The 72,089-nt window shown below is 41.9% G+C and overlaps 1 protein-coding gene and 3 pseudogenes across 4 annotated transcripts; 3 read left to right on the top strand and 1 right to left on the bottom strand.

The window, feature by feature from the left end:
- Positions 1–18,371: 18,371 nt before the first annotated feature.
- Positions 18,372–25,035, top strand: LOC309970945 (uncharacterized protein C2orf78-like; the record flags this gene model as incomplete). The annotated part of the gene is given in 7 exon segments (XM_082853712.1): positions 18,372–18,471; positions 21,078–21,610; positions 21,614–21,684; positions 21,686–21,819; positions 23,090–23,799; positions 23,803–24,609; positions 24,613–25,035. Coding segments are annotated over 7 exon segments (2,745 nt in total). The 3' UTR covers positions 25,003–25,035.
- A 4,524-nt stretch (positions 25,036–29,559) lies between these two features.
- LOC309970944 (RNA/RNP complex-1-interacting phosphatase-like) lies at positions 29,560–44,997 on the bottom strand (annotated as a pseudogene). The gene is made up of 6 exons (XR_014327206.1): positions 44,756–44,997; positions 43,273–43,347; positions 42,165–42,288; positions 38,756–38,879; positions 35,154–35,214; positions 29,560–30,146 (listed from the first exon to the last, which is right to left on the bottom strand). The product of XR_014327206.1 is annotated as an RNA/RNP complex-1-interacting phosphatase-like (transcript).
- LOC309970202 (RING finger protein 11-like) lies at positions 32,416–33,459 on the top strand (annotated as a pseudogene). The gene is made up of 2 exons: positions 32,416–33,059; positions 33,284–33,459. The product of its transcript is annotated as an RING finger protein 11-like (transcript).
- A 4,379-nt stretch (positions 44,998–49,376) lies between the features above and the next one.
- On the top strand, positions 49,377–54,679 carry LOC309970943 (uncharacterized protein C2orf78-like; annotated as a pseudogene). The gene is made up of 2 exons: positions 49,377–49,476; positions 52,347–54,679. The product of its transcript is annotated as an uncharacterized protein C2orf78-like (transcript).
- Positions 54,680–72,089: the final 17,410 nt, after the last annotated feature.

The following is a 72,089-nucleotide window of genomic DNA, read 5'->3' as shown; positions in this document are numbered from 1 at the left end:
CCTGTCAAATAAAGCAGAACAGCGACTAAGACCACATGGAAACGGCTGCATGCCTCCCTTTCTGCACGGCTATATAGGGCCTAACCTGGAGCCAAGTTCTCACGTTGAGTTTCCCTTTATCTCTAGAGCGTGGCAGGCTGAACCTCACGACGGCCATGGAAGTACCCGATTTAGACAGAGGAAGCTCATTTTTTTTCCAGAAGCATGCCTATAGGGTCTACAGGCCTGTCAACAGTAGTGAATATCAGGTAGCTTCAAGGCAGCATGACTGCAGTTTTCAAAACTGGAAGCAAGGCTACTTCCAGCAGGCCCCAGTTTCCATGTGCACATACAGCATATATCCCTGTGGTTTCTAAGAAGTCAAAAGAGACACAGGTTTCCCAGTGTTTTCTTCCGTGAATCAATTTCTCGAAGTAGGGTGTTCTGCATCAACGGAACTGCCTCAACAAAGGAACACCGTAGCTATGCCTCTTCGCCTGCGGCTATTCAAAAGCCAGCAGTGAAACAGGAAGAGCAGGACTTAAATTGCAGTAAGAACGCAAGCCGACTTTCTCTTGGAGGCAGGGTGACTTCAGGCAGGAGGTCCTAGATGGAATGCGAAGCCGAGGGTTTCTCTCAGTGAAACTCAGACTAGGGCAATGCTGAAGACTTCGAGGGCATGTGGGCCGTGCCAGAACGGTGCTCGTGAACGTGTGGGAGTGCAGGGGAAATTAAGCTGCTCCAAAAGACAGTGCAGTGCGTTTCCCTACACTCGGCATACACTGAGTGGCTCCAAAGGGCTACGGGCCTGGATGTTGCTTAGCAGACCCAGAGGGGCCTGTTGGTACTCAGTATTCCTGCCGGGAACAGGGTGCCCACACGAGCCTCTTAGGTCTCCATAAAACTGTGTTGCCATTAAGGATATGCAGAGCAGAGACCACGGCCTCATGGAAACTGCTGCACGTCTCTGCTTCTGCACTACAAATCAGGGCCTAACCTCCAAGCATGTGTTCATGCTGGGTGTCCCGTTAGTGACACAGCATGGTAAGATGCTGACTTCCTCCTCGAGCAGAGTGACTTCAGGTACGAGGTCCTTGAAGTTTTCAAAGCAGAGTGTTTTCTCATGGCAGCTCACACGTGGGCCATGACAAAGACTTCCAGGGCATATTGGACTCACCAGAATCCTGGGCCTGAGGCTGTTCAAGGGCTCTAGAAATGTACCTCTCCTTAAGGAACATGCAGTGTGTTGCCCAGCCCTCGGTACACACAGGGCCTCCGAAGGACCCACCAATGGGTCTCGATGTTTCTCAGCTGGCCCACAGGACTCTGGAGGTACTCAGTGACATTGGAGGGAAAATGATGCACACCCGAGGGGCTAGGCATCCTCTAAAAGGTACTTCCTATAAAATAAAGCAGAACAGCGACTAAGACTGCATGGAAACAGCTGCATGCCTCCCTTTCTGTACAAAACTTCCTGGGCACTTCGGACTCACCAGAAATGTGGTCTTGAGGCTGTTCGTGGGCTCTGGAAATGTAGCTCTCAAGGAACGTGAAGTGTGTTGCCCATCACTTGGCATGCACAGAGTGGCTCCGAGGGACAGACCAATGGGCCACGATGTTGCTCAGCCGGCCCACAGGTGTCTATAGGTATTCAGTGTCCTTGGAGGGAAAACGATGCACACACGAGGCACCTAGGAGTCCTTAAATGGGTACTTCCTTTAAAATATAGCAGAACAGCGACTTAGAACTCATGGAAACAGCTGAATGCCTCCCTTTCTGCACAGCTACTTATGGCCTAACCTGGAGGCAAGTTCTCACGTTGAGCTTTAGAGGTTGGCAGGCTGAGCCACACTGCGGTCATGGAAACACCTGGTTTAGCCAGAGGAAACTCATTTTTCTCCCAGATGCATGTGTACAGGGGCTACAGGCCTGTCAACAGCAGTGAATGTCAGGTAGCTTCAAGGCAGTATGACTGCAGCCTTCAAAACGGGAAGCAAGGCTAGTTCCAGCATGTCCCAGTTTCCATGGCCACATGCAGCATATATCCCTGTGGTTTCTAAGAAGTCAAAAGAGACAACAGTTTTCTCAGTGTTTCCTTCCCTGAATCAACTTCTCGAAGTAGGGCGTTCTGCATCAAGGGAACTTCTTCTACCAAGGAACACTGTAGCTACGCCTCTGGGCCTATGGCTATTCAAAAGTTTGCAGTGGAACAGGAAGAACAGGACTTAAATTGCAGTAAGAATGCAAGGTGACGTTCTCTTGGAGGCAGCGGGACTTCAGGCATGAGGTCCTAGATGGAATGTGAAGCCGGGCACCAACACCATGAACACTGTCTCTATGGGCATTGTCACCATGAGAACTTTCACCGGGGGCACTACCACAATGGGCACTGTCACCATGGTATATGACCATGGGCATGGTCACCATGGGCACTGTCACCATGGGCACTGCCACCCTGAGCATTGTCACAATTAGCACTCTCAGCATGGGCACTATGACCGTGAGCATGCTTAGTGTGGTAAATGTCACCATGGGCACTGTCACCATAAGCACTGTCACCATTTGCACTGCTACCATAAGCACCATCAGCATAAGCACTGTCACCATGGGCACTGTCAACATGGGCACTGCCACCATGTGCACTTTCACCATGGGCATTGTCACCATGGGCACTATTCCCACGGGTACTGTTACCGTGAGCACTGTCAATATGGGCACTGTCACCATGAGCACTTTCACCATGGGCACTACCCCAATGGGCACTGTCACCATGGTAAGTGACACACTGGGCAGAGTCACAATGGGCACTGTCATGGTGGGCACTGTTACCGTGGGCACTGCCACCATAAGCACTGTCACCATGGGCACTGTCACCATGTGCACTGCCACCATGGGCCCTGTCACTGTGAGCAATGTCACAATGGGCACAGCCACCATGTGCAATGTCGCCATGGGCACTGAAACCATGGTCACTCTCACCATGAGCACTGTTACCATGGGCACTGTCATAATGAGCGCTCTCATCATTTGCACTGCTACCATAAGCACTATCAGCATAAGCACTGTCACCATGAGCACTGTCAACATGGGCTCTGCCACTGTGAGCACTTTCACCTTGAGCACTGCAACAAGGAGAACTGTCACCATGGGCACTGCCACCATGAGCACACTCACCATGGGTACTATCATCATGAACAATTTCACCATGGGGAGTGTCACCATTTTGCACTGCGACTATGTGTAATACCACTATGGGCACTGTCACCATTGGTACTATCATTGTGAGCACTGTCACCATGCATGTTGTCCCCATGGGTACTGTCACCATGCGCACACCACCATGTGCACTGTCACCAGGTGCACTATCACCGTGAGCTCTGTCACCACGGGCACCTTCATCATGGGCACTATCACCTTGAGCACCATCACCATGAGCACTTTCACCATTGGCACTCAGACCATGTGCACTGTAACCGTGTGCACTGCCAGTGTGGGCACTGCCATCAGGAGCACAATCACCATGAGCACTGCCACCATGAGGGCTTTCACCATAAGCACTGCCACCATGGGCACTGTAACCATGGGCACTATCACTGTGAGCACTCTCACCATGGGCACTGCCACCATGGGCACTATCACCGTGAGCACTGTCACCATGAATGATGTCATCGTGTGCACTGTCAGCATGGGTACTATCAATGATAGGACTAACACCGTAAGCACTGTCATCATGAGCAATGTCACCATGAGCAGCATCACGATGGGCACTGCCACCATGGGCACTATCACGGTGTGCACTGTCACCATGAGCACTGTCATCGTGAGCACTTTCAATATGTGAATTACCACTGTGAGCACTGTCACCGTGATCCCTATCACCATGAGCACTGTTACCATGGGCACTGCCACGATGGCACTATCACCGTGAGCACTGTCACCATGAGCCCTATCACCGTGAGAACTGTCACCATGGGAAGTATCACAGTGAACACTGTCACTATGGGCACTATCACTGTGAGCACTATCCCCTTGAGAAATATCACCGTGAGCACTGTCACAATGAGTACTGTCACCATGTGCACTGTAACCATTGGCACTATTACCGGAAGCACTATCACCATAAGCGCTGTCACCATGTGCCATGTCACCATGGGCACTCTCACCACTTTGCACTGTCACCATGTGCACTACCACCATGGGCACTGTCACCATGGGCACTATCACCGAATTCACTATCACCATGGGTCCTGTCACCATGGGCACTGTCACGATGGGCACAGCCACCATGTGCAATGTCACCATGGGGATTATCATCGTGAGCACTGTAAAAATGGGCACAGCTATCATGGGCACTGTCACCATGGGCACTGTCAACATGTTCTTTGCCACAATGTGCACTTTTACAGTGGTAACTGCCATCATGTGCAGAGTCACCATGTTCACTATCACCAAGAGCAATGTCACCTTGAGCAATGCCACCATGAACACTTTCACTATGAGAATTGTAACTATGAGTCCTGCCACAATGGGCCCTTTCAGCATGAGTACTGTCACCATGGGTTTTGTCCCCATGGGCACTGTCACCATGAGCACTGGCACCATGGGCACTGGCACCATTGGGACTGTCATCACTAGCACTGTAACCACGGACAGTTTCACCATGAGCAGTATCACCATGGTAACTGTCACCATGGGCACTGTCACCATGGGCACTATATCCATGGGCACTGTCATAGTGGACACTGTCACCATGGACACTGCCATAATGAGCACTATCACCATGAGCACTGCTACCGTGAGTACTATCAGCATAAGCACTCTCAACATGCACACCGTCACAATGGGCAGTGCCACCATGGGCACTGTCACCATGAGCAGTGTCACCATGGTCTTTGCCACAGTGTGCACTGTTACAATGGGAATTGCCACCATGTGCACTGTTACCATGAACACTGTCACCGTGAGCACTGTCATCGTGGTCACTGTCACTATGGGAATTTTCACTGTGAGCACTGTGATCAAGGGCACTGTCATCATGAACAGTTTCACCACGAGCACTGCCACCATGAGCACTGTCACCTTGGGCACTGCCACCATGTGCACTGTCACCATGAGCACTGTCACCACGTGCAATGCTACCATGGGCACTTTCACCAAGAGAAATGTCATCATGGGTATTGTCACCATAGGCACCATCAAAGTGAGCACTATCTCCGTGAGCAATGTCACCATTGTCACTTTCACCATGGGCAATGTCTCCATGGGCAGTGACACCATGGGCACTGCCACCATGGGAACTATCATGGTGTGCACTGTCACCATGAGCACTATCACCGTGAGCACTGTTACCGTGAGCCCTATCACAGTGAGAACTGTCACCATGGGAACTATCACCGTGAGCACTGTTACCAAAGCACTCTCATCATGGGCACTATCACCGTGAGCACCATCACCATGAGCACTGTCATCGTGTGCACTGTCAGCATGCGCACCATCACCGTAAGGACTATCATTGTAAGCATTGTCACCATGAACACTGTCACCATGGGCAGCCTCACGATGGGCACTACCACAATGGGCACTATCACGGTGTGCACTGTCACAGTGAGCACTGTCACCATGCGCACTTTCAACATGTGCATTATCACTGTGAGCACTATCACCATGAGAAATATCACTGTGAGCACTGTCACCATGAGTACTGTCACCGTGTGCACTGTAACCATTGACACTATTACCAGAAGCACTATCACCATAAGCGCTGTCACCATTAGCTATGTCACCATGGGCACTGTCAACACTTTGCACTCTCATCATGTGTACTACCACCATGGGCACTGTCACCATGGGCACTATCACCGAATTCACTATCACAATGGGTACTGTCACCATGGGCACTATCACCATGGGCACGGCCACCATGAGCACTGTCAACATGGTCTTTGCCGCAATGTGGACTGTTACAATGGTAACTGCCACCATGTGAAGTGTCACCATGTGCACTGTAACTACGAGCAATGCCACCTTGGGCAATGTTATCATGAACACTGTCACAATGAGAACTGTTACCATGAGTCCTGCCACCATGGGCACTTTCACCATGAGCACTATCACCATGGGCACTATCACCGTGAGTACTGTTACCTTGAGCCCTATCAGAGTGAGAACTGTCACCATGGGAACTATCACCATAAGCACTGTCACCAAAGCACTGTCATCATGGGCACTATCACCGTAAGCACTATCACCATAAGCAGTGTCACAATGAGCATTGTCACCATGGGCACTGTCACCATTTTGCACTGTCAACATATGAACTACCACCATGGGCACTGTCACCATGGGCACTATCACCGTGAGCACTGTCACCATAGGTACTGTCACCATGGGCACCGTCAACATGGGTACGGACACTATGTGCACTCTCACAATGGGCACTATCACCATGAGCACTGTCACCATGGGCACTGCCATCATGGGCACAGCTACCATGGTAACTGTCACCATGGGCACTATCAACACGGGTACTGATACCATGGGCACTATCACTGTAGTCACTGTCACCATGGGCTCTGTCATAGTGGACACCATCAACATGGGCACGGACACTATGTGCATTCTCACAATGGGCACTATCACCATGAACACTGTCACCATGGGCACTGCCATCATGGGCACAGCCACCATGGTAAATATCACCATGGGCACTATCAACACTGGCACTGTTACCGTGGGCACTGTTATAGTGGGCACTGTCACCATGGGCACGACCACTGTGAGTAATGTCACCATGGGCACTCTCACCATGGGCACTGTCCCCATGGGCACCAATACCATGAGCACTGTCACTATGGGCACTGTTACCATGAGAAGTTTCACCAGGGGCACTACCACAATGGGCACTGTCACCATGGTATATGCCACCATGGGCATGGTCACCATGGGCACTGTCACCATGTTGCACTGCCAACATGTGAACTACCACCATGGGCACTGTCACCATGAGCACTGTCACCATAGGCACTGTCACCATGGGCACTCTCAACATGGCCACTATCACCTTGAGCACTGGCACTATGGGCATTTTAACCATTGGCACTTTCATCGTGAGCTCTGTTCCCATGGGCACTATGACCGTGAGCACTGTCACCATGAGTACTGTCACCATGGGCACTATCACCATGAGTATTCTCACCATGGACAGTGTCACCATTTACAAATGACACCATGGGCCCTACCACCATGGGCACTGTCATCATGGACACTATCACCGTGAGCACTGTCACCATGTGTACTGTCAGCTTGGGAACTGTCTCCATGGGCACGGCCACCAAGTGTATTATTACCATGTGCACTATCACCATGAGAACTGTCACCATGTGCACTGTCACTGTGAGCACTGTCATTATAGGCACTGTCACCATGAGCACTTTATCCAAGGGCACTTTCACAATGGGCACTGTCACTGTGAGCACTGTCACAATGGGCACTGTAATCTTGGGCACTGTCACTATGGACACTCTCATCTTGGGCAATGTCAACATGGGAAGTATCACCGTGGGCATTGTCCACATTGGCACTGTCACTGTGGGCACTGCAACCGTGAGCACTATCACCAAGCGCACTGGCACCATGGGCACTGCCACCATGAGCAGTGTCACCATGAGCAGTCACCGTGAGCAGTCACCATGAGCACAGTCACCATGGGCACTATCACTATGAGCAGTCTCACCATGGGCTGTGTCACCATTTTGCAATGACACCATGTGCCCTACCACCATTGGCACTCTCACCATGGGCACTATCACAGTGAGCGCTGTCACCATGTGCACTATCACCATGAGCACTGCCACAGTGAGCACTAGCACCATAAGCACTGTCACCATGGGCACTGCTACCATGAGCACTGTCACCATGAGCACTGTCACCATGGGTACTGTCATCATGGGCACTGTCACTGTGAGCACTATCACTGTGAGCACTGTGAACCTGGGTGATCTCACCATGGGCATTTTCCCTGTGAGCACTCTCACCATGGAACTATAACCATGGGCACTGTCATGGTGGGAAGAGTCACCATGGGCCCTATCACCGTGAGCACTCTCAACATGGGCACTATCACCGTGAGCACTGTCTCCGTGGGCACTATCACCATGAGCACTGTCACCATGGGCACTATCACCATGGGCACTCTCACCATGGGCAATGTCACTGTTAGAAATCTCACCATGGGCAGTATCACCATGGGAACTTTCATCATGGGCATTGCCACTGTGAACACTGTCACCATGGGTACTGTCACCGTGCGCACCAACACCATAGTGTACATCACTGTAGGCACTACAACCATGGGCACTATCACCATGAGCACTGCCACTGTGAGCAGTATCACCATAAGCACTGTCACCATGGGCTCTATCACCATGGGCACTGTCACCATGGGCACTCTCACTATGGACACTGTCATCGTGGACACTATCACCATGAACACTGCTACTGTGAGCACTATCACCATAAGCACTGTGACCATGGGCAATGTCACTATGGGTACTGCCACCATGGGCACTATCACCGTGTGCACTGTCACCGTGGTCACTGTCATCATGGGCACTGTCACCGTGAGCACTCTCACCATGGGCACTCTCATTGTTGGCACTCTCACCATGGGCACTGTCACCATGGGCACTCTCACTATGGACACTGTCATCGTGGACACTCTCACCATGAACACTGCTACTGTGAGCACTATCACCATAAGCACTGTGACCATGGGCAATGTCACTATGGGCACTGCCACCATGGGCACTATCACCGTGTGCACTGTCACCATGGGCAATCTCACCATTGTGCACTCACCATGTGAACTACCACCATGGGTACTGTCACATTGGGCACTATCTCCATGAGCACTGTGACCAAGAGCACTGTCACCATGACAATTCTCATGGTGACAGTGCTCATGGTGACTGTACACTCGATGATAGTGCCCATGGTGGCAGTGCCCATAGTGACAGTGCTCAAGGTGATAGTGCCCATGGTGACTGTGCTTATGGTGATAGTGTTCACGTTGGCAGTGCTCATGGTGATATTGCTCAGGTGGCAGTTCCCATGGTGACAGTGCCCACGGTGATAGTTCCCATGGTGACAGTGCCCGCAGTGATAGTGCCCATGGTGATCGTGCCCACGGTCACAGTGCCCATGGTGTCACTGCCCATGGTGACAGTGCTCACAGAGGTAATGCCCATGGTGGCAGTGCACATAGTGGCAGTGCCTATGTTGACACTACCCATGGTGACAGTGCTCTCAGTGATAGTGCCCATGGTGACGGTGTCTACGGTGAGAGTGCCCATGGTTTTAGTGCATATGGTGTCAGTGCAAAAGGCTGACAGTGCCCATGGTGACAGTACTCCCGGTGATAGTGTCAATGGTTTCAGTGCCCATGGTGACAGTGCTCATGGTTACAGTTCTCAAGGTGATAGTGCTCACGGTGATATTGCTCACGGTAACAGTGCCCATGGTGACGTTACTCTTGCTGACAGTACTCATGCTGACAGTGCTCATGGTTGCACTGGACAAGGTGATAGTGCCCATGGTGGCAGTGCTCATGGTGACATTGCTCAAGGTGGCAGTGCCAATGGTGACAGTGCCCATGGTGGCAGTGCTCATGGTGATCGTGTTCACAGTGTCAATGCCCATGGTGACAGTGCTTATGGTGAAAGTGCTTACGGTGTTAGTGCTTATGGTGACAGTGCTCACGGTGATAGCGCCCTGGGTGACAGTGCTCATGGTGACAGTGCCCATGGTGACAGTGCTCATGGGGTCAGTGCTCAGGGTTGCAGTACCCATGGTGACAGGGTTCACAGTGACTCTGCCGATGGTGGTAGTGCCCATGGTGACAGTGAGCACAGTGTCAGTGCTCATGGTGATAGTGCCCATGGTAACAGTGCCCATGGTGACAGTGCTATCGGTGACAGTGCCCATGGTGACTGTGCACACAGTGATAGCACCCATGGTGGCAGTGCCCATGGTGACAGTGCTCACGGTGATAGTACCCATGGTGGCAGTGCCCATGGTGACAGTGCCAATTGTAACAGTGCTCATGGTGATAGTGCACATGGTGGTAGTGCCTATAGTGAAAGTGCCCATGGAGACAGTGCCTATGGTGAAAGTGCCCAGGGTCACACTGCCCATGGTGACAGTGCTCATGGTGACAATGCCCATGGTGATGGTGCTCATGGTTAAACTGCCCATTGTGACAGTGCCCATGGTGATAGTGCCAGTGGTGACAGTGCTCACGGTGAAAGTGCCCATGGTGACATTGCCCACAGTGATAACGCTCAAGGTGACAGAGCTCATGGTGATAGTGGCCATGTTGACAGTGCCCTTGCTGAGAGTGCTCATGGTGATATTGCTCACGGTGACAGTGCCCATGGTGAGAGTGCTCATGTTGAGATTGCTCATGATGACAACACTCATGGTGGCAGTTCCCATGGTTACAATGCTCATTGTGGCAGTGCTCATGGTGATAGTGCTTATGTTGACAGTGCTCCCAGTGACACTGTCAATGGTTTCAGTGTCCATGGTGACAGTGCTTATGGTGATATTGCTCACGGTGGCAGTGCTCCTGGTGATACTGCTCAGGGTGACAGTATGCACAGTTCCCATGGTGAGTGTGCCCACTGTGACTTTTCCCATGGTGACAGTGTCCACGGTCACAGTCTCCATGGTGAGAGTGTGCATGGAGACAGTGCACATTGTGACATTTCCCACAGTGAAAATGCCCATGGTGACAGTGCTAACAATGACAGTGCCAATGGTGACAGTGCCCATGGTAATAGTGCCTATGATGACAGTGCTCATGGTGACAGTGCCCATGGTGAGAGTTCTCATGGTGACAGTGCCCATGGTGACAGTACAGTGACAGTGCTCATGGTGTCAGTTGCTATGATGACAGAGCCCATGGTGACAGTGCTTATGGTGATAGTGCTCACAGTGGCAGTGTTCATGTTGTTAGTGCTCATGGTGGCAGTGCCAACAGTGACAGTACCCATGGTAACAGTGACCACGGTGACAGTGCTCACGGTGACAGTGCTCATGGAGACAGTTCTCATGGTGACAGTGCTCATGGTGACTGTACACACGGTGATAGTGCCCATGGTGGCATTGCCCATGGTGACAGTGCTCAAGGTGATAGTGCCCATGGTTACAGTGCCCAGGGTGACATTGCTCATGGTGACAGTGCTCATGGTGTCAGTTGCTATGGTGACAGAGCCCATGGTGCCAGTGCTTGTGGTGATAGTGCTCATGATGATAGTGCCCATGGTGGCAGTGCCCACTGACAGTACCCACGGTGATAGTGCCCATGGTGACAGTGCCATCGGAGATAGTGCCCATGGTGGGAGTGCTCACAATGACAGTGCCCATGGTGACAGTGACCACAGTGACAATGCCCATGTTGACAGTGCTCACAATTAAAATGCTCATGGTGACAGTGCCCATGGTGATACTGCCCATGGGGTCAGTGCTCACAGTGAAAGTGCCCATGGTCACATTGCCCACTGTGATAGTGCACAAGGTGAGAGTGCTCACAGTCTTAGTGCCCATGGTGACAGTGCCCATGGTGGCAGTGCCCACGGTGGCAGTACCCATGGTGATAGTGCTCATGGTGATAGAGCCCACGGTGACAGTGCCCATGGTGGCAGTGCCCATGGTGACCATGTTCACAGTATCAATGCCCATGGTGACATTGCTCTTGGTGACAGTGCTTACGGTGAAAGTGCTTACAGTGCTAGTTCTTACGGTGATAGTGCTCATGGTGATAGCACCCTGGTGACAGTGCTTATGGTGACAGTGCTCATGGTGAAAGTACCCATGGTGACATTGCTCATGGTGACAGTGATCATGGTGATAGTGCCCATGGTGACAGTGCTCATGGGGTCAGTGCTCAGGGTTGCAGTACCCATGGTGACAGGGTTCACAGTGACTGTGCCAATGGCAGCAGTGTCCATGGTGACAGTGCTCATGGTGACAGTGTCCATGGTGATAGTGACCACAGTGTCAGTGCTCACAGTGATAGTGCCCATGGTAACAGTGCCCATGGTGACAGTGCTCACGGTGATAGTGTGCATGGTGACAGTGCACATGGTGACATTGCCCATGGTGACAGTGCTCACAGTGAAAATGCCCATGGTGACATTGCTCATGGTGACAGTGCTTACATTGAAAGTGCTTACGGTGATAGTGCTCATGGTGATAGTGCTCACGGTGGCAGTTCCCAGGGTGACAGTGCCCATGGTGGCAGTGCCCATGGTGACAGTGCCCATAGTGACAGTGCTCATAGTGACAGTGCTCATTGTGGCAGCGCCCATGGTGAGAGTGCTCATGGTGATAGTGCCCATGGTGACAGTACTCATGGTGATAGCACCCATGGTGACAGTGCTCATGGTGACAGTACTCATAGTGACAGTGCTCATGGTGGCAGTGCTCTTGGTGACAGTGCTCAGGGTGATAGTGCCCATGGTGCCAGTGCTCTTGGAACAGTGCTCATGGTGATAGTACTCATGCTGACAGTGCCCATTGTGGCAGTGCCCATGGTCACAGTGCTCATGGTGATAGTCACAGTGGCAGTGCCCACAGTGACAGTGCCCATTGTGATATTGCCCATGGTGATAGTGGCCATTGTGACAGTGCCCAGGGTCAGAGTGCCCATGGTGACAGGGTTCACGGTTACAGTGCCCATGGTGACAATGCTCACGATGACAATGCCCATGGTGACAGTGCTCATGGTGGCAGTGCCCATGGTGACAGTGCTCATTGTGGCAGTGCTTATGGTTGAAGTGCCCATGGAGACAGTTCTCACAGTGGAAGTGCCCATGGTGGCAATGCCCATGGTGACAGCGCACATGGTAAACATTGCCCATGGTGACCCTGCTCAAGGTGATAATGCCCATGGTGACGGTGCCCATGATGGCAGTTCCCATGGTGACAATGCCCACTGTGGCAGTGCCGATGGTGACAGTGCACATGGTGACATTGTCCATGGTGACAGTAGTCACAGTCATATTGCCCATGGTGACAGTGCCCATAGTCGCTATACCCATGGTGACAGTGCTCACGGTGATAGTGTCCATGGTGACTGTGCTCATGGTGGTGATGCCCATGGTGACAGTACCGATGGTAACAGTGCTCTCGGTGATAGTGCCTATGGTGCCAGTTTCTACAGTGACAGTGTCCATGGTGGTAGTGCACATGGTGGCAGTGCAAAATGCTGACAGTGCCCATAGTGACAGTGCACACAGTGATAATGTCCATGGTGACTGTGCTCATGGTGTCAGTGCTCATGGTTGCAGTAACCATGTTGACATTGCTCACAGTGACAGTGCTCATGGTGGCAGTGCCGATGGTGACAGTGCACATGGTGACATTGTCCATGGTGACAGTAGTCACAGTCATATTGCCCATGGTGACAGTGCCCATGGTCGCTATACCCATGGTGACAGTGCTCACGGTGATAGTGTCCATGGTGACTGTGCTCATGGTGGTGATGCCCATGGTGACAGTGCTCTCGGTGATAGTGCCCATGGTGCCAGTTTCTACAGTGACAGTGTCCATGATGGTAGTGCACATGGTGGCAGTGCAAAATGCTGACAGTGCCCATGGTGACAGTGCACACAGTGATAGTGTCCATGGTGACTGTGCTCATGGTGTCAGTGCTCATGGTTGCAGTAACCATGTTGACAGTGCTCACAGTGACAGTACTCATGGTGACAGTACCGATAGTGACTGAGCTCACGGTTATAGTGCTCACGGGAATATAGTTCACGGTATTAGTGCCCATGGTGACTGTACCCATGGTGACAGTGCTCATGGTGAAAGTGCTCGTGGGGTTCAGCTTTGGATTTGGCCCCTCCTCTGCATGTAGGTCGCATGAGGGTGTCTGTTCTTCACTCAGGACAGGGTTAAGGAGCCACTGATTCGGGGGCTCTGGCTCACTCAGGCCGTGTGGACTGAAGGGTATGGATATGGGGTGAGCCTGCGGCGGCAGAGGCCGAGATGATGTTGCACCTGCCAGAGGCACGCTGTGTGTTCTCCCGGGGAAGTTGTCCCTGGACCACGGGACCCTGGCAGTGACGGGCTGCAGAAGTTCCTGGGAGGGGAGGTGGGGATAGTGACCTGTGCTCGCACACAGGCTTCTTGGTGGCTGCAGCAGCAGCCTTAGCGGCTCATGCCCGTCTCTGGGGTCCTCACTGATAGCCACGTCTCACGCCCTTCTCTGGAGCTCCTTTAAGCAGTGCTCATAATCCCCTCTCGTCGCAAACCAGGAAACAAAGAGGCAAGAAAGAGTCTCTTGTCTCTTTGGCAGCTGCAGACATTTCCGGACTCCCTCCTGGCTAGCCGTGGCACACTAACCCCTTCAGGCTATGTTCATGCCGCCAACCCCAGTCCTCTCCCTGCGATCTAAGCTCAGAAGCCCAAGCCTCAGCTCCCAGTCCCCGCCCTTCCCGGTGGGTGAGCAGACAATCCTCTGGGACTGGTGAGTGCTGGTAGGCACGGATCCTCTGTGCGGAAACTCCGCTTTGCCATCCACACCCTGGTGGCTACGCTCTCCTCCATGGCCCTGAAGCTTCCCCCCTCCGCCACCCGTAGTCTCTGCCCACAAAGGGGCTTCTAGTGTGTGGAAACCTTTCCTCCTTCACAGCTCCCTCTCACTGGTGCAGGTCCCATCCCTATTCTCTGTTTTTTCGTTTTTCTTTTGCCCTACCCAGGTACGTGGGGGAGGTTCTTGCCTCTTGGGAGGTCTGAGGTCTTATGCCAGCGTTCAGGGATGTTCTATAGGAGCAGTTCCACGTGTAGATGTATTTCTGATGTATCTGTGGGGAGGAAGGTGATCTCTGCGTCCTACTCTTCCACCATCTTCTCCTGTCTCAATTTCTAATTTCTGAAAGTACCTTACATACACTGTTAGTAATCTTCACAACCATTTGAGCTGGGTAAACTGAGTCAGGAAGGTCAGAATTATTGAACGAATGAATGAATGAGTAAAAAGTTCAGTAGCTTTAACGTATCTGGGACAGTCATAGTCTAACCAATTTTCAATCCACAAGCATTTTTTACAATTCTGAAAACTTCCACATAATTATAAATGGGACAATAGTAGTAAATTACTACTTGGATAAAGAAAAGATACAAGGTAGCACAACATAGTTTACCAACTTACAAACAGACACATTCAATTTGGTGCTAAGTCATGAAATATTCTTTTGCAATTTATGAAAAATATCCAATAGGCATGTAATGGCCAAAAAGTACAAATGATACAAATATCTATAGACATGACAATGTACAAATTGTGACATAAATCTATCAGAAACTAGAAAATCTATGTTGGTCTTATAGTTCCAGCTTGCTAAAAGATACAGGTTTTGGGTGGGAACACAAATAAATCCAGACCTGGCAGGGTTTCCAGAAAGTATGGGAACTAGCAAAGAGTATGCCTCTGGATGGCAGTGGGTCCAACATGAAATAAAACAGTGCCTTAATCGGTATGTTGTATGCTGGGATGGAAAATATAGGAACAAGGGATATTTGGAGAATCAGACAGCTAAGTATTTGACACTAACAAAATCTACCAGTATCCCATAGGGCCTCAGGTACCATGCAAGGGTTTGAGGGATTCCAGTATTTAATTAAATCAAAATGTGACAATGGGAAGAATTAAGGACAGCCTCAGGGGTAGACGAACTGGGGATGTTTACACCAAGACATGTCTCAGTTAACCTGATGGGTTCAAAATGCAGGAAGTGGGTATACGGGACAAGACAATACCCTAACTGTAAGAATAAAGGTTTTGGTCAGGGTAGGGCCTCATGTTCCTAAGTGTTGAAATAGAGCTCTTTAGTTTCTTCCTCCTACATGTAAGATTCTTTTAGAGGTTAAGATGATGCTGAGCCTGCAAGCTAAAGTTAAATGGCTAGAATTAGGGAGAGAAAATAAGTTACATAGGCTCGGAACCAGGAAAAGCCTAACTAACGGTTTGCCTAAATAGAATTGAATGTTGGAACTGAATATTTTAATATGTAAACATTTTACTGATACCAAAATGTGGCTTACCACACTCCCCCCAATCTCACACCGGCCACCCTAACCTGCAGTAGCTATGGGTCCCTTGATTTCCATGGAAATATAGAGAAAAGAGACACTGATCTGGCTTGCAGGTATTTAGTAAGTTGTTAGCCTCACATCACATACTAGTATCATGTAAGTAGGCCATCTGAAGTAGGAAGCTAAGGGGAAAAACCTTGAAAAACACTTAAAATCTTAAGCCACATCTCCATACTACACCACCTTTCACAATTTCTTCTCAGATAAGCATCATCCCCATCAGTGAAAAAACTCGTATCTCATAATAATAAAAACAGACCTAAATATTAAATGTGAGGTCCCATCTATGGGATATCTTCCTGGTACTAGAAAAGTCGCCAGAAAGATCAATCTTTGCACCCCTCCCTGAAAGCTTACCACCAAGGAAAATGACTAGATCCATAGATTTCCTCCCTCAAACCAGCTTACCTCAAACATAAATCATTAGCAACTCAGCCTTTACTCACATTATCACAGTCACAAGAGTGGTTAGGGAGCAAAGCACTAACCACGGGAACTAAAACAGGTCACCCAGGCCAAGTTGGGCTGATGGCAGATATCTGCTCCTTACGCTTGGGTGCATAATGCGACTCACCACAATGTCTTTTTCACAGACCCTTTTTAAAGTTTCTCCACAAAATCCAACAGGTCATGTTTGTTCATGATGCTTTGAGATAAACAATTGTCAAGAGAAAAACATGCAATATGTCTTACAATGTTGCAGTCCTTAAAAATATGACAAGGAGATAACCATGTAGACAAAACCAGAGCATTTAAAATAATCTGTATTCTACAAACATACCAGTGAATGCTATTAATAAGGTAATATGACATAAAACAAAATGAGAAATATATGTAAGACTGTTCCCTTTAGTGTACAGAATTCATGGCAGTTGCTGCACTATTGAGCTACTTACATCTATGACTGTCTGTTCTGGTAATACAAAATGAGGCCAAAGTGTGTCAACTTGTTTCCCACAGAAACCAAAAAATCTACATGAATCACTTTTCTCCTGTGCCCTTTCACCTTATCTACTCCCAGTTCTCCACGAATGTCCTCTTCCTTCTCTAATTATTCTCCTCTTCATTTTGCTTGGCCTTGCACCCAAGCATGCAAGACAGAGAATCCTAGAGGTCCAAGATTCTAGAATGGCTGTTTGCAAGGGGGAGGAGGAGATTACAGTAACTGCCACACTGTATATACTTCTGTGCAAAGAAAAAGGGACAGTATTCAGAATGTCTCTCACATATAAAAGAACTAGATGGCAGGATACCTGTGTGGCCCAAAGAATCAGAACTACCAAATTATGGGAAAAATAACTGCAACCAAAGGCTGGAAGAGGAAAGGTCTGCAACCAGCTCTGTCTGCTAGCTCTCTGGTATTTGCTTCCAACAGGCAGAGTATATTTTGTGAAGCATCAAGCACTGAAAAGACGACTCCTGCTGCTGGAAGATGACAGCAAGTAACATTCATGAGGGTAAGAATGCAAGATCAAGGTTTGTCCTAGACACAATGCCCATAATGGAAAAAAAAAAAAAAAAAAGAAAGCAGAAGAGAAATGTAAGTCCAACCTGGCCCATCCTCGCCCTGCCCAAGGAAGGTAGGAGTCAAGGAGACGAAACTAAAAGAGAAGAGCCTTGGACCACAACATTCTCCACAAGGTACACTCAACAAACTTCACCCTACTCTTTAACCAAGTTACAAAAAGAGCTTCTTAATCCCTACACTTGCTCCTTAAAAGCTGCTATAAGTTCACTAATTAGACAGATACGATTTCAGAACAACTGTAATAGTTCAAACTAGATGGCTCTTTCCTTCCAAAGGATATTTATTAAGATATATATAGCTCTAAGTATATGATACATAAAATATTAATACTCTGTAGGATATAAGTAACTGTTAGTAAATTATATTAATGAATGTCTGTAAGAAATGTTGCAATGATTTTCCTAATGTAGGAGCCTGGGGGAGGTAAATTGGTCTTCTAGGATTTCCTCCCCAGAGCTCAGAAATTTAGGTGTTGTTTTAGCTATCCTACACTCTCTCCATCCACCCCCGCCTTCCTGTTGGGGATCGGACCTCCCTATTGGCTATCTCATACCTTGAAACTGCCTGCTTTGTGACATCATTCTCCTACCAAACCCACTACCACTTGGTAGAGTCTTGGGGTTTCCGTGGAGTTGTCTGTAAATAAATTTGGATCACCACAAGTGACCAGTGACCAGAAACCAGTGACCTTTGTACTGGATACATGCGCCATTCAGCTGCAGCCACTCAGAAATGCTCTGGTGTTGTCTCCTCATCCCTTGTATCTGCAGTTGATGCTTCTTCTTCTTCTCTGACCATGTCAGGTAAGAAAAGAAACTTTTCAAAGTTTTTCATTAGATTTATTTTGCCCCTAAATTTACTAGTAGATTCAAAACAGCACGGAATAATGAGGGAAAGTATTGAACTAGAGCTCTGGAGACCTAATTTCAGTTTTGATTTTGGCATTTACTAACTGTGTGACTTTGGACAAATCATTGACTCTCTCAGAAAGCCTGATTTTTTCCTTATCTGTTACATTAGGATAATACACTGGTTGAACACTCTGATCCCTTTCTTTTCTAATATTGAGCCTTAAAGGGTACCCATGTAGAAAATGAAATCAGAGACTTCTCAAGAGTGTTTCAACAGAAAGACAGAAAAGCCAGGTGACAAAGAAAACTAGCAATATATACCAAGATGTTTCATCTCTAATGGTCTCCCTCCACTAATATTTCGACTACTTGAAAAGAGAAAACAGGGAGAGAGGATGGAGAGTACTGGGCTATAGGGAGGTCCAGAGTCAAATGTAAGGAAGTTTAGGATAGTTTTCATCAACTTTTCACCAGAAAAGTCATACTCTGTTTTTTTTCTTTTACTGCCTCTCTGAATACAGTTGGTACTTGACAGTTTTGAATATAAATACTTAGAAATATGTTCTAGAAATGATGCTTCCTATATACAAGAAACCAAAGTGGTTATCTAGGGGTCTGCTTTTCAATGTTTTATTCTTTCTAATTTTTAAACTATGTAGATGTTTCTCCAATTAAAAATTTTAAATGATATCTTCTAAATTGAATCAGAAGGACTATTTCCTTTGTGTGATATGTAGGTTCTAAGGCAAGGTTACTTTTCATCTTTACAGTTCTTTCCTTCCTAACACACAGAGCACATTGATCAACAGCCATCATTCATTTTTAGATCTTAGCTACCTAAGAAGAAAAAGTCAAGCCCCACATCTCTAATTCCACATTGAGGGAATTCGCTAGCGGTCTAGTGGTTAGGACTCGGTGCTTTCACTGGCAGGGCCACGCGGCACGGCAAAAAAAAAAAAAAAATTCCACATTTATCTAGAACAATATTGTGGAGTCCTTTCAATGTTCTTACGTTTGAAAATCTCTTTTAATTGGATTCTAGTGATGATGGTGTTTTTAGGTTTTGGGATGTCATCTTCTTGGATGTTGAAGATGATTATAATCTAAGCTCTAGGATAAATACAAAAACCTTCTTGATACTTTTTAAGCTTCCTTTCTGCTTATTATATATTTCTATTCTTTGAAACATATATTTCTACCAGGCTTAATACCTGTTACTTGCTGGGTAAAAATATGAATGAGCACAATAATGAAATTCTTTTACACTTATTATCTTGCTGTTTGCTTTGTACCAGTTTTCACTGAAATACTTGCCTGCATATATTGTGGCTACCTATACATTCACATTGATTGAATTTTGTTGCTTGTTATGCATTTTTACTGATATATCTTCTCTGTCTGTATGTATTGGCTAGGAATTCATTCAAAATCACCTTCTATCGTGTTTTTTGGTTAACAGTATTCACTAAAATACAGTGGACAAAATTCACTTTCATAACATTGCACGTATGGTACAGAAGGTCATTTGTTAGTAAACTCATTATGCTTTGATACTTGCCACATACCCCAGTTTTCATAACTATGTATTTTGTTTTCATTATGTAATATGTTTTTCATGATTTTTCTTTGTCTTTCTAGAACTTATTGCATCTTCCTGCATATAAATCATACACAATATATCAGTTTATTCATGTATTAATTATTACTGCTATTATCATTGGTGGTGGTGTCATAACCACTTTACAAATGAGTAATCTGAAGTAATCAGATAACTTTTTTCTTTCCAAAAGCACTTAAGAAATTCACTTTCGGGTAATCATTTTGAGGTAGGATGAGAAACCAGGCTTGAAGAGGGTAAAAATGACTCTTTAAATTTACCAGGTGGACTGAGCTGTATGTGAACTCTAGGTAATAGCGTGGGAACTGCACAAGCAAAGTGAGACACTGAAGATTACAATGGTAATAGCTGTACTGTTTTCTAATGGACAAAAAAACTGCCTATAGTATAAGTTCTATTTCTCCTGCTTTCTGGCAGTATCATGCTCAGAGTAGCGTCCTGCCAAGGAAGTCAGGATACTTCGGTTCTGAAACCTGGTAAGGATACTAACATAATGAGAGAATTTGAACAAGTCAACCCGACCTCTCTGAGCCTCAGTTTCCTTCCTCATGACACTGTGAAAATAGAAGTTCTCTAAGGACCTCCTAGTTCTAAAATGCTTCCAGTCTAGGAAACAGCATAGAAGTCAATACTAGTGCAGGCTGAAGGGAAAGATAGGGTAGGGAGAAGGTTGCTTCCAGCCTAGAGAACAATGTCTGAACCATACCACTTGGGTCTTCTGCCCATCTGTGCCCAACATGGGAGCACAGGCAGTTAATACAGAAGAGTGTAAAACTGCTCAGTCCTTACAACCATCATAACGGTCTGATTTTTGGTTTCTCAGTAAGTATTGACATTAGAGGTGTCCTGATAGCAAGAATCTTAAGATAATGCTGTTCCTCAAACATAGTGAGAATTTATCAATCTCCCTGATTTTTTCATTACCCTCTTGTTCTTATAGAAAATTTCCAAAATCGACCTGTACTTGGAACTCTAAATTCTCTGCAGCACTCTCTTCCTATGGTGAGCAATGCAACTTCCCTAACAGGAAGTGTCTGCAACTTCTCCAGAGTCTCTGCTCCTGCCATTAGTTCAGCATCAGCTACGGCTACCTCTTTCCAGACACTCATGGGTAGTGCCTACCTTCACCAACAGTCTAGCACAACTATGTTATCTGCAGTTACTGACCAGAGCCAGATCTCCACTTCAGCTGCTTCCTATCCAGGTGTTCTTGACTGGGACATCACAGGAAGCACTGAAAAGAATTCTTCTTCACTCGGAGACTTTACTCTGGCAGTCACTGACCAGCACACAGCTGCTTCCTCCATGTTTATGGCAGCCCAGTATGATAAAACTGCAGACCGCAATAACATGGTCCCTCTATATCCATCACTTTCTGCCAGGCTTGCTCAGGGAACACCATCTCAAATTCCCAATCAGGGACACAGCCTGTCACTTCCCTACCAGGAAGGAAGCCAGGTATATTACTATAACTAAGGCACATTGGGGTCTTTACTGTATGGAGAACTTGGCTCCTGCATGCAATCCTATGGCTCTGTGTCATACACATGAAGTAGGGCCTCTGTGCGAAATGGTAATGGTACTAAAGGAGATTCAACCCACAAATATCCAACCACCAGCTTCTACCTCTGGAATCTACTACCCTGTGCCTGCTCAACCCATCACAGAAACAAGTTTTCAAGGTGAGTACAAATAGCAAGAAAGTTGAACAATGAGGTCAGCATTAAAAAATGGGGTCAAGTCTACAGCTGGAAAGTAGTGTACAGACAGGTAGAATTTAGATCCTGAGCCTTTAATAACCACTACCTTCGCTCAGGGCTCTGTTTTTAGACTCTATATTAGAACACCTAGGGCTTCCCTGGTGGTGCGGTGGTTAAGAATCCGCCTGACAATGCAGGGGACACGGGTTCGAGCCTTGGTCTGGGAAGATCCCACATGCCGTGGAGCAACTAAGCCCATGTGCCACAACTACTGAGCCTGCATTCTAGAGCCCGTGAGCCACAACTACTGAAGCCCACGTGCCTAGAGCCCATGCTCCGCAGCAAGAGAAGCTACCGCAATGAGAAGCCCGCACACTGCAACCAAGAGTAGCCCCCGCTAGCCACAACTAGAGAAAGCCCGTGTACAGCAATGAAGACCCAGTGCAGCCAAAAAAATTCATGCATAACATAAATAAGTGCAAAAAAAAAAAAAAATTAAAAAAAAAAGCACACCTAATTGAGGTGGGAAGGTGGGAGGGACTCTCTAAAGGTCATCTATGCTACATGTACAAGAACCCCGAGAGCATACCAATAGGTACCACATTTTTCACTGTTGTAGCCGATCATTCCCCCTGTACTACCACAGTGTATCACTCCCTTCCCTGATCTACTGCTAGAGTCTCTTTGGAAGGTGTTTCAGATCTCTTATTATGATAGTGCCAGTTTACCTGTCCTCACGTCCTTAAATTATACCAGGATTTAAGACCTTGTGGTCCGGGATCCTGTCCAGAGCAAGTAGGCTAAGACTCTGTCTTCGTTTATATGTTTCATCAGGAAGGGCTCTACTCCCTCTCCTAGTTCATGGTGTGAAGTGTTCTTAGCCTTTCAGGAAAGTGGGGAGAATTGAAAGGACTCTATATGAGAATGCTAGGCTTTGTAAAACATTTCATTTTTAAAAAAAAAAGACTCATTTTTTATTTGACTTCTAACAATCCTATGAAATACAAAGAAAGCCAAGAAATCAGTGACATGAAATGATCACCAGTAAGAATTACAACAGTCTCCGCTTATCTCGTAGCATAGGGCACTGTCTGTGATTCTTAAGAAGAGTTAGTAGAAATGCCTTGCCCATCTTGCCCCTAAGCACCAACACAGCAATCACGTACCTTGAAAGGTATGTGATTGCTGTGTTGGTGTTTAGGGGGAGCATCTCACTTACCAGGGAATGACTTCTACCTTGATTCCTTTGTAGGGATGGAGACTTCCCTGGTGATGAAAAATTCCCTGGGATTGCAGCCTCCAAGCCAGACATTTTGTGTGACACAAACTCAAGAACTCCCCAAGTCCTGCAGGGGCAGAAATATTCAGATAATTGAGAGTAACCCACCACCTGAACTTGGGGACATTTCAGGGACAGCTCCAGTCCAGAGTGCCAGTAGTCTCCTGGCCCTGCCTCCAGCTCCAAGCCAGGGAAAAATAGACAGGAAGCACTTGGAGGATATTACAACCAAGTTTTCAAAGCCTCTGGATGCCTACCAGATCCCAAGAGAAAACCAAGAGCCTCCACTACTCCCTTTAGATATCCCTGATATTCACCAGCTCCTGGCCTGCACGGATCCCCTCAGCCAAGAGGAGAAGCCTGGTTCTGAAAATGCTGATCTGGGAAAGAACAGCCTGAGTCTTGAGGACCGAGGGACAGTTGAAAATGGGATGGAATCTAGCAGTGGTTTTGCAGATATTACTACACTGGCAGAGGATATTCACCTTCCCCAGCTCTTTAATTCTTTGAAAGATCTTGATCAATCCAAAGGTCCCAACGTGATCAAAGCCAAAGACACCAGAGCCATTAAGGCGAATCAGGTGCAGGAAAAGACAAGTGTCATAAAGGTTCCCTCTGATCAACCCAGGAAGAACAAACATAAAGCCTCTGAGCCTATCAGTGGTGCTCCCAAGGCCAAAATCTAGCCAAAGAATCCAGAGTGCCTGTTAGGGGGAGAAGTGGTTCTATGCAATGCTGCAGTCAGTGACAGGGCTCCTGTGAACATGGTCAAGGATTCTAAAGGCAAACCTCAGAAAGCTGCATCCAGAAAGATCAGCAAAATGAAGAGCCATGGACAGGAAAGGACCACAAGGACCAGAGGAAGAAAGAAGGCTGAAGAGAATAAGCAGTCAGGGAACAAAGTCAAGGCAGAAGAGAAGCCAACAATTCCCCAGACGAAGCGAAAGCAACACCAAACTGAGCTTATCCAAGAGAGTTTTAAAAAGCCTCGAACCTCCATAGGCATGCGCATGCTGGAGTCTGTGAAGGTTTTTCATGCACTGGGGAAGAAGAATGATAAGAGAACTGGGCTCTCCTCCTGTCGGGTCTTGGGAAATTCAAGCAAACCTAAAGACCCCCAGCCACCCCCAGCTATCCAGCCATGGCGGAATACCCCACGTGAGGGTAAGGGTCCTGAGAAAACTCAAGTCGAAGCCCAGAAACCAGACAGCAGTGCTGAAAGAGAGTGTCCGTCTCCACCCCAGTATGAGCTGCTGCCTCCTGGGAGGGTCAAGTTGATACCTCTGCCTTTCTCTGCCTGGGACAAGCCCCAAGGTCGGCCTGCTCCTCGGAGGCCACAGTCTCTGGCCTCACATCAGCCTGCTGTTGCTGACCGTGCACACCCTGCTTCTACTAACTCAGCTCAATCTGCTGCAGTCAGTTCTTCCCAGCCAGCTCCTGCCTCTTTGCCAGGTCCTGCCAAACCATCTCAGCCAACTGTGACCAACCCAACGTAACCAGGTTGGACCGACCGTACCCAGCCTAGTGTCCCTCAGTCTGCTGCTCCTAGGCCTGCACCCTACAAAACTTTATCTTTCACTTCTCTCCAGCGGGAGCCTGTTCCCCCTGCTGTGACTAAGCGCCAGTCCCTAGCCAAGCTCCAAACCCCATTTCTACTCCAAGACTTCAGCAAGCAACCAGTTCCATGGAGGGAACGCAATGTTCCTGAGGCAGTAATGTCAAAGCCCATCGAAAAAGAGCAGAGGCCAGAGCGGGAGGCCATGAAGAGGCGGGCCCAACAACAAGGTGAGAATGCTGCCAAATACACCTCTTTGGGGAAACTGCAATTTTTCATTGAGAGGGAAAAAGAAATGGAAATTGCTGACTACTACGGATATTTAAAGTAAGAGCTGCTAGGATTGTTGGTGCCACCTTGGGGACCAGCTGTTCTTCCATGTATAGATAAGATAGGTATAAATTTCTCTATTTATTTTGATGTATTTTCAAACAATAAAACTGAATAAATAAATGTAATAGAATTAATAGGTGAGTAATAAAACTTTTGAATTTTGAGATGCTGCTAACTGTGGTGTGTGTGTGTGTTTTTTTTTTTTTTTTTTGATGGGGTTGGAATCAAAGTCTGCATGAGAAAGGAAGGACTGAAAGTTGGATGGGACAATGAAGGAAAGGGGTAAAAACTGAGGAAAGAAAAAGGAACTTGGCCCAGGGCTAGGAAGGCCAAAAGACATTTATGGATTTATGAAAGGAAGCAGGAGTGAGGATGAAATGGCAGAAGTAAAAAGCAGGGTCAGAGGTCAGGGTTGAAAGAACCAAATCTGAGTAGAGTTGAAGATGACAGAAGGTGACTCTAGGTTTACTAGGAGAAATAGAAAAGGTCTCTTGGGGAGGCTGGCTTTAAGTCTCACAACCACCAGATAGGTATTTAAGAAAATAGGAGGTTCAGGACACATCTCTGAAAGGTTTGAGTTGCCTTATTCAGGTGTGATTATAGTGGGGGGATAGGGAAATCTACAAGAGAGGTGGCTAGGGCTCAGAGTTATCCTAGGGGCAGCTGACGACAGGGGCAGAACCAAGGGAACTGCTGCATCAGGAGGCCCACGAATAGGGCCTGGTATGTACATCACCCTGTACTCAACACCTAAGCACCAGGGCAGCTAATGCACTATTCAGTTAATCCTGGCAACGACAGGCAAGGCCAGTATTCCTGTGCCACTTCACTTAGAGAGGTGCAGCAAAGGGCTGAGGTCACGTCGCATGTGGAGGTACAAGGCCTCAACTGGAGGCCCAAATGCCTCCGAAGTCCTCAGTATTTACAAGTGCCCGCAGGCGGCCAACCTGGCTTTCAGAGCACAGCATCCTGAGGTTACTGGTGGACGAGATCAAACTTCTGGACGGGCCTAAATATTATCTTGAGGGGCTTCCTCCATTGACCAGGGTGCGTGCCGCCTTCTGTAAACATCACCATCAACTGAAACGCACAAGAAAAATCCGACGGAAGCGTCCACTCTCACGGGTGAAAGCGGTGGAGGCACGCACACTGGGCAGTCGCTCCAACAGCCACAGGACCCAGGTGCCCAGCGGTTCATGGGTTCCCTGGGAGGCCTTGTGGGGCAGGTCGAGGGAGTGAGGATGGGAGAGAGTGGCAGGGGTGGGCGTCAAAAGGAATATAGTGGGGAGAAGGGAGAGATGGAGACAGTGGATAGTGGATAGTGACCATGGGAAAACTGGCAATTTTCATTTTCAAAATTAATTTTTTGAGATGTTATTCACATGCCATAACACTCACCTTCTGAAACTGCAAATTCAGTGTCATTTCGTACATTCACAAGCCTATGCAACCATCACCGTCATCTAACCCATCACGTTTTCATCACCCCACAAAGAACCCCGCGTAACCATCAGCAGGCCCTCTTCATCCCCTCCTCCTTCAGTCCCTGCAACCATTAATTTCCTTTCTGTCACTATAGTTTTGCCTTTTCTGGACATTTCATGAAATAATACAAATGTGACCACCGTGTGTGGCTTCTTTCACTTAGCATAATGTTTTCAAGTTCGTCCATGTCGTAGCATGTGTCAGTACTTCATTCCTTTTTATGACTGTATAATATTTCACATATACACCACATTTAAAAAATCCATTCATCCATTGATGGGCATTTGGTTTTTTTACACTAATAATCTCCATTTATTGACAGTTTATTCTGTGCCAGGCAGCACCAGGCTAAGTTACTGACCTTATTTCACAGATAAAGAGGCCTGGAGAGTGTGAAGAGTTTGCCCAAGATTAAGAGCTAGTAATTTGGGGAACTGGGGTTTGAACTCAGGCGAACTTCAGACGTAATAAATTCACATGACAGAACATTAGAAAAGGTACACAAGGGTATTCAATGAAAAGTCACCCTTTTCCCCACATTCCCCAGCCACACATTTCCCTCCTCAGAGACATCTGCTTTTGCCATGCTGTGGATCCTTCCAGAGAACAATTTATACCTCAACATGTATGTATCACAATTTATTGACTAACCTGTCCCACTGATTTGAAATGTCACTTTTATGGTATAATAGATTCTTTTTTTTTTTTTTTTTTGCGGTATGCGGGCCTCTCACTGTTGTGACCTCTCCCGTTGTGGAGCACAGGCTCCGGACGCGCAGGCTCAGCAGCCATGGCTCACGGGCCCAGCCGCTCCACGGCATGTGGGATCTTCCCATACCGGGGCATGAACCCGTGTCCCCTGCATCGGCAGGCAGACTCTCAACCACTGCGCCGCCAGGAAAGCCCTATAATAGATTCTTATACATATTTATATTACTCTTTTCAGAGCTGTCCTGACTCTTTTTTGCCTATCTTTTATGTTTTCCATTTCTCTAAAATTCTTTTTATCTTCAAAAATAATTTTTCCTTTTCCTGTTTGTTTCTCTTAAGGTATTACGTTCATTCACTCATATGATTTTATTTAAATTATTTACTTTTGGCGGTGTCGGGTATTAGTCACAGCATGTGGGCTCTTCGTTACAGTGCGTGGGCTCTTCCTTGCAGCTCGTGGGCTCTCTAGTTGTGGTGCGTGGGCTCCACAGCACGTGGGCTCAGTAGTTGCAGTGTGCGGGCTTAGTTTGTCTGCGGCATGGGGGATCTCAGTTCCTCAACCAGGGATCGAACCTGCATCCCCTGCATTGGAAGGCAGATTCTTAACCACTGGACAACCAGGGAAGTCCCCACTCTTGTATTATTTTAAATTTAGTCCTCATTTCTGAATTTTTTTCCCTTATTTTGAATTCTGTCCTGAGTTCTAACATCTTACCTAATTCTGGTTTATGCTGTTCGTTCACCATTTTTTCATTATGGTAAAATATATATAAAACAAAATTTAGTATTTCAACCATTTTCAAGTATACAATTCAGTGACATTAAATATATTCACAATGCTGTGTGACCATCACCATTATCCAAATTCAAAATAATTATGTCTAAAGATTGAGCCGGACCTCAGAAAGATGGAGGCAGCAGCATAGTTTCTGAATCTCTCCAAACCCTTTCATGGAAGAAGATCAACTAAAACCAAACACCCATAGGTGGCATTTATCAGCATTTACCGTTTCCAGAACTTTTTCACCATCCCAAACAGACTCTAGAGCCATTAAACAATAACTTCCCATTCCCTCTTCGATCCATGTTCTTTCATCTTTTCCACTGTTTTTCCTAACATCTTTTAGCCCACTTTGAAATAATAGGTTACAGTTTTGATCTGTTTTGTGGACCTGTCTTTTCCAAATTTATTTTATTGTCTGAAGAGATGCTATTCTTATTCTCTTTTCCCTTACACTACCTCTGTACGGGATTTGATCCCAATCCTTTTCTTTTATTGATTTTTGGATGAAAGTAGTTTTAAAGCACTTTGAAAAGGAGGTGCGAGGCCATGTGGAAACATGTTCCTCATGGCTGTTTCATCAATGCTTCACTTATTCTGGTGGTTTTTTTTGGTACACGAGCCTCTCACTGCTGTGGCCTCTCCCGTTGTGGAGCACAGGCTCCGGACGTGCAGGCTCAGTGGCCATGGCTCACTGGCCCAGCCGCTCCACGGCATGTGGGATCTTCCCGGACCGGGGCATGAACCTGTGTCCCCTGCATCGGCAGGCAGACTCTCAACCACTGCGCCACCAGGGAAGCCCTACTTATACTGTTTTGAAATAACTGTTTTCCAGGAGGCATAAACCAGTGGGCTTTATCATTGGACAGAGTGCAGAGAAAGGACCCCACGAAAGCTGATCACCTTAGCAAAAATGATTTAGTTATGATTTCACCCGAGATTGGTCACAAACCAGCCTGGGAAACTCAATGAACCAGAGACAAGGTATAATGCCATCTTTCCTTCTCTCTGCCTCAGCTCTCAAGGATTGGTCACCTACATGTTATTAGTAATTATTAGTTGGTTTCTGTTCATAATTACTATCAGAAGACACAGCACTTATGGGCCTAATTACACTGCCTGGCTGCGCACCATTCTTCTTCATTTTGGCTTCCTGTCCACCAGCAGGAACCTGATTTATTTTTGTTCTCCCTTCACCACAGCCCAGTAATTTCTGTGAATGACTCTCAGTCTCACCAGAATCTGTATCTCTCACTCTGCCCCAACATCCCACCCCATCATTCGCTCCCTGAAGTGTACTCTAGAAATTTAGGTAAACTGGATATTTTACCACTGTTCACCATCTCTTATGAAACCAGAAGAAGAGCAGCTTTCTTATGGAATGATGGAGAACTTGTAAAGATAAAACACCAGTCTGCAGGAGAAAGGGAAGAAGAGAATGATGGAAATAGTTTCCGGAAAACTATTTTTACATTTTGTTTTGTTTGTTCCTGGTAAATAAATTGAAATCTTCTAAACATTAAAAGAAAATCTAAACCACTAAATTCAATAATACAGGAATATAACTTTTTAAAAAAATTTCTTTGGCTATGCAGCATGTGGGATCTTAGCTCCCCAACTAGGGATTGTACCCATGCCTGCTGCACTGGAAATGCAGAGTCTTAACCACTGGACCACCAGGGAAGTCCCAGGAATATAACTTTTAGAGGAGAAGTTATAAACCCCTTGGTTATATGAACTGGAGATTTTTAGTAAGAAGTCAGATATTTTAAATGACTTGGAGCTTTAAAGAAAGGAAGAAAGGAAGGAAGGAAGGAAGGAAGGAAGAAAAAGGGACTTCCTTGGTGGTGCAGTGGATATAATATCAAAAATAAAGTAATTAATTAAATAAATTTAAAAAAGAAAAAAAAATGCTGAAATCCACTGACTAATTATTCAGGCTGTTATATCCCACTATTTCCAGATACATCCCTTTAAAAACTTTTGGTAAAAGGTTATCTTATGTCAGAACAAATGAATTACAAACTTTTCTTTTTGTCCAAAATTTGAGAAATTCCCCTACACTTCTACCTTCAAACTTTATAAAAAGGGAAAAGTAGTGACAACCGTTATACTTACATCCAATTGCATCATCTGGCCACATACCTTCTACATCAATCAAATATCTACAAAACAACAAAATTCGAGTTATTTGTAAATAAAAAGAAAAGAAAATCAAGGTTTTGCAAAAAAAGGTCCAATTTCACTTTACAAATATAGATATAAAAATCCTAAGAAACTATCAGCACATCTAATCAATAATTATTAAAGAATGATATACACCAGGACTACAAAAAGGCATTATTCCAAGGATGCAAGGCTAACGCAACTTTAGAAACTCTATTAATATAATTATTTACATTAATACAACAACTTAACTAATAAATGAAAGAGAATAAAATACAGGACCAAACTGGCAGATGTTAAAAAGTTACCTGATAACATGCAACAGTTTCGGTGAAAATGCTCTGTACGCTAAAAAGAGGAGACTTAATATGACAGAGTATTCATCAAGAACCAACAAATAACAAAAGACAAATTAGGATAAATATTAACATCATATCTAAAAAACCCTATCTAACCAACCATAGGAGCCAGAAACTTAGGAATCACCATCACTGACAGCTATTTCTCCCTCACCCTCATCCTCAACCCACCACCAGTGCTAACAATGATACTGCCTACATACCTCTAGAATCTGTCCACATCTTTCCACCAAAATGACCACCATACCCTGGTTCAAGCCACCATTATGCCCAATTTCTACAAAAGTCTCCTAACTTGTTTCCTCGCTTCCATTCTTTTTCCCTGCAGTGTATTCTCTACTCGGTAGCAAAATGATAGGTTGAAAATGCAATTGGGTATGTTCCACACACTCACCTTCAACAAAAAAAGTTCAATGGTTTCTTATTACTCTTAAAGTCTGAAACCTTAAACATAAGCCTGCACGATTGAGCTCCTACCCTCACTTGTAGCTCCATTATAATCACATGCTCCCCCAACAGCCCCACCTTCCTGGCCAGTTCCTCCAATACAACATATGCTTTCCTCTTATAGGGTCTTTTGTTATTCCTTATGCTCAGAAATCTCTCCGAAACGTCCCTATCTGCTTAATACCTACTCATCCTTCAGATATCAGCTAAAACATCCCTAAATAAACCTTCTCTAATCTCCATGATGAGATCAAATCCTCCCTAAAATATGCTCTCATGGTACCATGTTCCTCTCCTTGGCACTTGTCAGAGTTGTAATTCTACATGCAGAGTATGATTCTTGAATATCTATTCCCTCTCTGGACTGTTAGAATTCACAAAGGGCAGGTCAAGTCTCTTCACTCACAAAATTTCACAAGTCTTTTTGCTAGCAACCAGCACAGTGTTTAAACATAACACATGCTCAATAAGTATTTCCTGCATGAACAACCATAAATTGGTACAGTGTAGCAACATCCACAAAAAGCATAAGGGCATCAATTCTTTGATGCAGAAGTCCCATTCTGAGTGAAGTTAACTGAGACAAAGCATATATATTCAAAGGTGTTCACACAGCAATGTTCATTACTATGACGTTTTATAATATCAAAAACTTCGGACTTTTATATGTTCATCAGTGAGCAAAGCAACAATGCAGCCTTAAAAAAAAATAAACAAATGGGACCTAATGAAACTTAAAAGCTTTTGCACAGCAAAGGAAAGTATAAACAAGACAAAAAGACAACCCTCAGAATGGGAGAAAATATTTGCAAACGAATCAACAAAGGATTAATCTCCAAAATATATAAATAGGTCATGCAGCTCATTATTAAAAAAACAAACAACCCAATCAAAAAATGGGCAGAAGACCTAAATAGACATTTCTCCAAAGAAGACATACAGATGGCCAAGAGGCACATGAAAAGCTGCTCAACATCAGTAATTATTAACGAAATGCAAATCAAAACTACAATAAGGTATCTCCTCACACCAGTTAGAATGGGCATCATCAGAAAATCTACAAACAACAAATGCTGGAGAAGGTGTGAGGAAAGGTAACCCTCTTGCACTGCTGGTGGTAATGTAAACTGATACAGCCACTATGGAGAACAGTATGCAGGTTCCTTAAAAAATAAAAATAGAATTACCATATGACCCAGCTATCCCACTACTGGGCATATACCCAGAGAAAACTATAATTCCAAAAGACACATGCACCCCAATGTTCAATGCAGCACTACTCACAATAGCTAGGTCACGGAAGCAACCTAAATGCCCATCGACAGATGAAGGCCAAAGAAGATGTGGTACGTATATGCAATGGAATATTACTCAGAGATAAAAAAGAATGAAATTGGGTTATTTGTAGAGACGTGGACGGACCTAGAGACTGTCATACAGAGTGAAGTAATTCAGAAAGAGAAAAACAAATATTGTATATTAATGCATAAATGTGGAATCTAGAAAAATGGTACAGATGAACCGGTTTGCAAGGCAGAAATAGAGACACAGATGTAGAGAACAAACGTATGGACACCAAGGGGGGAAAGCGGGGCAGGTCGGGGGTCAGTGGTGGTGAGATAAATTGGAAGATTAGGATTGACATATATACACTAATATGTATAAAATAGATAACTAATAAGAACCTGCTGTATAAAAAATAAATTTTTAAAAGTCAAAAATAAATAAATAAAAAATTAATTAATTAATTAATAATTAAAAAAAAAAGAATGAGGTTGGAAGACTGTCAAAACAGCACACAGATCACATACTCAAGCCCCGGAAGATGGGGAAGTGCCGTAAGTCCCCCACTTTGGATGACATCTCCCTGCCTCACAAGTCTCAGTCCGACTGGGCTAGCTTTGGCAAGGGGACGGAGCTGGATCAGGAGCCGCTGCTGCCATATCTGGATCAAGTTCCAGTTTTAGTCTATCATCCAACACCTAGCCAGACTTGCCTAGCAACTCAGCTGAGAGGAACAAAATAGGATAGCTCAAAAGAACAGGCCTCATACAGCATCAGCCTAAAGCAGTTTATGACCCTGGAAGAAATGGATCAGAAAAAATGATCCGGGGGACTTCCCTGGTGGTGTACTGGATAAAGACTCTGCACTCCCAATGCAGGGGGCCCGGGTTCATTCCCTGGTCATGGAACTAGATCCCACACACATGCCGCAACTAAGAGTTTGCATGCCACAACAAAGGAGCCCACTGGCTGCAACTAAGACCCAGCACAACCAAAAAAAAAAAAAAAAATCAATCAATAGAATAAAACAAATATTATAAAAAAAGATCCGGGAGTGTGTGATCTGTATGATGGACTTTGTTTATGAGAACCCAATTTGATTTCTGCTGTGTATGCAGATCACCTGGGCTATACAGATGACTGGCTGATGAGATCCTTCACGTGCCCCTCCTGCATGGAGACAGTTGATGCAGCACTGCTTTTGTCCTACGAGACTAACTGAGCCAGTGTCTCTCACCTGACTTCAAGAGAACCATCATTTTTGGTGGTTTTGATCTTTTGTCATTGAGCCCAAAGAGCGGGGGATTAGGAATAAGATTATGCATGAAGGTTTCCTAAAAATTCCTGAACGGCTGCAGATGTTGGGGAAAAGTACGTAATAGTTTAGAAATTTAGGGGGAAAAGTAGGATGCTATTTTTATGTAAAGCCTTCGCTCAGTGTTTAAAAATATAATTGTATTTAGATCTTGTTATTGCTCCAGTACATAGGATTTGTGTAAAGTGTTACAGCAGCTATATATGTTTCAGTTGTGTGTTGAAGATTAGGATAAAGATAGTGGTTGTTTTTCCTAAGTGAGATATCTTTCTTCTTTCCCCTACCCAAATTCTTTTATGAAGTTGCTGGCATTTAGGTCAAGGTTTTATTTAAAGCTACATTTTATAACACTGGCACAAAGAAAGTAGTTTTAAGCTTTTTTGCATAGTTCTTTTTTTTTTTAGAATAAACATAGAGCATTTATTTTTTACTTTATAGGAACTCCACAAGTTAAGGTCCCATTGTTCTTTTGCTGTGATTGTTGTTACTATTGATGCTGCTGTTTTCTGTCTTTGCTGGTTCTTTCTAATCTACCATTTGTCATTATTGGCATACGATCATCTCAGGGTCACAAGATGGCTGCTGTAAAACCAAGTATCATATTCTAACAAAACAAGGAGGAAGCAGAAAAAGAGTCCCAATGGTCATTTTCCTAATGCATATTTATCTTTCTTCAGAGAAAAATATCATTCTCATAAGCACAATAACAGTCTTCCCCTAATTACTCATTTGCCAAAACAGATTGATATGACCATTCATAAGACAATTCATGGCAAGGAGGGATATGATAATGATTGCCTCAGCCTAACAAGGATTTATCCACGAAAGCTGAATTCTTCTCTCCTCAAAGAAATCAACACTTTTCTACATACAAAACACAAGTCTCTTGAAGGGTTCTTCATAAGTGCATTATAGAAGAATTTAGTATGTCATAAGCACTTAAGGATTTGACATTCAACTGTAGTAGTATCCATGTTGGTTAATTTTCTTACAAGCCCCATGATGAGTTTGAGAAAACCTGAAAGAATTAGAGTATCAGGTTCTATTAAATCCTTACCTGTATCTTGCTTAAGTTTTGGTTCATTAATTTATATCCAACTACATAAAGCAAATTTGGAGGGAAATAAATAAATAAATAAATAAATAAGATTGAGGTCTCCAAATATTTTCATAGGAAGATGTCCACCATATATTAAATTATAAACCAGAATGTCTAAATACTATACCATTAAATCAAATGTACAGTCAGTGCTGTATATCCAATGGTTCCATATCCTGCAGATATGGAAGGCCGACAATACTACATCATTTTACATATGGGACTTGAACATCAGAGGATTTTGGTATCCATGGGAAGTCCTAAAACCAAACCCCTGCAGATACCAAGGGACCATTGTATATGCTTCTATCTGCATTTTTTACGTCTGAAAAAATATGTGCTAAATTATTACTGGTGGTAACCTCTGAGTAGGGGGCACAATTGCCTTCCACTTCATACATTTCTATGACTGCATTTTTTGCATTCAGCTTACATTAGCTTACATTACTGCTGTAAACAGAACAATTTAAACATGGTCTGCCTCTTGGGGTTGGCAACTCACCTGCAGATATGGTAGCCAGTCCTGTTTAAATCATGGGTACAGTGGACACCAATAAGTCTGTCTATAAAACAGGGAATATGGAATTAAGTAAGCAAAGTAAATACACTAAAACCAAGTTATACAATTTTCTGAACTTTATTAGTTACCACAACACTACCACTATCCTGAAAAGGAAAAACTCTGAAGAAAAGAGTGTTTTTGCAGGAATGTACTATCAAGAATTAACTACTATATGTCAAAATTCATTGTCTCTGGGAAATTTTGCATAGCCTCCAATCAGATGCAGTAGCATGGACTGGAGAATGCCCATCAGGAACTTATGTGACTATAGAAAAAGGGAGTGGATAAAAAAAAAAAAACAGGCTACCAGAAGAATAGCATTTGTTTTTGAGTGAAACAGATGGAATGCCTTCACTTTCAATGCTCAATATTAAAAAGAACAAACGGTTTCTGAAGGGCTCTTGGGGTCCCAAAGCACTTCCATTCCTTCTCTCATTCAGTGCTCCTCACATACCACGGGTCTATGTGCTTGTGGAGTTCCCGGGTTAACTAGTACCGTTTTTGTTTCACAATGAAAAAGTAAGGCTTGAGACGTAAGCCCAAGCTGCACAGCAGGCAAACAGAAAAAAGACTAGAATTGAGTCTCAGGTTTTCCCAACTATGCCACAGTATTTCATGGTCCAGCACTTAAAAAAATTATATGAGAAAGTAAATAAAACACAACAACACGTAGCTGATCTCTGCAAAAGATATGTCTGTGACTATGTGGTGACTGGCATTCGTCATCTCCTGCCTGGATTACTACCGCTCTACAATTCTAAAAATCTCTTCTATTTCAACTAATCCACAACATGGAAGATGTTATCTTTCTAAAATATAAACTTGGCTGGATTGCTCTGTTGCTTAAACATCTTCACTTAGCACAGAATAAAGCCCAAGTTTTTACCATAGCATTGAGAACTCTTTACAAACAAGTATCAGTCTCTCTCTCCAACTGCATTGTAAGTTCAAACTATGACTTACAGGCTTCACTGGTGATGCAGTGGTTGAGAGTCCGCCTGCCGATGCAGGGGACACAGGTTCGTGCCCCGGTACAGGAGGATCCCACATGCCACGGAACGGCTGGGCCCGTGAGCCACGGCCGCAGAGCCTGCACGTCCGGAGGCTGTGCTCCACAACGGGACAGGCCACAACAGTGAGAGGCCCGCGTACTGCAAAAAAAAACCCACAAAAAAAACACGACTTACAAGCACCTACATCATCCACTTCCCTCCTTTGCCCTGCCAGCCTCCCTGATCTCATTCTCTACTGCCCTGCCCTCACTCACTTTCCCCTGTCCAGCCACACTGGCTTCCTTACTATTCCTCAAATATGCCAAGCACAGTTGTGCCTCAGGGACTTTGCACCTACTATTCCTTCTGCTTCAGAACACACCCTCCCACCCCATCTCCACTCTCCCACATAACCAATGGCTTGTTTCTCACTTCAAGGCTCTGCTCAACCGACATCTTATTAGCGGGGACTTCCCTGATCACCTAACACATTCCCTTACCTCTTCATCTTGTTTTGTTATTCTCCAAAGCATTTACCACCACTTGACAATCCATATATTGACTTATTTATTCATCTCTCTCCCCCACTAGAAAGTAAAGTACGTAAGGGCAAGAACTTTGTTCTCTTCCTACTTCCTAGAACAGTGCCTTCAACTTAGAAGGTGTTATACAAATATTTGCTGAAAATGAATGTATGGATTCTTTGCCCTTTCACATTACCCTCTAGTCACACCAGAGGCTGCCCTTCCAGAGCACAAGTTCAAGCCCTGTGCCTTTTGTACCTGTTCCCAATACCTGGGCTGTCCTTTCCTCATTCCGCAAAATCCTCTTACCCCAAGCCCAGCTCAAACGCTGTCTCCTCAGTCAGGCCTTCCTCAATTTCTCCTCTATATTCCTGATGCACTTGATTCTTTTATCATAATTAACCCACTTATAGTCACTACATGTTTATCTTCCTAGATAACTGTAAGTTGCTACTGAACAAAGACTTCTACTCACCTCTGTATCCCCGTGCCGTAACAACAAACCTATAAGGCTCTCGGTGTTTACTGAAACAATTTATTTTCTGAGTCTCTACCAATTCTAGGGAGTGGATAGTATAGTCTCCTCCTCATTATCAGTGAGCCTGGCATCTGTGGGAGGGGCTTATAGCAGAGGAAGTCACCAAAGGATCATAACTAAGGTCCTGAGACTGCAATGGCAGAGAGTATGGTGAAGTTAGCTCACTGCAGGCAGAAGACCCACAGAGGAGTCAGCATATGCAATGGACTACACTTGGTATAACATGTGAACAATCAAGGTTTACAAACGTGTTCTCATGCACTTGTAAGGATCTTCTAGCCCATGGGGAACAGACAGAACACACACATAAAGGAGCCTGGAGGAAGCAAGTAGGCCAGCAGCTGCACCCTAACATCTTAAGAGGTAACATTTCTGTGACTACAGCTTACACAAATCAGATAATTTGCCTCCTTTCTAGACACCCTGGTTATCACACGCAAGGCCAAGCCTGTAAAGTTTTAAAGCTAAAGTACAGGGACGATCTGTGAATAGGGCTTAAGATATTTAAGAGCTAGTACCTGCATTAAGCCACCAGGTTATAGAATGAAAATTTATCTTGAAATTCCAGTCTCTTCCTCTCTCTCTCACCTCCTTTCCCCTATCTTCCCACCTCCATCTCTATTCCTTCTCCCCTACTCCCTGTTTTATGTATATATGTGCATCATTTTATATATACGCGGAATATTTACTGTCTGTTAGATTTATTTAATAAAGTGCACACTCCTCAGGCTCAATTTAGAAAGAGGACAGAATGAACACTTTCTCATGGGGGTGAGTGGTGTTCCAAAGACAAAAGATTCCTCAGTCTTAAAACATGGCAAACACCATGTTCCTTCTGATAGATAGATGCTAGAAAAAGGCATGTGGATCCTTAAAATTCACACGCTTTTAAGACCTACTATCAACAGAGTAGATCTTAAAGCAGAAACAATAAAACACCAGCCTTTTAAGTTCTTCCTGCCTGAAGATGAGAATAAGAGGTGGTAGTGTACTTCCTCACTTGCACCCAAAGTGTAAAGGCAGCAAAAATATCTTAAACAAGTATGATGAGGAAGCCACTCTTCTGGTCCACTTGCTTTGCTTTGCCTCTAGGGATCTGTCTCACTGCAAACCTTTGCTTTATGTTTTCTCTTTTATATACGCTAAGAACCTGAGAGTCTTAACCTTTTCTTCCACCGCTCAACCAATAAATAGGACAAAAGAACATTTTTATTTTTTTATGTATTTTCCATTCAAATTTTTAAAAAAGAGATAAGTAAGCTAGTTCAGTTCATATTTCTCACAAAATCACTTTCCAAACTAAATTGTTTGTGACCATGAACAGGAAAAACACCGTCCTCTATTAGCACCATCTGACATTTCCACCTTAATGTTACCAAGCACAACAGGCCTAATGTCAGAAGTATTAAAAATGTTAAAAATCCCCAACCCCACTCAAAATGCATACCAAAGTTCTGGTAAAGGAAAACAAAAACAAAAACAACTCACCATTATCTTTATTTTCTTTCAGAAACCCATTAACAGCACACTGGAATTTAAAACTAGTGTCATCATCTGGCACCTGATACCCAATTGTACAAATTTCTAAATAAGGAATAGTTTCTGGTAAGTCCTATAAGGCAAAACCATGAAAATATGTATTATTTCCTTTGTAGGGAAAGAATAAAATATTCATTAGAGAAGGCAGAATATAAACCAGGAGAGTACATTAAACTTAGTATGTCAGTCATTCTGATAAGAGCCATTTTTTCCAAAGCTGCTTTAACCAGTAATTATCACTTGATTTTCATTAAAACTGCAGAATGGACAGTTACTAGGCATGCAAAAGGAAAAGCAAATCTATGTGAATGAATGCACATGTAACTCAAAATGATATAAACAGTTCTACTTACATTTATGTTCTATCTTACATTTCAAGGGCCATAAAGCAGCTGTGATTTAAGTAGAATAGTAGAATAGAGTCAGAAGAACTTGGATTCGAATTAGGAAATAGAGCAAATTTCAGGCATTGTTGACAACTGGTATGCCTGGCATGGGAGAAATAGACTATCAATAGAAGACAGAAAAGGATAAGTGAAAATTCTCTAGTTCTGAATTTAAATGGAAAGTAGCAGTATGAACCTATGACATATTTTAAAAATATTAAAAACAAACATACATATTTCCTAGCTCTGACCACTGAAAAAGTCTAGAAAAAACTGATGTCATGTCAAAAGGACTCAGGAGACACTGAGAAGCTCCAACTGGCCAAAGATAGGGCCTCAGTTAGAATAATAACTGTAACGGAGTCCACGGTGATATGAATAAATAAATTTTACAAAACTGGTCACCACTGGAGGATATTTGTGAATCAACTCATTATTTTGAAAACTGTTAAACAAAAGAAGAGAATCATGCCTCTACAACTGGGCAACCAAATAGCTGATGAGGGGAATCTTCTCCCCATAGAAATATATCCAGCTAATAAGTGAAAAAAAGAACAACAGAATTCACCAACATTTGAAGCCTCAAGTGAATTAATGGATGTAGGTATGAATCATCAGTGACTGCTAATATCACAGAAAGAGACAATTATATGTCTCCATGGAAGAACACATCATCACCTACGAAACTGTCTTGCCAAAACAAAACATGCAAGCTTCATTCTGATCAACTACCAATTTACAGGAAATAAAAGGATTGAAGAATATGTTAACAACACATGGAATATAATCATCAAAATCTAGATCGGACAAATTACCTGGTTTCTTTAAAAATAAAATTCAAGGAGGAAAAAAAAAGTGAGAGAGATATGGAGGGAGAACCAAGAGATTAAACAAGACGTAAGAGACCTAACAATCAAGGCAATGTGTGGACCTTATTTGGATCTAACTCAAAATTCTTAAAAACAATTTTTTATGACATTGAGGAGACAACTGCAAATTTGAGCACTCGCTTGGTATTTAATATTAAAAAATGATATTAAGGAATAAAAGTCTGATATTTTAAATACACATACCCAAAATGTATAGCTGGGGCTTCCCTGGTGGCGCAGTGGCTGAGAATCTGACTGCCAATGCAGGGAACACAGGTTCGAGCCCTGGTCTGGGAAGATCCCACATGCCGCGGAGCAACTAGGCCCCTGAGCCACAACTACTGAGCCGGCGCGTCTGGAGCCTCTGCTCCACAACAAGAGAGGCCTCAATAGTGAGAGGCCCGCGCACCGTGATGAAGACTGGCCCCCGCTTGCCGCAACTAGAGAAAGCCCTCTCACAGAAACGAAGACCCAACACAGCCAAAAAATAAATAAACTAAATAATTAATTTAAGAAAATGTATAGGTGTAATTACATGTTGTCTCGGAGCTGCTTCAAGATAATATGGAATGGGGTGAAACAGGTGGGGATATAGATAAAACATGACAGCCATCAGTTGGTAAATAATAAAGCTGGATGAGTTCGTGGGTATACAAGGAACACTCACAGTATTTTGTATACTTTTGTATATGTTTAAAATTTGTGATAATTGTTTAAAATCAAGACGACACTGTAGAAAACAGTTTGGCAGTTTCTCAAAGTTTAAACGTAGAGCTACCGTATGATCCAACAACTCTGCTACTACCTACACTGCCCATCTAAAAGAACTGAAAGCAGGGATTTGAGCAAATATTTGTACACCAATGATCATAGCAGCAAGATTCACAATAGCTACAAGGTGGAAACAACCCAAGTGTCAATCAACCGATGAATAACAAAATATGGTATATACACACAGTGGGATTTATTAAGCCAAAATAGGAATGGCATTTTGTTACATGCTATAACATGGATGAACCTTGAAAACAATAGGTTTAGTGAAATAAGCCAGACATAGAAGGATAAATATTGTAGATTCCACTTACACGAGGTACCTAGAATAGGCAAATACATAGAGACAGAAAATAGAAGAGCGGTTACTAAGGGCCGGTGGGAGGGAAAATGGGGTTGTTACTGTTTGATGGTTACAGAGTTTTTGTTGAGGATGATGAAAACGTTTTGGTTATAGACAGTGGTGACAGTTACACAACACTGTGACTGCATTTAATGCCACTGAACTGCATATTTATAAATGGTTAAAATAAATATGATTTATGTATATTTTACCACAGTAAAAGAAAGAGGAATAACTCAGTTGAAATTTCAATTCTTCCTTGTCTGAGACTCAGTTTCATCGTCTTTAAAATTAGTAATTGTAGTTGTCTATCCTCTGAGTTTAGTGCAGAGTAAGCACTCAGTAGGAGGTATCAGTACTATTTCCACTTCAACAGCAAAGGACTCTTGTGAAGAGTAACTAAGTCAATGGATATGAAAGAACCTTCTACATGGCAAACTGCTATACAAATGTTAACAAACATTAGGTGTTACTGTCTCCCAAGGCCATGGAACAGGTCAGAAGAAGGATAATTCTTTTGCACTGGTATGTCCTACATGGGCCAAGAGAACACATGGGTTTCTGTATTATATCAGAAGATATTAGGAAAAGAAAGCATAAAACTTAGAGAACAATTGTCTTTAACAGTGATGCTTAAACATGCTCAGGCAACAGCTTAAAATAAGTGCTAAAGACATAATGGACATACTTTTCTTTCCTTTTAGGCTACTACTATTCTTACTAAAAGTTTACTTCATTTTCAAAATATAGAACATGGAAGCTTATAGACTTTCTTAAGCATCTCTAGAGGCTACTGCTGAATACTATAGTTCAATTCATATCTTTAATCTAATTTTGAAACAGCAATTACAAATGCATATTTAGCTTCCCTTTTTGAACCCATGAAAGAAGGCCAGGATTCACCTTAGCATAAGATGATAACTACTGAATTGCTATGAATTTTTACAGTATCAGAAAGAAGGTCATTTTCAATTACGGGTTCCATTTACCTCTGGCTTAAAATAGCGGCGAGTATATGTTAAGTCAATAATCAGCCCAAGTTCTTCATTGTGTTCTTGGAGTTTGTTAAGGGGGGAAAAAACATTCTTCTGGAGCAAGATTCTTTTCAAAACTCTGTCAGAAAGAATAAAATAAGAAAGAACATGCGTTTAAAATCCTTTATTATATTATCCATTTATTCAAACCCTGTGATGCTAACATATGAGATTCAAAGTAAAGTTTTTTCCTCTGGAGTTTACAAGCGGTATTACGATCCTTTCTTCCAGAGAGATTAGATGGAAGAAAATAAGCTCACTTCTATATAGTTATTTCTATATCTGTTTATTTCATGTTGGTCTCCTAACCAGACTGTAAACTCCCAGAAGGCAGGGACTACATCAATTTTGCCTACCGCTGTACTGCCAGCTCCAGGCAGAGTGCCTGTGAATAGACACATAAATAAATATTTCTTGAATATCTACCTATATCAAGGATGGTTTTCACTGCTAAATAATCTTTTATGTATTTGGCTTATTTATGTACTCTGTTCGATTGATCTGTTTGGTTATTCAAGTGCCAGCAACACACTTTTCTTTTTAAATTAGAAGACTATCTTTAGAGCAGTTTGAGATTCACAACAAAACTGAGCAAAATGTACACAGTTCCCACTTATACCCTCTCTCCTTCATCCCACACAGCCTTCCCCATTATCAACATGCCATACCAGTGTGCTTCATTTGTGAGAATTCATGAACCAACACTGACACATCAGTATCAATCAAAATCCATAGTTTATTGCATTCATGGTACAAGTAACTGACTATTTCTTTATTTCTAGTATAGTCATCCCCAAACATTTACATACTGAGATACATATTACTCTCTTATAAATTACATTATTCTTTACTTATAGTTAGGGCATTCCACTGGTTTTGTTTTTTTTAAATTAAGTACAAAAGTAGGTTGTATTTATCTATGAATTCCATTTCTGGATAGTAAAGGCGGTATTAAAAAGTATTTGCTATGAAAAGGGAAAATGGAATATGATGGGGTTGAGAGCCAGGGCTTTATAGGGTGAATTCAGATTTCTGGAAGAATATGGTATTAACTTTTGCTTATCTTTTTTAAGGAACTTTGAAAGCAATGAAATGAGTCCCAGGCATCCGCTGTTCAACTGGGAGATAGTCTTTCCACCTATTTATATATATTTTGTTAGGCAAATTTTATGTTTGGCTGTCTCCCTGCATAGGATGAATGCGCCTTGAAAATGGAAATCATATCCCTCTATAGTAGGTCCCTCTTCTTTCTGCTTTGCACTTTGCTGCTCCACTTATTCAACCCCACCTTATAATAAGCTATACTTCCCTCGTTCCTGTTTTCCCATCTTGAAAACAGATAAAAGGCAACAAAACAATGTAAAGGTCTCAACAAATAAGGGATATCTAAAACCAGAGGTGGCCAGAACTTCTGTATCCCTGATAGAACCTAGCCTGGTGTGGACTACTAAGGTATCATTAATACATGCGTGTTGACTGAAATAGTTTAAACTCAATTATTCTACTTCATAATTTACTTTTAGTCCTTATACAAAACCTGAATAATAAAATTCCTTGATGCTAGGAATCACAGTGAAAAATAATATCTGAACTGACTTCTGTAAGATAAGTTAGAACTAAGGTTAATTCAGTATATCTGAAGCATAGAAAGTGAGGGCAATAGTGGCACAAGATGGGGTTAGAGAAGCAGAGAGGGTTCTAGACCACGCAGAGTCTTAAAGGCCAACAGTTTGTTTTCTATTCTCAAAACAATGCTTTTGAGCGATGTCTATGAGCAATGTTCCAACTTGCTTTTAAGGTTTCTTGTGTGAAGAATGGATTGGAAGGAAACAAGAAATATGGACACTACTTAGGACCTAATTGCAGCACACAGGCAAGTTCAGTATTAGGATGCTGAGGAAGAGGTGACAGATTCGGAAGAAATTCAGGAGATAAACCGAAGCGGGTTTAATGGGGTATGAGATGGAGGAAAGGAAGGTCTTAGGGAATTAAAGGGTTTACTGCACACATGAGCAAAGTCTCAAAATTAATCATTTGAACGTACAGAGGTAGATCTCTCAAATGACACCGGTTAGGAAGTAACAGTACGCCCTTTATAATTCCTAGAGACAACACAAATCAACTGTTTCGATGGAAAATTCGGCAGTACCCGTGCGTATTTTCACTCAACCTTAGTTCCAGGTCCTCTTACTCACATTTTCTGTGCCAAAACAACACAGCTTGAGGAATTGAAGGGGATTCCATTTTGGTAATTAAGGAGTGTCCCCAACACTGACAGTCCCATCTTAAAAAGCAGTCCCTCTGCATTTTACCCGAGGAGCAATGGCCAGAGCCTCCCTTTTAAAACGATGGGGAGAAAGCAGAACATCACACACTGTCCCTTTCAGCTACTGTGAACTGAGCCGCGAGAAGACCAATACCCCCTAGCACAGCGCGGACGGGGCAGCGCGCGGGGGCAACAGTCACAGGTGACGGCACAGGAGACGAAGCTCAGGCCCAGGGGCTCTGAACTCCACCAGCAACGCCCAGTGGCCAAGGCGTATTACCTTTCCGGGATGTGCTTTCCGCCCTTCCTCCTGGCCGACGAACCTCCGGAAAAGCCGCGACGCTGACACCAGCGCCCACGGGCATGATGCCACTGGCTCACGTGACCCCCAAGATGCCGCCCACCCAACGCCAAGAGTGCTGAAGTCGCCAACCCGGCGCCCTCGGTGCCAGCACAAGGCCCCGAACCACAAGCGCCAAGGTACAAGCCCACACAGCTCGCGGACCTCCTTCTACTGCGCATGCGTCACCGCCCGTCCAGATGACGTCCTCACGCCGAGACACTTCATTAGTAAAGAGGAGTCTGACGCCTGCAATTCCCTCCTTAGCCGGAAGATGGTAGCAGAGGTCCATTAGTTCGTGTGTGCACCCTTCAGAACTCCAATCATATGGGACATGGAAAGTTGTCCCACTCTCCCAGTATCTTGTGTGGTTCTTTCAGATATTTCCCAAGTGCTTACGTTCACACTTGTATCTTGTATGTAAGTATTTCTACGTAATGGAGATCCTGTATTTTATACAAGAGCAGCATACTATACATAGTCTACAATCTGTCTTGGATAGTGATTTTGCCAGTCAATTTTTGCGTACATCCATTCGATTCTCTTTAATAGCTGCGTCACATTACATACTTTACATGGCCAGTCCAATATTGACGGACTTTTAGTTGTTATCAGTTTGGGGGTATTTTGTTTGTTTTGTTTGTTTGTTTTTGTCCTCTGTTATAGATAGGCTGCAATGTGAACCTCTTTATACATGTGTATAGCTATATACAAATTTCTAGACATAGAAATTCTGGAATGAAAGAGATGCAAACTTAAAATATTGAAAGATTTTCAATCCATCTAATCTGCCTAATCAACCTTCAAAAATACTCTATCAACTTATACTCCACTCACAGTGAAACATTTATTGGGTTTCTATTATGAGCCTGGTATCATGCTGGAGGTTGACAGTATGGATTTACATTTTAGACAATACCAAAATATGCCTGAGAGAGATAAGAGTGGAGCTCAAGTATAACATTTCCTCACAGTATCAGGCATAGGGATCTGTACCTGTTAGAAAAACTATGAATCCTGCCACAAGTGGAACAGCAAAGAACAGCATGTCCTACAGTAGGTCTGAAGGTATAATAGCATACTAAATTCCATTGTTATTTATAATAACCTATGTTTTTTGTTAGTTTTACTTTTCAGTTTCTAATTTCTGAAAGTATCTGACATACACTGTTAGTAATCTTCTTCACAACCATTTGAGCTGGGTAAACTGAGTCAGGAAGGTCAGAATTATTGAATGAATGAATGAATGAGTAAAAAGTTCAGTAGCTTTAATGTATCTGGGACAGTCAATAGTCTAACCAAGTTTCAATCCACAAGCATTTATTTACAATTCTGAAAACTTCCACATAATTACAAATGGGACAATAGTAGTCAATTACTACTTGGATAAAGAAAAGATACAAGTTAGCACAACCTAGTTCACAAACTTACAATTAGGCACATTCAATTTGGTGCTAAGTCATAAAATATTCTTTTGAAATTTATGAAAAATATCCAATAGGCATGTAATGGCCAAAAAGTACAAATGATACAAATATCTATAGACATGACAATGTACAAATTGTGACATAAATCTATCAGAAACTAGAAAATCTATGTTGGTCTTATAGTTCCAGCTTGCTAAAAGATACAGGCTTTGGGTGGGAACACAAAAAAATCCAGACCTGGCCATAACGGGGTTTCCAGAAAGTATGGGAACTAGCAAAGAGTAGGCCTCTGGATGGGAGTGGGTCCAACATGAGATGAAATAATGCCTTAATGGGTATGTAGTATGCTGGGATGGAAAATATAGGAACAAGGGATATTTGGAGACTCAGACAGCTAAGTATTTGACACTAACAAAATCTACCAGTATCCCATAGGGCCTCAGGTACCATGCAAGGGTTTGAGGGATTCCAGTATTTAATTAAATCAAAATGTGACAATGGGAAGAATTAAGGACAGCCTCAGGGGTAGACGAACTGGGGATGTTTACACCAAGACATGTCTCAGTTAACCTGATGGGTTCAAAATGCAGGAAGTGGGTATACGGGACAAGACAATACCCTAACTGTAAGAATAAAGGTTTCGGTCAGGGTAGGGCCTCATGTTCCTAAGTGTTGAAATAGAGCTCTTTAGTTTCTTCCTCCTACATGTAAGATTCTTTTAGAGGTTAAGATGATGCTGAGCCTGCAAGCTAAAGTTAAATGGCTGGAACCAGGGAGGGAAACTAAGTTACATAGGCTCGGAACCAGGAAAAGCCTAACTAACGGTTTGCCTAACTAAATAGAATTGAATGTTGGAACTGAATATTTTAATATGTAAACATTTTACTGACCCCAAAATGTGGCTTACCACACTCCCCCCAATCTCACACTGCCCACCCTAACCTGCAGTGGCTATGGGTCCCTTGATTTCCATGGAAATATAGAGAAAAGAGACACTGATCTGGCTTGCAGGTATTTAGTAAGTTGTTAGGCTCACATCACATACTAGTATCATGTAAGTAGACCATCTGAAGTAGGAAGCTTAGGGGAAAAACCTTGAAAAACACTTAAAAGCTTAAGCCACATCTCTATACTACAACACCTTTCACAATTTCTTCTCAGATAAGCATCATCCCCATCAGTGAAAAAACTCGTATCTCATAATAATAAAAACAGGCCTAAATATTAAATGTGTGTCTTTGGAGGTCCCATCTATGGGATATCTTCCTGGTACTAGAAAAGTCGCCAGAAAGATCAATCTTTGCACCCCTCCCTGAAAGCTTACCACCAAGGAAAATGACTAGATCCATAGATTTCCTCCCTCAAACCAGCTTACCTCAAACATAAATCATTAGCAACTCAGCCTTTACTCACATTATCACAGTCACAAGAGTGGTTAGGCAGCAAAGCACTAACCACAGGAACTAAAACAGAGGTCACCCAGGCCAAGTTGGGCTGATGGCAGATATCTGCTCCTTATGCTTGGGTGCATAATGCGACTCGCCACAATGCCTTTTTCACAGACCCTTTTTAAAGTTTCTCCACAAAATCCAACAGGTCATGTTCGTTCATGATGCTTCGAGATAAACAATCGTCAAGAGAAAAACATGCAATATGTCTTACAATGTTGGAGTCCTTAAAAATATGACAAGGAAATAACCATGTAGACAAAACCAGAGCATTTTAAAAAATCTGTATTCTACAAACATACCAGTGAATGCTATTAATAAGGTAATATGACATAAAACAAAATGAGAAATATATATAAGACTGTTCCCTTTAGTGTACAGAATTCATGGCAGTTGCTGCACTATCGAGCTACTTACATCTATGACTGTCCTGGTAATACAAAATGAGGCCAAAGTGTGTCAACTTGTTTCCCACAGAAACCAAAAAATCTACATGAATCTCTTTTCTCCTGTGCCCTTTCACCTTATCTTCTCCCAGTTCTCCACGAAATGTCCTCTTCCTTCTCTAATTATTCTCCTCTTCATTTTGCTTGGCCTTGCACCCAAGCATGCAAGACAGAGAATCCTAGAGGTCCAAGATTCTAGAGTGGCTGTTTGCAAGGGGGAGGAGGAGATTACAGTAACTGCCACACTGTATATACTTCTGTGCAAAGAAAAAGGGACAGTATTCAGAATGTCTCTCATATATAAAAGAGCTGGATGGCAGGATACCTGTGTGGCCCAAGCAACTAGAGGTAGCAAATTATGGGGAAAACAACTGTAACCAAAGGCTGGAAGAGGAAATGTTTGCAACCAGCTCTGTCTCCTAGCTCTCTGGTATTTGCTTCCAACGGGCAGAGTCTATTTTGTGAAGCATCAAACACTGAAAAGAAGACTCCTGTTGCTTGAAGTTGACAGGAAGTAACATCCATGAGGGTAAGATCAAGGCTTGTCCTAGAAACAATGCCCATAATGGAAAAAAAAAAAAAAAAAGAAAGCAGAAGAGAAATGTAAGTCGCAAGTCCAACCTGGCCCAGCCTGGCCCAGCCCAAGGAAGGTAGGAGTCAAGGAGACGAAATTAAAAGAGAAGAGCCTTGGACCACAACACTCTCCACAAGGTACACTCAACGAACTTCACCCTACGCTTTAACCAAGTTACAAAAAGAGCTTCTTAATCCTTACTTTTGCTCCTTAAAAGCTGCTATAAGTTCACTAATTAGACAGATATGATTTCAGAGCAACTGTAATAGTTCAAACTAGATGGCTCTTGCCTTCCTAAGGATATTAATTAAATAAGATATATATAGCTCTAAGTATATGATACATAAAATATAATACTGTGTAGGATATAGGTAACTGTTAGTAAATTATATTAATGAACGTCTGTAAGAAATGTTGCAATGATTTCCCTAATGTAAGAGCCTGGGGGAGGTAAATCTGTCTTCTAGGATTTCCTCCCCAGAGCTCAGAAATTTAGGTGTTGTTTTAGCTCTCCTACACTCTGTCCACCCAACCCCACCTTCCTGTTTGGGATTGGACCTCCCTATTGGCTATCTCATACCTTGAAACTGCCTGCTTTGTGACATCATTCTCCTATATCATATAAGTGACCAGTGAGTAGTAACCAGTGACCTTTGTACTGGACACATGCGCTGTTCAGCTGCAGCCACTCAGACATCCTCTGGTGTTGCCTCCTCATCCCTTGTATCTGCAGTTGATGTTTTCTCTTCTTCTCTGACCATGTCAGGTAAGAAAAGAAACTTTTAAAAGTTTTTCATTAGATTTATTTTGCCCCTAAATTTACTAGTAGATTCAAAATAGCATGGAATAATGAGGGAACGTATTGCACTAGAAGTCTGGAGACCTAATTTCAGGTTTGACTTTACTATCTGTGTGACTTTGGACAAATCAGTGACTGTCTCACAAAGCCTGATATTTTCCTTATCTGTTACGTTAGGATACTACATTGGTTGATCACTCTGATCCCTTTCTTCTCTAATATTGAGCCTTAAAGGGTACCCATGTAGAAAATGAAAGCAGGGACTTCTCAAGAGTGTTTCAACAGAAACACAGAAAGGCCAGGTGACATAGAAAACTAGCAATATATACCAAGATGTTTCATCTCTACTGGTCTCCCTCCACTAATATTTCGACTAGTTGAAAAGAGAAAACAGGGAGAGAGGATGGAGAGTACTGGGCTATATAGGGAGGCACAGAGTCAAACGTAAGGAAGTTTAGGATTGTTTTCATCAGCACAGGCCAACAGGAACCAAGAGATAGGAAACAATATAAGAATGAAGAGGGAAAGCATTGAGGAGCTCTCCAGAAAAATGTAGTTTGCAATGGAATGTTGATGGGAACCAAAGATTTTAAATTAAAGCAGAAACAGCATAGAGTGAATTCTGCTCAGAGCAGGGCAAAACAAAGTTGATTGTAGCAAATCCTTATTTTAACAGACTAAGAGGCAAGTAAGGACAGAAGAGGGTATCACCAGGAAAGGCAGCTTACCAGAAAAGTCATACTCAGTTTTTTTTTCTTTTATTGCCTCTCTGAATACAGCTGGCACTTGACAGTTTTCAATATAAACATTTTAGAAATATATCCTAGAAATGATGCTTCCTATATACAAGAAACCAAAGTGGTTATCTAGGGGTCTGCTTTTCAATGTTTTATTCTTTCTAATGTTTAAACTATGTAGACGTTTTACCAATTAAACATTTTAAATGATATCTTCGAAATTGAATCAGAAGGACTATTTCCTTTGTGTGATATGTAGCTTCTAAGGCAAGGTTGCTTTTCATCTTTACAGTTCTTTCCTTCCTAACACAGAGAGCACATTGATCAACAGCCATCGTTCGTTTTTACATCTTAGCTACCTAAGAAGAAAAAGAAAAAGTCAAGCCCCACATTTCTAATTCCATATTGAGGGAAATCGCTGGTGGTCTAGTGGTTAGGACTCGGTGCTTTCACTGCCAGGGCCACGCGGCGTGGCAAAAAAAAAAAAAAATTCCACATTTATCTAGAACAATATTGCGGAGTCCTTTCGATGTTCTTACATTTGAAAAATCTTTTTTAATTGGACTCTAGTGATGATGGTTTTTTTAGGTTTTGGGATGTCATCTTCTTGGATGTTGAAGATGATTATAATCTAAGTTCTAGGATAAATACAAAAACCTTCTTGATACTTTTTAAGCTTCCTTTCTGCTTATTATATATTTCTATTCTTTGAAACATATATTTCTACCAGGCTTAATACCTGTTACTTGCTGGGTAAAAATATGAATGAGCACAATAATGAAATTCTTTTACACTTATTATTTTGCTGTCTGCTTTGTACCAGTTTTCATTGAAATACTTGTCTGCATATATTGTGGCTACCTATACTTTCACATTGATTGGATTTTGTTGCTTTTTATGCATTTTTACTGATATATCTTCTCTGTCTGTATGTATTGGCTAGGAATTCATTCAAAATCACATTCTATAGTGTTTTTTGGTTAATAGTATTCACTAAAATACAGTGGGCAAAATTCACTTTCATAACATTGCATGTATGGTACAGAAGGTCATTTGTTAGTAAACTCATTATGCTTTGATACTTGCCACATACCCCAGTTTTCATAACTATGTATTTTGTTTTCATTATGTAATATGTTTTTCATGATTTTTCTTTGTCTTTCTAGAACTTATTGTATCTTCCTCCATATAAATCATATACAATATATCAGTTTATTCATGTATTAATTATTACTGCTATTATTATTGGTGGTGGTGTTATAACCACTTTATAGATGAGTAATCTGAAGTAATCAGATAACATTTCTCTTAAGAAAAGAAATTCACTTTCTTAAGAAATTCACTTTCAGGTAATCATTTTGAGGTAGGATGAGAAACCAGGCTTGAAGAGGGTAAAAATGACTCTTTAAATTTACCAGGTGGACTGAGCTATATGTGAACTCTAGGTAATAGCGTGGGAACTGCACAAGCAAAGTGAGACACTGAAGATTACAATGGTAATAGCCGTACTGTTTTCTAACAGACAAAAAAACTGCCTATAGTATAAGTTCTATTTCTCCTGCTTTCTGGCAGTATCATGCTCAGAGTAGCGTCCTGCCAAGGAAGTCAGGATACTTAGGTTCTGAAACCTGGTAAGGATACTAACATAATGAGAGAACTTGAACAAGTCAACCCGACCTCTCTGAGCCTCAGTTTCCTTCCTCATGAAATGAGACTGTGAAAATAGAAGTTCTCTAAGGACCTCCTAGTTCTAAAATGCTTCCAGTCTAGGAAACAGCATAGAAGTCAATACTAGTGCAGGCTGAAGGGAAAGATAGGGTAGGGAGAAGGTTGCTTCCAGCCTAGAGAACAATGTCTGAACCATACCACTTGGGTCTTCTGCCCATCTGTGCCCAACATGGGAGCACAGGCAGTTAATACAGAAGAGTGTAAAACTGCTCAGTCCTTACAACCATCATAACGGTCTGATTTTTGGTTTCTCAGTAAGTATTGACATTAGAGGTGTCCTGATAGCAAGAATCTTAAGATAATGCTGTTCCTCAAACATAGTGAGAATTTATCAATCTCCCTGATTTTTTCATTACCCTCTTGTTCTTATAGAAAATTTCCAAAATCGACCTGTACTTGGAACTCTAAATTCTCTGCAGCACCCTTTCCTGTGGTGAGCAATGCAACTTCCCTAACAGGAAGTGTCTGCAACTTCTCCAGAGTCTCTGCTCCTGCCGTCAGTTTGGCATCAGCTACTGGTACCTCCTTCTGGACACTCATGTGTAGTGCCTACCTTCACCAACAGTCTAGCACAACTATGTTATCTGGAGTCACTGACCAGAGCCAGATCTCCACTTCAGCTGCTTCCTATCCAGGTGTTCTTGACTGGGACATCACAGGAAGCACTGAAAAGAATTCTTCTTCACTCGGAGACTTTACTCTGGCAGTCACTGACCCACACACAGCTGCTTCCTCCATGTTTATGGCAGCCCAGTATGATAAAACTGCAGACCGCAATAACATGGCCCCTCTATATCCATCACTTTCTGCCAGACTTGCTCAGGGAACACCATCTCAAATTCCCAATCAGGGACACAGCCTGTCACTTCCCTACCAGGAAGGAAGGCAAATATATTACTATAACCAAGGAACATTGGGGTCTTTACTGTATGGAGAACTTGGCTCCTGCATGCAATCCTATGGCTCTGTGTCATACACAGGAAGTAGGGCCTCTGTGCAGCCAGAATTGGTAATTGTACTAAGGGAGATTCAACCCACAAATATCCAACCACCAGCTTCCACCTCTGGAATCTACTACCCTGCGTATGCTCAACCCATCACAGAAACAAGTTTTCAAGAAATCCCTGATACTCACCAGCTCCTGGCCTGCACTGATCCCCTCAGCCAAGAGGAGAAGCCTGGTTCTGAAAATGCTGATCTGGGAAAGAACAGCCTGAGTCTTGAGGACCGAGGGACAGTTGAAAATGGGATGGAATCTAGCAGTGGTTTTGCAGACATTACTACATTGGCAGAGGATATTCACCTTCCCCAGCTCTTTAATTCTTTGAAAGATTTTGATCAATCAAAAGGTCCCAACGTGATCAAAGCCAAAGACAACAGAGCCATTAAGGTGAATCAGGTGCGGGAAAAGACAAGTGTCATAAAGCTTCCCTCTGATCAACCCAGGAAGAACAAACATAAAGCCTCTGAGCCTATCAGTGGTGCTCCCAAGGCCAAAATCCAGCCAAAGAATCCAGAGTGCCTGTTAGGGGGAGAAGTGGTTCTATCCAATGCTGCAGTCAGTGACAGGGCTCCTGTGAACACAGCCAAGGATTCTAAAGGCAAACCTCAGAAAGCTGCATCCAGAAAGATCAGCAAAACGAGCGAGCTATGGGCAGGAAAAGACAAAAAGCACCAGAGGAAGAAAGAAGGCTGAAGAGAAAAAGCAGTCAGGGAACAAATTCAAGGCAGAAGAGAAGCCAACAATTCCCCAGACGAAGCGAAAGCAACACCAAACTGAGCTTATCCAAGAGAGCTTTAAAAAGCCTCGAACCTCCATAGGCATGCACATGCTGGAGTCTGTGAAGGTTTTTCATGCACTGGAGAAGAAGAATGATAAGAGAACTGGGCTCTCCTCCTGTCGGGTCTTGGGAAATTCAAGCAAACCTAAAGACCCCCAGCCACCCCCAGCTATCCAGCCATGGCGGAATACCCCACGTGAGGGTAAGGGTCCTGAGAAAACTCAAGTCGAAGCCCAGAAACCAGACAGCAGTGCTGAAAGAGAGTGTCCGTCTCCACCCCAGTATGAGCTGCTGCCTCCTGGGAGGGTCAAGTTGATACCTCTGCCTTTCTCTGCCTGGGACAAGCCCCAAGGTCGGCCTGCTCCTCGGAGGCCACAGTCTCTGGCCTCACATCAGCCTGCTGTTGCTGACCGTGCACACCCTGCTTCTACTAACTCAGCTCAATCTGCTGCAGTCAGTTCTTCCCAGCCAGCTCCTGCCTCTTTGCCAGGTCCTGCCAAACCATCTCAGCCAACTGTGACCAACCCAACGTAACCAGGTTGGACCGACCGTACCCAGCCTAGTGTCCCTCAGTCTGCTGCTCCTAGGCCTGCACCCTACAAAACTTTATCTTTCACTTCTCTCCAGCGGGAGCCTGTTCCCCCTGCTGTGACTAAGCGCCAGTCCCTAGCCAAGCTCCAAACCCCATTTCTACTCCAAGACTTCAGCAAGCAACCAGTTCCATGGAGGGAACGCAATGTTCCTGAGGCAGTAATGTCAAAGCCCATCGAAAAAGAGCAGAGGCCAGAGCGGGAGGCCATGAAGAGGCGGGCCCAACAACAAGGTGAGAATGCTGCCAAATACATCTCTTTGGGGAAACTGCAATTTTTCATTGAGAGGGAAAAAGAAATGGAAATTGCTGACTACTACGGATATTTAAAGTAAGAGCTGCTAGGATTGTTGGTGCCACCTTGGGGACCAGCTGTTCTTCCATATATAGACAAGATAGGCATAAATTTATTTATATTGGTATATTTTAAAACAATAAAACAATAAAAAATGTAATAGAATTAATAGATGAGTAATAAACCTTTTGAATTTTGAGATGCTGCTAACTGTGGCGTGTTTTTTTGTTTTGTTTTTGATGGAGTTGGAGTCAAAGTCTGCATGAGAAAGGAAGAACTGAATGTTGGATAGGAGAATGAAGGGGTAAAAACTGAGGAAAGAGGAAGGAACTTGGCCCAGGGCTAGGAAGGCCAAAAGAGATTTATGGATTTATGAAAGGAAGCAGGAGTGAGGATGAAATGGCAGAAGTGAAAAGCAGGGTCAGAGGTCAGGGTTGAAAGAACCAAATCTGAGTAGAGTTGAAGATGACAGAAGGTGACTCTAGGTTTACTAGGAGAAATAGAACAGGTCTCTTGGGGAGGCTGGCCTTAAGTCTCACAGCCACCAGATAGGTATTTAAGAAAACAAGAGGTTCAGGACACATCTCTGAAAGGTTTGAGTTGCCTTATTCAGGTGTGATTATAGTGGGGGGATTGGGAAATCTACCAGAGAGGTGGCTAGGGCTCAGAGTTATCCTAGGGGCAGCTGACGACAGGGGCAGAGCCAAGGGAACTGCTGCATCAGGAGGCCCACGAATAGGGCCTGGTATGTAAATCACCATGTACTCAACACCTGAGCACCAGGGCAGCTAATGAACTATTCAGTTAATCCTGGCAATGACAGGCAAGGCCAGTATTCCTGTGCCACTTCACTTAGAGAGGTGAATATAATCATCAAAATCTAGATGGGACAAATTACCTGGTTTGTTTAAAAATAAAAGTCAAGGAGGAAAAAAAAAGTGACAGAGACATGGAGGGAGAGCCTAGAGATTAAAGAAGACTTCAGAGACCTAACAATCAATGGCAAAGTGTGGACCTTATTTGGATCTAACTCAAAATTCTTAAAAACAACTTTTTATGACATTTAGGAGACAACTGCAAATTTGAGCAGTCACTGGGTATTTACTATTAAAAAATGATATTAAGGAATAGAAGTCCTAGATTTTAAATATACATACCAAAAATATATAGCTGGGGCTTCCCTGGTGGCGCAGTGGTTGAGAATCTGCCTGCCAATGCAGGGGACACAGGTTCGAGACCTGGTCTGGGAAGATCCCACATGCCGCGGAGCAACTAGGCCCCTGAGCCACAACTACTGAGCCTGCGCGTCTGGAGCCGGTGCTCCACAACAAGAGAGGCCGCGATAGTGAGAGGCCCACGTACCGCGATGAAGACTGGCCCCTGCTTGCCGCAACTAGAGAAAGCCCTCTCACAGAAACGAAGACCCAACACAGCCAAAAAATAAATAATAATAATTAATTAATTAATTTTAAAAAATGTATAGGTGTAATTACATGTTGTCTCGGAGCTGCTTCAAGATAATATGGAATGGGGTGAAACAGGTGGGGGTACAGATAAAACATGACAGCCATCAGTTGGTAAATATTAAAGCTGGATGAGTTCATGGGTATAAAAGGAACACTTACAGTATTTTGTATACTTTTGTATATGTTTAAAATTTGTGATAATTGTTTAAAATCAAGATGACACTGTAGAAAACAGTTTGGCAGTTTCTCAAAGATTAAACGTAGAGCTACCGTATGATCCAACAACTCTGCTACTACCTACACTGCCCATCTAAAAGAACTGAAAGCAGGAATTTGAGCAAATATTTGTACACCAATGATCATAGCAGCAAGATTCACAATAGCTACAAGGTGGAAACAACCCAAGTGTCAATCAACCGATGAATAACAAAATATGGTATATACACACAGTGGGATTTATTAAGCCAAAATAGGAATGGTATTTTGTTACATGCTATAGCATGGATGAACCTTGAAAACAATAGGTTTAGTGAAATAAGCCGGGCATAGAAGGATAAATATTGTAGATTCCACTTACACGAGGTACCTAGAATAGGCAAATTCATAGAGACAGAAAATAGAATAGAGGTTTCTAAGGGCCGGTGGGAGGGATAATGGGGTTGTTACTTTTTGATGGTTACAGAGTTTTTGTTGAGGATGATGAAAATGTTTTGGTTATAGACAGTGGTGATAGTTACACAACACGGTGACACGGTGTATTTAATGCCACTGAACTGCATATTTATAAATGGTTAAAATAAATATGATTTATGTATATTTAACCACAATAAAAAAGAGGAATAACTGAGTTGAAATTTCAATTCTTCCTTGTCTGAGACTCAGTTTCATCGTCCATAAAATTCGTAATTGTAGTTGTCTATCCTCTGAGTTTAGTGAAGAGTAAGCACTCAGTAGGAGGTATCAGTACTACTTCCACTTCAACAGCAAAGGACTCTTGTGAAGATTAACTAAGTCAATGGATATGAAAGAACCTTCTACATGGCAAACTGCTATACAAATATTAACAAACATTAGGTGTTACTGTCTCCCAAAGCTATGGAACAGGTCAGAAGAAGGATAATTCTTTTGCACTGGTATGTCCTACATGGGCCAAGAGAATATATGGGTTTCTGTACTATATCAGAAGGTATTAGGAAAAGAAAGCATAAAACTTAGAGAACAATTGTCTTTTACCCCGATGCTTAAACATGCTCAGGCAACTGCTTAAAATAAGTGCTAAAGACATAATGGACATACCTTTCTTTTCTTTTAGGCTACTACTATTCTTACTAAAAGTTTACTTCATTTTCAAAATATAGAACATGGAAGCTTATAGCACTTCTTAAGCATATCTAGAGCCTACTGCCAAATACAATAGTGTAATTCATATCTTTAATCTCATTTTGAAACAGCAATTACAAATGTGTTTTAAGGAAACGACTAGCTTCCCTTTTTGAACCCACGAAAGAAGGTCAGGATTCACCTTAGCATAAGATGATAATTACTGAACTACTATGAATTATTACAGTATCAGAAAGAAGGTCATTTTCAATTACGGGTTCCATTTACCTCTAGCTTATAATAGCGGCGAGTATATGTTAACTCAATAATCAGCCCAAGTTTCGTTGTGTTCTTGGAGTTTGTTAAAAAAATCCAAGGTGGAAATACATTCTTCTGGAGCAAGATTCTTTTCAAAACTCTGTCAGAAAGAATAAAGTAAGAAAGAACATGCGTTTAAAATCCTTTATTATATTATCCATTTATTCAAACTCTGTGATGCTAACATATGAGATTCAAAGTAAAGTTTCTTCCTCTGGAGTTTACAAGTGGTATTACGATCCTTTCTTCCAGAGAGATTAGACGGAAGAAAATAAGCTCATTTCTATATAGTTATTTCTCTGTTTCTTTATTTCATGTTGGTCTCCTAACCAGACTGTAAACTCCCAAAAGGCAGGGATTACATCAATTTTGCCTACCGCTGTACTGCCAGCTCCAAGCAGAGTGCCTGTGAATAGACACATAAATAAATACTTCTTGAATATCTACCTATATCAAGGATGGTTTTCACTGCTAAATAATCTTTTATGTATTTGGCTTATTTATGTACTCTGTTCGATTGATCTGTTTGGTTATTCAAGTGCCAGCAACACACTTTTCTTTTTAAATTAGAAGACTAGTTTTAGAGCAGTTTGAGATTCACAGAAAAACTGAGCTAAAAGTACACAGTTCCCACTTATACCCTCTCTCCTTCAAACCACACAGCCTTCCCCATTATCAACATGCCATACCAGTGTGCTTCATTTGTGAGAATTCATGAACCAACACTGACACATCAGTATCAATCAAAGTCCATAGTTTATTGCATTCCTGATACAAGTAACTGACTATTTCTTTATTTTTAGTATAGTCATCCCCAAACATTTACATACAGAGATACATATTACTTTCTTATAAATTACTATATTCTTTATTTATAGTTAGGGCATTCCATTGTTTTTGTTGTTTTTTTAAATTAAGTACAAAAGTAGGTTGTATTTATCTATGAATTCCATTTCTGGATAGCAAAAGTGGTAGTAAAAATAATTTGCTATATAAAGGGAAAATGGAGTACGATGGGGTTGAGAGTCAGGGCTCTATATGGTGAATTCAGATTTCTGGAAGAATACGGTATTAACTTTTGCTTACCTTTTTTAAAGGAACTTTGAAAGCAATGAAATGAGTCCCAGGCATCCGCTGTTCAACTGGGAGATAGTCTTACCGCCTGTTAATATATTTTTTGTTAGGCAAATTTTATGTTAGGCTGTCTCCCTGCATTGGATGAATGCGCCTTGAAAATGGAAATCATATCCCTCTATAGTAGGTCCCTCTTCTTTCTGCTTTGCACTTTGCTGCTCCACTTATTCAACCCCACCTTGTAATAAGCTATACTTCCCTTGTTCCTGTTTCCCCATCTTGAAAACAGATAAAAGGCAACAAAACAATGCAACGGTCTCAACAAATAAGGGATATCTAAAACCAGAGGTGGCCAGAACTTCTGTATCCCTGATAGAACCTAGCCTGGTGTGGACTACTAAGGTATCATTAATACATGCATGTTGACTGAAATAGTTTAAACTCAATTATTCTACTTCATAATTTACTTTTAGTCCTTATACAAAACCTGAATAATAAAATTCCTTGATGCTAGGAATCACAGTGAAAAATAATATCTGAACTGACTTCTGTAAGATGAGTTAGAACTAAGGTTAATTCAGTATATCTGAAGCATAGAAAGTGAGGGCAATAGTGGCACAAGATGGGGTTAGAGAATCAGAGAGGATTCTAGACCACGCAGAGTCTTAAAGGCCAACAGTTTGTTTTCTATTCTCAAAAGAATGTTTTTGAGCGATGTTTATGAGCAATGTTCCAACTTGCTTTTATGGTTTCTTGTGTGCAGGATGGATTGGAAGGAAACAAGATATATGGACACTAGTTAGGATCTAATTGCAGCACACAGGCAAGTTCAGTATTAGGATGTTGAGGAAGAGGTGACAGATTCGGAAGAAATTCAGGAGATAAACTGAAGCGGGCTTAATGGGGTATGAGATGGAGGAAAGGAAGGTCTTAGGGAATTTCAGGGTTTACTATACACATGAGCACAGCCTCAAAATTAATCATTTGAACGTACAGAGGTAGATCTCTCAAATGACACTGGTTAGGAAGCAACAGTACGCCCTTTATAATTCCTAGAGACAACACAAATCAACTGTTTCGATGGAAAATTCGGCGCTACCGGTGCGTTTTTTCACTCAAACTTAGTTCCAGTAACTATTACGCACGTTTTCTGTGCCTAAACAACACAGCTTGAGGAACTGAAGGGAATTCCATTCTGGTAATTAAGGCGTGTCCCCAACACTGACAGTCCCAATCTTAAAAAGCAGTCCCTCTGCATTTTACCCAAGGAGCAATGGCCAGAGCCTCCCTTTTAAAACGATGGGGAGAAAGCAGAACATCCCACACTGTCCCTTTCAGCTACTGTGAACTGAGCCACGAGACGACCAATACCCCCAGCACAGCGCGGACGGGCCAGCACGCGGGGGCAACTGTGACAGGCCACAGCACAAGAGACGAAGCTCAGGCCCAGGGGCTCTGAACTCCACCAGCAACGCCCAGGGCCCAAGGCATATTACCTTTCCGGGATGTGCTTTCCACCCTTCCTCATGCTGATGAACGAACGTCCGGGAAAGCCGCAATGCTGACCCCAACGCCCGCGGGTATGATGCCACTGGCTCATGTCACCCCCAAGATACCGCCCACCCAATGCCAGGAGTAACAAAGTTGCCAACCCGGCGCCCCCGGTGCCAGCACAAGGCCAAGAACCACAGGCGCCTAGGCACAAGCCCACGAAGCTCGCGGACCACTTTTTTACTGCGCATGCGTCACCCCGCATCGAGATGACGTCATCACGCAGGCGGATTAATGCACTTGATTAGTAAAGAGGATTCTGATGCCTGCAATTTCCCTCCTTAGCCGGAGGCTGGTAGCACACGTCCATTAGTTCGTGTGTGTACCCTTCAGAATTCCAATCATATGGGACATGGAAAGTTGTCCCACTCTCCCAGTTTCTTGTGTGGCTCTTTCAGATATTTCCCAAGTGCTTACATTCACACTTGTATCTTGTAAGTATTTGTATGTAACAGATATCCTGTATTTTATAGAAGAGCAGCATACTATGTACATACTATATACTTAGTCTACAATGTGTCTTGGATAGTGACGCTGTTACCTTTCTAAAATATAAACTTGGCTGGATTGCTCTGTTGCTTAAACATCTTCACTTAGCACAGAATAAAGCCCAAGTTTTTAGCATAGCATTGAGAACTCTTCAAAAACAAATATCAGTTTGTTTCTCCAACTGAATTATAAGTTGAAACTATGACTTACAAGGACCTACATCATCCACCTCCCTCCTTTGCCCTGCCAGCCTCCCTGATCTCATCCTCTACTGCCCTGCCCTCACTCACTTTCCCCTGTCCAGCCACACTGGCTTCCTTACTATTCCTCAAATATGCCAAGCACAATCGTGCCCCAGGGACTTTGCACATACTATTCCTTCTGCTTCAGAACATACCCTCCCACCCCATCTCCACTCTCCCAGAACACACCCTCCCACCCCATCTCCACTCTCCCACATATCCAATGGCTTGTTTCTCACTTCAAGGCTCTGCTCAACCGACATCTTATTAGCGGGGACTTCCCTGATCACCTAACACATTCCCTTACCTCTTCATCTTCTTTTGTTATTCTCCAAAGCATTTACCACCACTTGACACTCCATATATTGACTTATTTATTCACCTCTCTCCCCCACTAGAATGTAAAGTACGTAAGGGCAAGAACTTTGTTCTCTTCCTACTTCCTAGAACAGTGCCTTCAACTTAGAAGGTGTTATACAAATATTTGCTGAAAATGCAGACTCATCCACCAGAACACAGGCACCTGTTCCCTCCAACATGAAGCCTACACAACCCACTGAAACAACGTTAGTCACTGTGGGCAGACAACAAAGCCTATGGGATCTATGAACCTGCAGCCTGTGAAAAGGAGACACAAAACACAGTAAGTTAAGCAAAATGAGAAGACAAAGAAATACACAGCAGATGAAGGAGCAAGGTAAAAACCCACCAGACCAAACAAATGAAGAAGAAATAGGCAGCCTACCTGAAAAAGAATTCAGAGTAATGATAGTAAAGATGATCCAGAATCTTGGAAATAGAAAGGAAAAAATACAAGAAACGTTTAACAAAGACCTAGAAGAACTAAAGAGCAAATAAACAGTGATGAACAACACAGTAAATGAAATTAGAAATTCTCTAGAAGAGATCACTAGCAGAATAACTGAGGCAGAAGAACGGTTAAGTGACCTGGAAGATAAAGTAGTGGAAGTAACAACTGCAGAGTAGAATAAAGTGAAAAGAATTGAGAACAGTCTCAGAGAACTCTGGGACAACATTAAATGTACCAACATTCAAATTATAGAGGTCCCAGAAGAAGAAGAGAAATAGAAAGGGACTGAGAAAATATTTGAAGAGATCATGGTTGAAAACTTCCCTAATATGGGAAAGGAAATAATCAAGTCCAGGAAGCACAGAGAATCCCATACAGGATAAATCCAAGGAGAAACATGCCAAGACACATATTAATCAAGCTATCAAAAATTAAGTACAAAGAAAAAAATTAAAAGCAGCAAGGGAAAAGCAACAAATATCATACAAGGACATCCCCATAAGGTTAATATTTCAGCAGAAACTCTGCCAGCAAATAGGGTGTGGCACAGAATTCTCTTGCATTCCTATACACTAATGATGAAAACTCTGAAAGATAAATTAAGGAGAGACTCCAATTTACCATTGCAACAAAAAGAATAAAATACCTTGGAATAAACCTACCTAAGGAGAGAAAAGACCTGTATGCAGAAAACTATAAGAAACTGATGAAAGAAATTAAAGATGATGCAAACAGGTGGAGAGATATACCATATTTTGGACTGGAAAAATCAACATTGTGAAAATGACTATACGACCCATAGCAATCTACAGGTTCAATGCAATCTATCAAACTACCAAGAGCAGCTTTCATAGAAATAGAAGTAAAAATTTCACAATTCCTATGGAAACACAAAAGACCCCAAATAGCCAAAGCAATCTTGAGGAAAAAAAATGGAGCTGGAGGAATCAGGTTCCCTGACTTCAGACTATATTACAAAGATACATTAATCAAGATAGCATGGTACTGGCACAAAAACAGAAATATAGATCAATGAATTAAGATAGAAAGCCCAGAGATAAATCCATTCACATATGGTCACTTTATCTTTGATAAAGGAGGCAAGAATATACAATGGAGAAAAGAAGGTCCCTTCAATAAGTGGTGTTGGGAAAACTGGATAGCTGCATGTAAAAGAGTGAAATTAGAACACTCCCTAACACCAAACACAAAAATAAACTCAAAATGGATTAAAGACCTAAATGTAAGGCCAGACACTATCAAACTCTTAGAGGAAAACATAGGCAGAAAACTCAGTGACATAAATCACAGCAAGATCCTTTTTGACCCACCTCCTAGAGAAATAGAATTAAAACAAAAATAACCAAATGGGACCTAATGAAACTTAAAACCATTTGCACAGCAAAGTAAACCATAAACAAGATGAAAAGATAATCCTCAGAATGGGAGAAAATATTTGCAAATGAAGCAACTGACAAAGGATTAATCTCCAAAATATACAAGCAGCTCATTTAGCCCAATATCAAAAAAACAAACCACCCAATTCAAAAATGGGCAGAAGATTTAAATAGACATTTCTCCAAAGAAGGTATAGATTGCCAACAAACCCATGAAAGGATGCTCAACATCACTAATCATTAGAGAAATGCAAATCAAAACTACAATGAGGTATCACCTCACACCAGTCAGAATGACCATCATCAAAAAATCTAGAAACAATAAATGCTGGAGAGGGTTTGGAGAAAAGGGAACCCTCTTGCATTGTTGGTGAGAATGTAAATTTATAGAGCTACTATGGAGAACAGTATGGATGTTCTTTAAAAAATTAAAAATAGAAGCACCATATGACCCAGCAAACCCACTACTGGGCATATACCCTGAGAAAACCATAATTCAGAAAAAGTCATGTACCACAATGTTCATTGCATCTCTATTTACAATAGCCAGGGCATGGAAACAACCTAAATGTCCCTCAACACATGAATGGATAAAGAAGATGTGGCACATATATACAATGGAATATTACTCAGCCAGAAAAGGAAATGAAAGTTAGTTATTTGTAGTGAGGTAGATGGACCTAGAGACTGTCATACAGAGTGAAGTAAGTCAGAAAGAGAAAAACAAATACCGTATGCTAACACATATGTATGGAATCTAAATATAACAAAGAATGGTTCTGAAGAACCTAGGGGCAGGACAGGAATAAAGATGCAGACATAGAGAATGGACCTGAGGACGCAGGGTGGGGAAGGGTAAGCTGGGATGAAATGGAAGAGTGACATAGACATATATACACTACCAAATATAAAATAGATAGCTAGTGGGAAGCAGCCACATAGCACAGGGAAATTAGCCTGATCCTTTGTGTCCACCTAGAAGATTGGTATAGGGAGTGTGGCAGGGAGATGCAAGAGGGAGGGAATATGGTGATATATGTGTACCTATAGTGATTAACTTTGTTATACACTAGAAACTAACACACCATTGTAAAGCAATTATACTCCAATAAAGATGTAAAAAAAAATACAGGGGAGACAGAAGAAAGAGGCCACAAACACACATATAGAATGACCTGGTGCATGATAATAAACAGCAACAGAAGAGTAAAACAACAAACAAACTTCCTAATATTGATGTAGTGAGGAAAGAATGACTTTTCAATAAATGATACTGCATCAATTCAGTATCCATAAGGAAAAAAAAACAAGTCTTGAATTTCTACTTTATATCACCACCTAATTCAAATTCAGATGGATGGTAAATATAAATATAAAAGGTAAAATGAAAAACAAAGTCCTCTAAATATCCATCAAATGATGTATGGATAAACAAAATGTTTATATCTATACCATTAAATATTATTCAGTCACAGAAAACTAGAAAGTACTGATAAATATAACATAGGAAAGCCTTGAAAATATTGTTTAGTGAAAAGAAATCAGTAACAAATTACATATATTATTTGATTCTATTTTTATTAAATGTCCAAAATAGGTAAATTAATTGTGTCTAAAAGTAAATTTGTGGTTGCTTATGGCTTGGGGATATCAGGAATTACAAGAGTGATAGCTAAAGTGTACAGAGTTTCTTTTTGAAGTGACAAAAATGATCTAAATTGACTGTGATGATGGTAGTCCATATCTGTAAATATGTGTAAATATCTGTAGCCCATATCTGGTAGCCTATATCTGTAAATACGTGTAAATCTTTAAATATAAAAAGAAACCTTAATTGTTCTCTAAACAATTAAATGGGTAGATTGTATGGAATGTGAATTTCATCTTAGTAAAGCCACTATTAAACAAAAGTAAAAACTTCTAGAGTAGTAAACAAAGATGAAACCTTTCATGACCTAGGTCTGTAGTCAAATGTTTTGAGGGAAGTTTATGAGGGAAGTTTATCATGATACAGTCCTACTTCAAGAAAAGAAAAATCTCAAATAAACAACCCAACTTTCTAGCTAAAGGAATTAGAAAAAGTAGAGGAAAAAAAGCCCAAAGTAAGCAGAAGGAAGGAAATAATAAAGGCCAGAGTGGAAATACATAGAGACCAAAGAGTAATAGAAAATATCAATAAATTTAACAGCCAGTTATTTATAAAGATAAACAAAATCGATAAATATTTAGCCAGACTCCTCCAGGTAAAGAAAGAAGACCCCCCAAAATAAAATTAGAAATTAAAAAGGAGACATTTTAACTGATATCACAGTAGCACAACCATAAGAAAACACTATAGACAGTTACACACTAACAAACTGAACAACCTAGAAGAAATGGATAAATTCCTAGAATGTACAATCTCTCATGACTGAATCAGGAAGAAATAGAAAATATGAAATGACCAATTACTAGTAAAAAAATTAAATCAGTAATCAAAAACTCCCAACAAACAAAAGTCCAGCATCAGAAGTCTTCACAGAGGAATTCTAGCAAATATTTAAAGAGTTTCTCAAACTATTTCAACAAATTGAAGAGAGAGGAGCACTACCAAACTCATTTTACAAGACCAGCATATGTGATAACAAAACAAGACAAAGACACTACCAAGAAAGAAAACTACAGACCAAATCTCTAATAAACACAGATGCAAAAATCACAAACAAAATAATGCCAAACTAAATTCAACAATATATAAAAAGGATCATATATCATAATTGAGTGGGATTCATTCCAGGGATGCAAGGATGGTTCAATAACCAAAAAACAATCAATGTGATACACCACATTAACAAAATGAAATATAAAAATCATACAATCATCTTAATACATGCATGGAAAGCATTTGACAATATTCAACATCCATTCATGTTTAAAACTCTCAACAAAGTTGTTATAGAGGGAACCTCCTTCCACATAATGAAGGTCATTTATGACAAGCTAACATCATACTCAAGGGTGAAAAGCTATAAGCTTTTCCTCTAATATCAGGAATAAGACACATGCCCACTCTCACCACTTCAATTTTACATAGTAATGGAAGTCTTAGTAACAGTAATCAGACAAGAAACGAAAAGAAAAGGCACCCAAGTTGGAAGGGAGGAAGTAAAACTGTTACTATTTCCAGATGACATAATATTATATATAGAAAACCCTAAAGACACCACCAAAAAACTATCAGAACTAGTCAGTGAATTCTGTTAACTTGCAGGATACAAAGTTAATATACAGAAATCTGCTGCATTTCTATACATTAACAATAAATGGAAAGAAAAATCAAGAAAACAACCCCTTATAAAATTATATGAAAAGGAATAAAATACCCAGGAATAAATTTAACCAAGGAGGTAAAAGAACTGTACTCTAAAACTGATAAGAATTGATGAGGGAAATTGAAGAAAATAAAAATAAATTGAAAGATATTATGTGTTCATGCACTGGAAGAATTAATATTGTTAAAATGTTCATACTACTCAAAGCAATCTACAGATCCAATGTAATACCTATCAAAATAACAAGGGCATTTTTCACAGGACTAAAAAAAAATAATCCTAAATTTGTGTGAAACCACAAAATACCCTGAATAGTCAAAGTAATTTTGAGAAAAAAGAATAAACATGTAGGTATCACACTCCCTGATTTCAGAGTATAGTAAAAGCTATAGTAATCAAAATAGTGTTGTACTGGAACAAAAGTAGACACATAGATCAATGGAGCAGAATAGAGAACCCAGAAATAAACCCATGCATATATGGTCAATGGATATACAACAATGAGGTAAGAATATATAATGAAAAATAGACAGTCTCTTCAATAAGTAGTGCCACTAAAACTGTATAGTTACATGTAAAAAATGGTACTAAAACATTTTCTTTCACCATGTACCACAATAAACTCAAAATGGATGAAAGACTTATATGTATGACCTGAAGACCAGTAAGACCTGAAACCCTAAAAGTCCTAGAAGAAAACATAGGCAGGATGCTCTTTGACATTGGTGTTAGCAATATATTTTATATCTGTGTCCTTAGGCAAGGGAAACAAAAGCAAAAATAAATGGGACCTAATTAAACTTAAAAGATTTTGCACATCTAAGGAAACCATCAACAAATCAAAAAAGACAACCTACTGAATGGGAGAAGATATTTGCAAACATGACATCCAATAAAAGTTTACTATTCAAAATATATAAACAACTCCACATCCAAAAAACCAAATGACCAGATTAGAAAATGGGCAGAGGACCTGAATAGGCACGTTTTCCAAAGAAGACATAAAAATGGCCAGCAGGCACATGAAAAGATGCTCAACATCAGGGAAATGCAAATCAAAACCACAATGAGCTGTGACCTCACACCTGTCAGAATGGTTATCATCAGAAAGACAAGAAATAACACATGCTGGCAAGAATGTGGAGAAAAGAGAATCCTCTTGCACTGTTGGTGATAAAATAAATTGGTGCAGCCACTATGCAAACAGTATGGAGAGTCCTCAAAAAATTACATATAGAACTACCATGAGACTCAGCATTTTCTCTCCTCAGTGTTTATCCAAAGAAAATGAAAACACTAATTTGAAAAGATATATGCACCCTCAATTGATATAGCAGCATTATTTATAATAGCTGAGATATGGAACCTGAGTGCTGTAAATCAACAGGTAAACAGATAAAGAAGATGTTATACACACACACACACACACACACACACACACACATACACACACACACACACTGGAATATTACTCAGACATCTAAAAGAATGAAATTATGCTATTTGTGACAACATGTATGGACCTGGAGTGTGTTATACTTAGTGAAATAAGTCAGACAGATAAAAACAAATAATATATATTTCCACTTATGTATGGAATAAAAAATAAAACAAATGAACAAATATAACAAAACAGAAACAGATTCATGGATACAGAGAACAAACTAGTGTTTTACTAGAGGACAGTGAGGTGGGGGTCCAGGCAAAATAGGTGAAGGGGATTAAGAGGTACAAAGTACTAGGTACGGAATAAATGTTACAATCATTTGATATACAGCACAGTTAATATAGTAAATATTTTGTAATAACTTTTTGTGAAGTATAATCTATAAAAATATTTAATTACTATGTTTTACACCTGATACTGATATAATATTGTATGTCAAGGATACTTAAATAAAAATAATTAAGTTCCATCACAAGAAAAATATTTTTGTAACTATATATGGCGATGGATGTTATCTAGACTTATTATGGTGAACATCTTTCAGTGTATACAAATATCAAATCATTATGTTGCACAGTTGAAACTAATGTAATGTTAAATGTCAATTATACCTCACTAAAAAGTTAATTAAAAAGAAAAGAAATAGCCTAGAGGAAACTCTGCTGAGGAGACTCTTAAACAATTTGCAATTTACTCTCTGAATAGCAAGTACAGTATGGAAGTAGAAATATACTCGCAGTTCATATTTCTATACCCTTTATACACCATCTTCAGGTACTTTAGTTCTTCCTTTGGTAACTAAGGTGTAAATAGGTGGCAAGATTTCTATGTTCTATTACTAGAACCCTTCGTATAAAGGTAAAATATCCCATTGTGCTTAAATTAAAGCCATACATTTGTAATGATGAAATTGCAGGTTTCACCAAACTAAAATGACAGATATGAAGGATAGGGTTTGGGGGAGGTGCTAAAGAGACTTTTGTAGTAAATCAATGTGTCTAGATTTCAGCAAAAAGTTTAAACACAGAATTAGACTAAGGATGAGACCAGGTTACCTTTGGGGCAAAAGGCACTGTCTTTGACTTACAAATGTAAGGACTGTCGTACACATCCTAAGGATTCAAAGCCAGTTATTGAATCTCTGATTCAATTTTAATTTGCAAATGTTTCCAGGTGAATGGTATGTATGTATGTTTTTATGTATCTATGTATCCCTGAAAAACAGGAAATGTATAGGCAGGACAGTGTGATGATTTGCCTCTCTATTCTCCTTTCACATAAGTCAGGTCTGTGTGGCAATTTATAAAACCTCTTCATCATTCACAACTTTTTTTTCAAAATTATGTGGAAGTATACATTTGAGAATTAGCTTTGACATAGAACCAAGAACATTCAGGAGAATTTGAAGATTCTTTTCAGGTATTCTTAAGAAAAACTATTCAAGGTAAGCATCTTATATAAAAACCTCTCTCCCTAAAGGAGCTCCCTCAGAACATAAACACTTAGTTTCTCTCCTCAAATCTAAATATTTACCTGCAATGATCCTCTTTGCGCCAATCACTCCTTTCTATTCCTGAGATTTAGGTACATCTTGCTTACCTCATAAATATGTTTCTGAAAAGTTCCTGCAAATTCAATGTCTTAAAATGAATTATATTTTAAGTGCACTAGGGGAGTTCATTATTTACAGAAACCTTGAGATAAATCCTTTTGTAATTTGAGCAAACATTTAATAAGTAAATAATCATCGTTTCATTATGCTTGGTTTATTTGTAGTGGTGTTAAAGTGAGGGTTGAACTAAATTGATGCCTTGACATATCTAGTTATAGCTCTCCAGATTTCTCCATGTTTCTCTTCAACAGAGTTGTGTGTATTACATACACCAAGTTCCTACCAAGAATATTCATTTTTCAGTGTGCCCAACCTACTGTTAGGCCTCAATATTCATCCCATTAATGTACTCATGATGATAACAATGATAAGTCTCAGACCTATCCTAGTCTGCTAGGATATCTGAGTATGTTTTTTGACTCATTTCCTTCAGCTTCTCCATTTAATGCTGAAGTTCTCCAGGAATCTAACTGATGTATTCAGTTAAGTTTTCTAAACTTTACCTTTTTTAGTGGATCCCTGAAGTAGAGGTTGTTATTTCTGTCTTAGTATCTATTTTCCAATTTCTATGTAGTAATTAAATCTGCAATTTTTACATGAGCAATAGCTCCCCAGGAGGAAAAATTAAAACACAGCATTTTCCAGATTCCCTTGAAGGTAGAATGTCATGTGACTAAGTACTACCAGTAGAATGTAAGAAGAAGCATTGGGTCCAACTTCTAGAGAGAGTTCATACCAGAGTAACATACTTTAGTTTCTTCTTTTCTGCTGGTTGGAATACAGACACAATGGAATTTGAAAAGAACACCAGATGCTAAGTATTGCAGAGAAATAAATTAGAAGGAAATTGGGTCCCTTTAGATTTATTTGAGATGAAAAGGAAATGCATTAACATTATTTAACTCACTATTGTGTTGAGGGATCTGTCACTCACAAGAATTTAGTAGCAATTTGTTCATTCCTGTTCTCCACTTTTTAGCTATGTGAACTTTCACAAGTTACCTAAGCTTTTAAAAACTCTTCCCTTTGACGTTTATAACATGTAGGATTATCCATGCAGAGAGATTAGTTTGTGTCCTAGCATATAATAAGTACTCAGTAAATTCTAGTTTTATTATCTAACTGTTTCTATGGCTTAACCATACTTAAGCTTGGGATTATTAATTCTATATTTCAAGATTCATATTGAATAAATATTCAACACCTGACATCAGGACATATAGCTGCCTACCGTGATAGCCCTAAATACTTCAAGCTCATCATGTCTGAAAACCAACTCATCATACTATTTTCAACTTACATTTTTCCTGAATTTTCTATTTTAATGAATAGAAACTGTACATCTAGTTATGTAAACAAGAATATGACAATTATTTTAGGCTACTTATAATCCAAAATATAGTTCCCAAAAGCTATAGGTTGTCTTTATAATCTTTAATATACATTCTCACTCCTCCACTTCCCTTGTTTCTAGCTCAAGTATTTATCTTATTTGCATTATTGTAAGGAGCTCAAAATTGAGTTTCCTTCCTATATATCACCATCAAGGAACTTTTTATAGATGAGTACTTAATTAGGCAATCATTCTACTTAAAAACACTTCTAAGGCATGATCTTGGATAGAAATAAAATCCAAACTTCATACTACAATCTTCAGTTATGCTCTATACCTTCCTAAGTTTTAATTTCATTCCCGTCTCTTTCCCAAATCAGACCCTTAAATTCATCTATAAAAATCAAGTCTTTTATTGTCACTTTTCCATCTCTACTTTGAATCACCATGTTTCAATAAAACATTTATGTAGTCATTCATTTTTGTAAGAACTTGACAGGAACTAACTGTTTTAGTCTGCTGAACAACCTTATGAAGTAGATATAATTATTATTGCCAGATGAGGAAAGTGAGACACAGGGAGGTCAGAGGCTTATTTAAGTTCCCACAACCAGCCAGGTAGATCAGGATTAAGCCTACTTGGTGCTTACCCTCTTTAACACGGGGCTTTGTTACTTGCCATACTAAACCCCAAGTGCACTGTGCATTCTATTTTTCTATTTCTTTTTCTAAAATGTACACTTTTTAAAAATATAGCTTACAACCTGGAAAATCCCTTAATATTCGCTTCACTTCCCATTCCTGCAAAGGTTTTCTGACACTTCCAGGAAAAGTAAGGCACCCTCTCACTTGTGTTCCTTTAGCACAAGGTCCATGTTTGCCTCTCAGCCCTTACCCTCTACTGTTTACTATTCCTTTGTCTCTCTGATCAGGTTTTGAGCGTGTTATTCAATATCATATCCCAGTACTTAAAGAGAGCATGGGACTTAGTAGGTACTCTACAATCATTTGCTGAACAATTTTTTTTAAAAAAGAATAGTAAATTAATGAGTGAAAGAAAAACATCATGATGATGACCT

This window comes from Leucopleurus acutus (assembly GCF_964270905.1).
Source record: "Leucopleurus acutus genome assembly, chromosome: 13".
Taxonomy (NCBI): Eukaryota; Metazoa; Chordata; class Mammalia; order Artiodactyla; family Delphinidae; genus Leucopleurus; species Leucopleurus acutus.
The sequence above is the reverse complement of the archived record's forward strand: the minus strand, read 5'-3'. Positions and strand labels throughout refer to the sequence as shown.